The sequence below is a fragment of the Tyto alba genome, unplaced genomic scaffold, assembly GCF_018691265.1.
Source record: "Tyto alba isolate M040663 unplaced genomic scaffold, T.alba_DEE_v4.0 Super-Scaffold_7, whole genome shotgun sequence".
Taxonomy (NCBI): Eukaryota; Metazoa; Chordata; class Aves; order Strigiformes; family Tytonidae; genus Tyto; species Tyto alba.
Window position 1 is genome coordinate 15,211,624 of NW_024881328.1, and position 72,089 is coordinate 15,283,712.

General features: G+C 38.4%; 1 long non-coding RNA gene across 1 annotated transcript; it reads left to right on the top strand.

Moving 5' to 3' along the window:
• Nucleotides 1-20,690: 20,690 nt before the first annotated feature.
• LOC116961256 lies at nucleotides 20,691-43,195 on the top strand. The gene is made up of 3 exons (XR_004406904.1): nucleotides 20,691-20,738; nucleotides 30,763-30,784; nucleotides 43,182-43,195. It is a non-coding gene; the product is annotated as an uncharacterized LOC116961256 (long non-coding RNA).
• Nucleotides 43,196-72,089: the final 28,894 nt, after the last annotated feature.

Sequence of the window (72,089 nt, forward strand, 5' to 3'; positions counted from 1 at the left end):
CCAAAACACAGACATGCAAATATCCAAACCCACAAACCATCCCACTAAACCTTTAAAGACTTTCAAAACATTGCTAGTACATCAGAGAGAAGGACTGACCAGAAAATTTACATTGATTTTTAGCAAATGTTGCTGACTCAAGCAGCTTAGATAGGGATCTGTTTGCATTCATTGAGTTTTTCCCAGTGCCACATGATGAGAAGAGACATTAAAACACCTAGATAACTCTTGAGATTTCACTGTGAAATGTGCTTTGTCCTTCTACTCTTTAATGTGTGTAACTGATGTGTGCTTGACAGCTGAGTATCTATGCTATTTGATTATGTCAGTTATTTTATAATTTTCAAGGTAGAGAGAGTCCACAGAAAATGAAGAAATAATAAACCCAACCCAGTAACATTTTTGTGCTTCGTTCACTTTTTGTTTCCACTACAGTGTTGCAGAAAGAAAAGGGTAAATATGTTGCCTTTGCAGTTGATCTGTTAACAACCAAACAGCTGAGCAACCTCTAACTTCATAGTCTTATAAGTTTCCTAGAAGGTCCAGGTGAGTCCAGCACTGTCTTCCAAAGCACCATCAACAAAAACTGAGAGGACCAGAGAGAATGAGGACTTTGACACGGAAGCAGTGCCATGGGAAATGGCACTGAGCAGAGAGATGCCTGCTGGGCTGTACCCAGAAATAGAGCCCAGTGTGGCCTGTCTTCAGTGCTGTCTAAAAGCCTGTTCTTACTTTCTGCTCCACATGTTGCTAGTTGTACACAACTGCTGAGAGGCACCGAATGCTTATTCCGCCGACTTCAGTTGTTGATCAGGGAATGTTGCCAATGCCTCTGCCACAGATGAGTCCTGTACTGTACAGTGGCTTTTCAAATTCATTACATGCCTCTGTTTTTTTTATATCACAACTAAAATTCCTGATGGTTTATGATGCCAAGCTCAGTGATCTAATAAAGACAGGCTTTGCGTTATGTACTTATAATGCTGAATTAGTCATAGTGGCAGTTTTGAGGGCACATTTATTTCTAGAATCTCTTGTTTAATTTATGATTCTATCTTGTCTTTCACAGCTCACATTTTTCTCAGTAACACTTCCAATTCTACAGGTTTACCCATCCAAGGAATTTCCCTGACAACAAAAATATGAACGTGTGTTCTCTCATAAGGATGCATGCTGATATTGATTCACCCTTTTAGAGTCCTGGTTCCTCTGGATGGTATACAGCAGGTGGTTCTCGAATACTTCTTTTCCCTCTTCTGACACAGACAAACAGTGCCAGCATCGATTCAGTGAAGAATTTATCTTTGTGCACTCTTTGTCCTCTCAATCATTATTGCACTGGCAGTTTCTTCCATCTTATGTTTTGCCAGCTGCAGTGATTGTTCATACACTGACTAACTAGGAAAAGAATGGACCTTATTTCCACTGCTGAGCAGAGAACCAGCAGACCTGCTTTCTGATCTTTGTCTTTGAGCTGCTACATGATGGCTACTTCAGCTGTCCTCCTTACCAGGGTGCATTATATTCTTCACATGAAAAGCTGTGCTGGAAACTGTCCAGAATATTTAAAAGTGGGTTATACAGAAATTTTCAAGTTCCTCTGAGGTGGAGAAAGATCCTATTCAACAGGGGGGATTTCATCAAGTTGTTCTGTTGCTGGCATTGGGGTTGTGCAAGGTGACTATGCCCGTAAATATTGTTCTGGAACCTAGGGCTAGTGTGTTGTTTCCTGGCAACAGAAACGTAAGTGTTGCTTTGTTTCAGAAATACGTGAAATTTCTTTAGAGCATTGCACATTATTTTTTTTTTTCATACATTTTTTCCCAATGCTAAGCTCTAAGTTTTCATGCAATTTCTGCTGACATCTCTGATGCTCTACCCTTCCAGTCAGTACTCCTCATATTGCCAGATCTTCTATGGTATACTATAAGGTTTCAAGTACTAAAGTTAAATGTACATGTTTTCTTGGTTATCTGACTCTATACACACTCCAAGCGTGAGTTTAGAATACTTTGCCTGGTGGAAGGATCTCACATAATTATGGGAAAAAAACAAAAACCTTCAACATTTGATTTTAGAGAAAAAAAAAGCTTAGTTCCTTTAAATACTTCCACTGTAGTAAAATTTCAGCACAACAAGAGGGGGGGACAATCTCAAGATTTTCAAATACTTCCTTTTGGTATGCCTGTGTGTTCTAAAAGGAAACATTCTAATTATTAAAAATGCATTTTAACAATAGTATTTCCCATGTGTGTGAATGAAAGCCACTATCCACATCTTATCTAGATAGCTGTTTTTTAACATGATGTGAATAGTCCTGCCTGGAGATTCCTTATAGCTGAATGCATTCATAAGTGCTTTGATTGGAGTAATGAAGTACAGACACATATCCTTCTCTCAGTAGAGAATCAGAAGGAGATTTTTATTTAGGCAAATAATTAAGAATAAATGCTACAGCAAAGAGAACAAAATGGCTTCCCAGGACTCAGAAGCACTCCATTCGTGCCGTCATTTTAAATCTGCTAACTTGCACAGAGGATGGCTGGTCGCTGTCAGTCAAAGGGGTAACATGCGTTAACAAGCTTAACAGTTAGTGTTTGAACACTGCCTTGTGTGCTGACAGCACTTCACTTGAAGTGCACTTTATTAGTTCACCTAGGCAGAAGAAATCTCTAGGAACTTCTGGACCCAGTTTTACTCTATTCAAAATCAATTGGAGTTTTGTCATTGACTTTAATAGTCATCAGATCAGCCCTTTAGTGCTGCTTAAGTGGCAGACAGAGGAGAAATTGAGACTAAATGGGCTAAAGGTGCGTTGGCTTTGTTTATTTTCCTTTGCCAATGAATAGGTGTTGATGAATCTAACTCTGTCTCATTATGGAAATGGGAACTTTTAAAATAATGTTATATTACAGCATTTTTGTGTGTGCTAACACTACAGTCTTATTACTGTGAAAAAAGGTAAATCTATTTGCAACACTCACTGTTGTTTCAAGCTGCAATTTAATATCACAGTTTCTTCTACCAGCCCTTAGGACCATGATTTTCCAAGTGGAACTGAGGTAGAATTTAGACATCTAAGTTTAAAATTGTTATCCTGAAAAACCTTGCTTAGATAATAAAAACTTTTCTTCCATGCAAAACTGCAAAAGACTATATGCAACCCAAGACAATTCTATGGCACCTATCTCACAGCTGTACTTGGCTGGCCACCCATACCACCCAAGTGTGTCTGGTGCTGCCCATACCAGTCGTGCACATGCCTTTGGTGCGGTAGGTGTTCTTAGACCACACTGGCACACTCTGTGGGCTGGGCTGCATCACAAAAAACAGGGATGACAGGTGGTTTCCTTTAGCTTTTGACTGTTTAAAGTAGAGAAATTGTCTGATCTTCTTGCTGAAACAATGTCCCTGGGGACAAATGAACATGCTGAGCCAGGAAAGGTGCTTCTCAAAACATACAATTGTTGGTCTGTCTGTCTTCCTTGATATAAAACCTGATAATTAAATGTTTACATTAATTGGTAGCAAAAGTTAAGTAAAATTCCCCCAGTTGGGATAGTTTTGTCTATGACAAGAGAATGACTACTTACAGAAGTGAGTAAACCAGTAATTTCCCTTCTTACTGGGGAGCCCTAATTCTTCACCACGTGAGGTCAGTGTCACAATATTAGCTAATATGTATAGATGCATAGAAGTGTTGTGCACTACTTGAGGGCCAGCTACCCCAGAGGTAGGCACTGCAGAGCATACTGTTAAATGGCTAGGTGTTGTGACCTTAAGATTTCTAAGCCATTGTTCCTCAGTTGTCCTTACTGCACATGTGGTAACTTGACTTTGAGTCAGTTAGATCATTTTAAAACACAATCAATTAATATACCATGCAAACTAAGAAAACTAGGTCTTCCTTCTCGTCTCTTAACAAAGTGATTTGGCATGAAGCTAACATTAACTGGAGAGGCTGCTCTGCCTTAATGGAGGAGGGAAAGATCTATATTTTCTTTTTACTTCTTAGAAAAGCATAGATGAAAGCTTATTTTGCATTCCTCAGGAAGAAATGCCAATAATAATTGTTCTGCTAAGCTTTATGCTCTTAGTACATGGTATACTGACATTCCCAGGAAGGAAAAAAGCATTACATTTACAGTGGAAAGTAAAATGGAGAGGGCAAGCAAGTATTTGCATGTGTATCCAGCTGCTCCAAAGCTTAACAGGATTATCCATAGCAATGATAACTGTGGATCTCCATCTCATTTAAAAAATAAGAATAAAAAATAAATTCTCTTTATTGCAACTATTGCATAGGAACTGAAGTATTAGAGTGATGAAATTTGGCTTTTTGCCATTTCAGGGGGACAATTATTTCTTGTCCAGCAAATGTGACTTCCACAATATAAAAAGAGAGTCTGTCATCTGGGAGATAAGGGAGTCCTGTCAGCTAGGAGATAAACCAAAAAAATTATCCAGCTGCAACAGATCACTGGAAACATGCTTTGAAAAGCATCTTAGACTGATGTCGCTGGACAAATGCACCAAGTCTGGCTCGGGTATTCAAGGAATGCAAGGAAGAATATGCTGCAACTGTAGGGGTAACTATTGTACTGGAGTACACTGCAAGAAGGTTGCTGGGATGTGTTGGACATGAAGGAACATGGCAGAGATTACTATTGTTCAGGCACCATTGAATTCCTCTCAGTGGGTCTACACTCTGAGGAGTGAAGGACAAGGTGTCACTAAGGACTACTAACAAGCAGTGTTGCAATTCCTTTGGATGCAATGGCTTTATGTGACAGACTGAAAGGCAGATTAGCCATTGCTAATCCATCCAGTCCATTTCAGATGAAAGCAGGAAAAGTTCTCAAGACTTGGTGCTTTCAGCAGGAGGCAGAAGTCTAAACTGCAACTTATGTCCATCTTGTGTTGATCTTGCTCTTGCAATGTGCTCTTTACTAATTACGTGCTGCAATCAGTGCTGTCCTGTTTGCTCACAGCAGCCTGTTTTCCAGCTTTTGATGCTCTAGTGTGCTTGAGCACACATCTCTGTGACTCTGAGTGCAGCCCTCTACATCACCTGTTGTGGGGGGCCCCATCTAGTCTGCCTGCAAGCTGTTTTTTAGGCTGGACTTTTGTATTCCTTGGCTAATACCTTAAGGCTGGCACAGCACATGGAAATGGACTGCTGATTCTGCACAAACACTACTGGTTTATCCCCAGTTAATGGAGTGCAAAAATATAAAAAGCACTAGCCAGTCAGAAAAGATCTGAAGGCTCTATTGCTGGACAAATACTTGTCTACCTTGCAGGCATTATATTTTTCTCTGAAAGAAAATGTACTGGTCACTATCAAAAGCAGAGTATTAGACTAGTGATATTACATTTCTCACTATATTGGCATTTCCTAGTAGTGACATAACCTCTGTTTAACAGAAGTAACTTGGATGCTGGAGCAACTGCATATTAATAGGGCAGAATAATTAAGCTTATAAAAATCCAATTTTTTGCTAATAAGAAAATTAATTTGATTTTTTTGTGTTAAGCATCTGGAACACTTGTAATACTAGTGTAGAGATTTGGTCTGGAAAATTAGAGTATGGATAAGAAGATGACAGAATTAGTTGCTGATGTGAGAAGAAAGGTAAATAAGAAAAGTGTGGGTAGATAAGGAAAGGCTTAGAATATTTAAAGACTAATAGATGAAAAAGTCAGTTCAGTGTAGATAAATGATGAATAATGAGTTCACAGCAAAGTATTGCCAGAATTCCTAGGTGCTTCATACAATCAGAGAAATATAAGGCAAGGGAATAGACTATGGTGTAAATTTGCATAACTGTGATGAAGTCAATGGAGCTTTGCTGATTTACACCTCTGAAGGACTGAACTCTTGAACAGTGAGTATTGGTGATGAATAGTGAGAAACAAAGGAATAAATCGCAGTTTGTTTAGAAGCTCCGTATGGGGCAGTGGGGGGTTATGTTATTTGCTTTTTCACTAGTCTGATTTGCTCCATTTGTTAAGGCAATGCAAAACATAATAGATATTATGTGGCTTATTTTAAATTTTCGCAAAATAAAACAACAGAGACCATCTAAAGGACTTCAGTCTACTAAAGGAGAAGTCTTTTCATGTCTATAAAGATCTGTTACACTCTAAACTGTGGAAGAAATTTACTTGGAAGTGTTTTTATTTGCTAATAGCTGCAGTTTGAAGGCACTTGACATCTATGCATAGTCTTGCCATGTTTATTTTGGCAGTTAATGTTTTAATCAATAGTTGGATTATTTAGTTTAAGTTGTAAATACTTTGGGGATTTACAAGATAAAAAGATAAGTATTCTATTTCCCTACCTTTAAATGTGCTACAAAGTAAAGACTTTCACCTGAAAATAACAGAAAAAATCTGAAATAAATAATGTTAAAAATCCTCTGGTAAAGAGCAAAAATTTTGAAAGTTTCAGTAAATGATGAAATTTCAACTTGTCTTTTACAAATGTGATATAGTAGAACACTGCAGCATAGTATTTATCTCAGCTTGTTGATAGATTTATTAACCCCCTCATCACTGTTTGATTTAGATTTATCTTATTTTGTGTTTCTGAGCTAAGCAGACTTCTCCAAGGAAATTTGTGAAGCCCACATCATCAACATAAATGAAGAAGCTAAAAATCTATAATGTCATTTCCTTACGCAGATCTTGGAGAAACTTATTCCAGCCCTGCCATTCCTAATTTCCCTCCTACTTTTGAGGCCATTGGTTGTGCCCTAGCCTTGACAGTTCACTGTTTGCATTTCCACTGATTTCATCATCTCCTTTTACTCTGGTTGTTTCTTCAACCTCCCATCCACCCGTTCTTTTGTTTTGATCTTCTGGTCTTGAGGACAGTTGTCAAAGGCAATCATCCTGGGTTTACTGTCAGACTTCCTCAGTGAGGTCATCTTCTAACATGGTTTCAGCTGCAATTTTTCTATCTATGTTTGCTTGACCACTTTTGGAGTATTGTGACCTGTGAGTTTTCTACTTGAAATGAGGTCTTATTGAATTAAGACATTAATGAACTTCAATCCGGAAAATTTTTTTACTCGACTGAAACCTTACATCGATTAAAAAAAATCTTACGGTGATCTCAGGCTTCCACAAAAAATTTTATAAACACAGTTTGTGATTTGGCCTTCAAACACCTAAAATCTGTTAAAACTTGTATCCACATGAGGACCTAAAAAAGAACCTTTAATTTGCTCAATTCTGTTGGTGGGGGAAGTCTCATTACTATTATATTCCACTTCAAAACTGTTTAGCTTACTAGTCAGACATCTGATCCATGTTTTCTCATTTTGAGAAGAGAGTGGATGGCACATTTTATCTGGCTGACTAATCTTGATTAAAACCTCTCAATCCTGAGGGAAAGAACATGGGTTTAAAACTTATTTTATAGTGGCAAGAAAGTGAAGTAATGCTTGTTTTTACTTTTAAGTGTTTATTTGGGTGACTTGGTAGAAAAATGAGTAAATGGAAAGCCAGTTGTATTTCTCTTAGCCAAATAAGTTGACATTTCTCTCCTGTTTCTTGTTCAATTTGTCCTTCTTGGGCAATAGTGCTTACATATTTAGCTATGCAATAGACTTTTTTTTTTTTTTTTTTAAATGAACCTCCAACTTTCTTCAGATAAATGATGAGATACAAACTGAAGATGGGAGCATGACATGGTATTAGGCATTTACAGGACAACCAGATCAAAACCATCTTATTTGTCACAACAAACATGCAGGTCTTCAGTGATGTTATTCACACAGAGTTGGAGCTACAGTTTCTCCAAATTGTGAAAAGAATTCCTATATCCACCACCCAGATTGTGTCCCAACAGACCCCAAAGAGTGTATTCCCTTCTTGCTAATACTGAATAGCTTTCAAATATTCAAGTGTATACACTCTGCACGTAGGAGAACATGTGTGAGAGGCCGCAGAACCTACTCCAGCTCTTGAGGTGCTGGGATTTTCTATAAATTTCATTTCGCCTCCACGTATTGTGTATCAGCCCAGTCCTCAACATGATATAAAGGATTTACCTCTCAAAGTGAATGGCGATTGTATACGGATGTACCATGTGTTGATAACATTGTTGAGAAAGACAAGGACAAACAGAATCACTTTTTGGTTCCCAAAATTTTAAGTTTTCCCAACAAACCTGTTTTCTGTATCATACTTGTCCTGGTTGGGGCTGGACTAGAGTTCCCATTGGTTTGGCAGAGGGAGGAGTGCTGCAGCACCCTGAGACCCCAGGGGCTCCCCAGGTCCCAGTGCCCTCACCTGTGTGTGGGGGCGGGGGGAGCACAGCTGGAGGGCTGGGCTGGGATTGGCTGATATTCCATGTCATGTGACATTGTGCTCACTATATAAAGGCAGGAGAGGGCTGGGAGGGGCTGCCACTTCTGGGTGTGTTGCTGTGGTGGCTTTGTGTTTGGGATTGCCGGCTGGGAGCAGGTGGGTGTTGGTCAGCAGGTGGTGAGCAGCTGTATGGTACGTTACCCATTGATACTGGTGTCACCGTATTATTCTGTTACTGTTATTAAACTGCTTTTATCTCAACCCACGAGTCTCCCTTTGCCCCTCCGATTCCCTCCCCATTCCCAAGTGAGGGGAGGGTGGGTTAGTGACTGCGTGGCATTTAGCTGCTGAGTAGGCTCAAATGACAACAATACTGAAGCTCCATCCCTATGTCCATCCATGACATGATTATTAGTCAGGTACATAAATATGAAGCAAATATTGAACAGAAAGTGAGCTTGTGATGAATAAAGGAATTACTGAAGAAGGAAACATCTGTAACCTGAAAGAAATTTTACACCACTGTTATAAATTGGAATTGACTTCACTACAGTGAATGTATTTGACCGAGACAGGACATACTGACTCAGTGTCATATAACTGCATTGCTATGGATTCTAGGTTGGAATTGTCTAATTAATTACAACAATTTCAACCCAGTTCACACAAGTGAGATAACATCCAGTCTTTTGTCTGCTTTGTTCTTCATTTGAGATGAACTTGACCTCCTTCTTTCTACAGTCCCACTGGTATTTTTTTTTCGTTTCTAAAATCATTTTGCATAGTCCTTGGCTGTCATAAGGAGAGATTAATGGCTGGTACCCATCCTTCTGTCATAACATGAGGGATTTTCATGTGTGCGGATTGATTTTACCTATTGTTCCATCCTGTAAAAAAAATATTTGTCAATAAAACAGATGCAAGGAAAATCCTTTGGCACTACACCGACAGTATGAGCTGATTCATCTTCACCATCATGAAACTGGCTGGAAAAGATATAAGACAAAGCAATCTGTTCTCTTGATAAACTTGAGTTGTATTTAGAATAAATACTATACTACTTATCTGCTGAACCACTTCACACTATATTGAGAAATGGAAAATTAAGAAGATAAACTTATTATCCTGACCCCATTCATTTTCAGATTAATTTCAAAGTTGCTTTCTTATTTAAAAAGTCTACATCTGAAGTCAAATAGGAAGATTCTTACTTTCCTCACTCTTATTATTCTGTTGACTTGTTATAACTTCATCTCACTGTTGTAACACTGAAAGTGTCTTTTCTTCTTCTCAGTAAGTTGCTGTTTGTCTAAGGTAAGCAATATTATGTCTTGTGTTGGTGTGTCAGATATTAAAAATACCATGAGATTGGTTTATGAGCAGTAAGGCTTTTGTAAAATTATAAATCTTGAACACACTTTATTTTGCCATCCAGATTTCACAGTTATTTAGGTATGCTCATTTACGACTTTTAAAACACCTTTGCAGCTGTGTATACAAGTTACTTTAAAGTCAACAACAAAACAACAGCAAAATCAAACCTAACCAAACCAACAAACAAACAAATCACCAAGAGAGAAAGAAAACATATAATGTCAAAAACTCTCAAACTTTGCAATGGAAGTAGTACACAATGTTGTTTTTTTTTTTTTTTTGTCAAAACTCTCCTCTGAGTTGGAAAATAAAGTTATTTTTGTCTTTAGAAAGCTTGAAACAATGTCTTTCTTTAGGTGTTCATTTAGCAGTACATGGAATTTGGATAGGAAGAGAAGAAATGATAACTTGTGCATTAGAACAAGGCAGAAGTAATTCTAATGCTTCAAGCATTTGAGCTACTGATCTCTGCAGATGGAGTGAGTAGATGTGACCTATTAACATCAGCCTTTGGAAAACTACTGAAACACATCTTTCCTGATGTAGCTGACTAAGCTGCCTTTATAGTCAGTAGAGATGGAAATTAAGTTATAAAAAGAGATTCACCTCATCCAAAAACAAGTGCCTAAGACAAGATGAAGGAATTGATCTTTGATGAAGCAAATTCTTGAAATTCTACAAAACTGCTCATTTTTAGTACTTGGAGATTGTAATAGTAGTAATAAAGAACAGAAGAGGCAAAAGTCAGTATTTCAACAAAGAGGAAGAGTTTTTTTTGTATCACAGAAGGATGATAAAGTATTTTGAAGTTTATTTTTAACTGAGGGGGATGTTAGACAACATCTAAATGAGGAAGTCTAGATAAATTGCACATAAGAGCCCTTAAAGAACTGGTGAGAGAGAGCTGCACTCATACTTTTTGCTTCTCTGAGTACTATTTAATGAATTGTTGAGTTTACCAGCAATTACCAGTAGGGCAAGTTATTAGTAGCAATGACAGTACTCTTCAAGAGCTATGCACTATTAAAAAAATTAACAAGAAATGTTAAAAATAGAACAGGATCTTTTCTTCTACATCTATTTGCGTAAATGTCTATGATCTTTTTTTCACACTTCTATTCAGTAAAATTATAGTCTTGTTGATAAAGTGATTTGGGAGATTGATGTTCAGTCTAAATCTGTTTGTGCCTCAGTTCCTCATTTGTAAGAAGAAGATAAAACTTTCACTCTTCTTCCTATGATCTTAGGATTTCAAAGCAAAGATTCACTGAAAAGGGCCAGAACAACAGCCATTTCACTTCTAGCGTGGACTATCAACCACTACAAAGTAAGAAAAATGAAGTATGTTTTAGAAGGAATAAAAAGTCTAATAGATTCTTTTTTTTTTTTTTTTTTCAAGGAGAAATTAATTTTATCCTAACTAATTACAATTTCATCTTCCACATAACCATCTCCTTCAGTGTGTCTAAATTCCTTTAAGTTAAGAAGGCTTCTCAGTGTTACTATAGCAATGAAACACATGAAACTGTTACTTGACCAAATCCAGAATATTAACAGTGAAATGCGATCAGAACTGAGAATGGAAAGTTTCTAAAAGACATTGTTCAGAGCCCTGCCTTCCAATTCTTACTGCAAAGAATAGTTCAGTGCAGATCCTGAAAAAGCTTTTGTTCTCCTCTCAGCTGAGAAAGACTTTTCAAATGCAGTGCATGTCACTTAAGTATTGGAGGAAGTAAAAGGCCCAGGCAATATTGAAACTAAGCACATAAAAAAATGCAGATTGAAAAAATGAAAAAGAGAAAGTACTCAGCTGTAAGAACATATAATTATAGCTCTTACAGAAGGACTTTGAATTAATATAATCAGCAACATATGACTATTTTCCAGAGCCTTTTGCTGGTCTGCCAAGTCCTACAGTGATTCCTATTTCTAATTTAAAAGTCAAACAAATTACATTTATCCAGTTATGGACACTTAAGTGATTAACACTACAACTGTACAAAAGCCTTAACATCACAGGATGGAATTTCTTTGAAATAATCAGGCATTCTAGACTGGGTCCCTGGATGCTAATTCTAGATCTGGAGGGAAAACTTCTATGAAACATAAATAGGACAAAAGCATCCTCATGCTAAGGTTACTGTTGAGTGAAGAATCAAAAGTCTCTTTAAGTGAGTATTATGCAGTAGTTTATATTCAAATGTTTTGTGTACAGCCCCTAAAGTAGGAGAAGGTGGCAGCAAAGAGGAGTTTTTTGCAATCCATCTGTTGCCATGCAAGCTGAAGCAGCTTGAGATCTGCTTGAAGTCTGAGGTGCTGTGCTGAATTCGATCAGGTGCTACCAGCACATAGTGGTTTTCCTTGTGTCAAGGATGGTTGGTTTAGGTGACCTTTATGGGTCCCTTCTAAACCAAACTATTCTATGATTAGACCTGAGTTGGTTTTGACCAATGTTTACTGTGTAATATGATTGTAATAAATCCTATTGTTCGCTCCCTCTAGCCTTTCTATCAGTCAGCTTTCCTCTACCCACAACTCTCGTCTCCCTTTCTTCTGTCAAACATGCTTTTCTGTTTGAACTTAATTCATTATCTATGAAATAATGGATAATGGATTCATAGAGATTTATATTAAAATAATGCTTTCCAGCTAGATGATTACCAAGACCTACATAATTCGAACTACATATTATGCATCCGTTCCTCAGCCAGTGCCGAGCCTGCTTGAGATCAATGGGATGTGTTGATTTGTCTCACTTGAGGTTCATTCTCTGTTTTATGAAATAATTCTCTTCTCCATGATAGTCCAGGTAGCTATTGCCAGAATACAATATGGTAACAATTTAATAGTTTTTAATTGTAAATAAGTCTTCTTGCTTATGTAGCTCACGGTAAAAAAATTATTTGTTGCATTCAAGGTACACCTTATCTTACCTTGAGGCAAGGGAGTGAACTGAGCAACTTCTGAGAGCATTTCTAGGCCTTTTTTTCTACATTTCTGTGTTTTAAAATTTGAAACTGTACTGACCGTTTTGTAATTATGTTTTAATAACATTATGTATGTGCAAATTTGTCAAAGATTTTAAATCTGGCAAAAAAAAAAAAATCCAGAAAAAAATGTTTAAAAAATCTTTGTGAGTACAAGTGGTCAAAAGTTGGTTTATATTTCAGCTATGTGATTAGGAGCACAGCAGTGCTGTGTCCCCCAGGGCGGGGACATTGATTTAGTACTGAATTACAGTGATGCCACCTACTGTTAAAAGCTGCCACTTGTTCGTTTACAGTTTCTCTAGGGTTGAGATGCATTTGCATTCAGTGAAAACAGTGTGGGAGGGCGGTCTTAAAGCAGAGGGGTCTATGATCCTGACCAACAGAAGATCAGTGAAATTACCACATTTTACTTTGTTGCCTTTATGGAACTATTTTAGCTTGTTCAACTGGCCGTATTCCTTCAAGTATAGTTAGCGTGTTCTGCTGCAAAGCGCTATCAATTTAGCATCATGAGTCCTTTGTTTCAACAAGATACATGGTCAGGGTTTATCACATTCTATGTTTTGGTCTCATCATACTGCAGCTTTAGCTCCAAAGTTAGTCAGGAAAGATGGATGGCATAATATGACAACAGCTAGCAGATTATCAGCCTAGTGAGACAATACTAACAGGCATATTCAAACCTATTAAAATCCCAGTTTGAAGGATATGACAGGTTGTTTCAAGAATAATGATCGATGCCCAGCTCATATAGCAATGTTCCAAAACTCTAATGCTATCCTTGTTCAATCTTGTTTTATGATAGCCATGCATGAATTGCATAGCTAGCTATCCTGAGCCTTGAGAATGAGAGATTTCCCAGGAGTTGTTCTAGTGAGCCATTGATAAGTTTGCTTTCATGAAACCTGGACAGATGATGGGAATCACTGTCACTTCTTCAATAGTATTCAAGAGGTTTGAAGGCCACACCCTATCTTTTGTGAGAAAGATTAATCACCAAACTGCAGAATAGTTTTTCCCAAAGTACATATTCTCCATTAAAAAAGTCAATAACATAGATATCAAAAAGTAGTGAAGTGATTTTTCAGGATCCTACAGCATGATTCTTACAACATACAAATATAAGTCAGAACTATGAAGGTTCCTGTCCAGAGCAAAACAGCTCCAAAGGCCAAGGACATTTGCGAGTAGCCATGTCAGAAACAGGAACAAGTTTTAAAGTAAGAATTTATATACAAATTTTCCTAGACTTCATGGAGGTTTTAGAAAATCACTACCTAAATAAATTTTAATTTTAGTTGTGAAGTCTTACAGAGACAAGTGTTAATGACATATGCTTAGATTTTGGGATATAACCTTCAGAAGAATAACTCTGATAATAACTTGCATACTGTTGGTCACTGATCAATTCTAACCAAATTTCAAAATCTTCAGCTCGTCAGAGTTCCACCAATTTTTCACTATAATTATAGACGTTAATTTTAACTCAGTAATAAAATTTCAGTCATAACTATAATTTCAGGTAACTTCATAATTTGCCAGTAATACATGGAAAATATGCAGGCAAATCAATTAAAAAATGTTGATGGTGACTTGGAAGGTGAATTCTCCACAATTTTTTCATTGACTAAACATATAATTTATAGCTTATTTAGGAGGACTTCAGGTTTGTCTCTTTTGTAGATAGATTGCATGAGAAACAGTGACCAAAGCTTCTAGGGTATAAAGATGAGATATAATCACTTCCAGGAGAATGAGAAAAAGAACTGAGGTATATGGATTTTTTTTTACATTTCCTTCTTACTCAGAAAATTGTGTCTTTCACTGCCTTCATGTTTAGCGTTGCTATTTCAGCTGAGCTAGATAAAGGAATTGATAAGCAATGGAGAAAGACCTCTCAGTTTGGTAAGCTGTTGAACACTCCTCGCTGGTAGAGAGAATTTGGGCTTTGCAAACTGCTTAAAATAGAGAAAAGATCTTGTTGTGGTTTAGGCCTGATTGGCAGCCAACCACAATGCAGCAGCTCTCTCTCCCTTCCCCTCCGGCAATGAGAAGGGACAGAGAGCCAGGCTTGGGTTTCAAGATAGGACTGGGATGGGGAAAAATCCCCCTTTTATGATCATGAGCAAAAGGCAGACTCGTTAGGGGAAGGAAAAAAAGAACATACATTTATTACAGACACTAACAACACATAACAGAGTAGGACAGTGAGAAGCATTGCCACATCTTGAGAACACCTTTCCCCCACCCCTCCCTTCTTCCCGGGCTAAGCCCTGCTCCCGATATCTCTACCTTCTCCCACAAGTGGCACAGGGGCAGGGAATGGGGGGTGTGTGTGCAGTCAGTGCTGCCACTTCCTTCCATCTTCAGTGGGGGGAGCTTCTGGAACTTGTTCCTCCTGCTCCATCGTGGTCCCCCTCTCACAGGAGACAGTTCTCCACAAACTTTCTCCGACTTGAATACCTCCCATGGGCCGCAGCGTTCCCCACACTGCTCCATCATGGGTCACTAACTTCCTCCAACTGGATTCCCTCCCACGGCTGCAGCCCTTCCCGAGCTGCTCCGGCGTGGGACACCCCCACATGCTGCAATCCTCCCAGCACTGAATTACAGCAGTGGGGCTACCTTTTCCCACGAGACCCCGGCCTTCTTCGGGCACAGAACCTTGATCAGGCGAGCAGGAACAACAGGCTATAAATCAATGTCTGCTCCACCGTAGATCTTCATGGGTGTCAGGGGGGGCCGCCCTGCCGTCTCACCACAGGATACAGGGGGCTCTCTGCTCCGGCACACCTCTCCCCTCCTTTCTTCCTCCATTTCTCCACTGACCTTGGTGTTCATGCAGCTGCAACAACTCCTCACAAGTCCCACAGCTCGTCACCACGTCCCTTCTTAAATACATTATCGCAGAGGTGCAGCCGATTGGCTCAATTTCCCAAACAGAAGTGGAGCTGACGTGGAGCTGGGGGAGCTTCTAGAAGCTTCTCACAGGGGGCCGCCCTGATAGCCCCCTCCCCTGCCACCAAAAAACTCCACCACTCACTCAACCCAGGACAGATCTGAATGGTCTTTTAAAGCTACAGAAGGAGCAGCAGTGTCATGATTATTCTGAAGTGATCACCAAATCCATTGTGTTGTTATGGCTTATGAAACACTTGAGTTCTGTTAAAGTACCAGAAATTCATTTCTAGTAACTCCTGCAGAATTTAAATGACAGACTGAGATGCAAAGCATTTCATCTTGTCATTCTTTCCCTACTCATACTAAGGTGCTTTATTGCAGAGAAGGGGAAAAAATATTAAATACATGAGACTCAGCATTTTTATGAACTCTTTAATAAATGTATAAAAGGGCATTCATAAAGGCTGCTAATTGTACACACATTGCACTAACTAGTGGTTGTAAAAAATGTCGTTTACATTTTATATCAACTCATTGTAAAGCAGGGTTTATTAGTGTGAAAACAATGTACTTAATATACAAAACTATTCTCAATCAGTTCTGCAGAGGAGACTTCAGAATGAGTTGTCTTGTGGCCTTTGAAATAAAGTAGGTAAATTCATGTTCTAGTTTACTTTGTGATAACTGGTGGTAATTTGCACACAGATATGGATCATGGATCACATGTAATGCATCTCATGGAAGAATGTCCATCCCATCATCCCTCTACATTTCTGGGTTATTTTATTGCTTTCTTGTGAAGCAATGGCCAACAAATGTGGATCAACTGAATTGTGAACTGCACAAAAATGCATTTATTTATGATTTATGATTCCTTCTGGCCTGTTCCTGTAGTTCTCACTTGAACAGTAAACATGGAAAGAGCTTTTTCTGAATAACAGCTACAGAGTTGAACCTTATGTTCATCCTACATTTAAACAAAACTATGTGTTAATCTCATTTGGATATAAGAAACATGAAATGAGCCTATACAATCTATCATATTTGAAAGGATGGATTTGCTGGTGCATACTGGTTGTTCAACAGCACTTCAATAATGCTATTAAAACCATATTTAAAGCTATGCAATGTCATTGGAATAGCACAAAGTGGGTAGAACACATTAGTCAATTTGTCATTAATCCAGCAAAAATACATTACTGATGTTTTTCTTTTTTTCCCATAGAGCTCCTTAAGTGAATGTGATTTTAGTTCAGAAGAAATATTAGCAAAAATGTCATATCTGGTATGATTTTTCAGTTTAATTCCTGAGTGTTTGGCCCACACACATTATTTATGTGAACAAGGGAGTCATCTAGCAATTAGAGAAAAAAATAACTAAGTCTATTTAATGTGACTGGAAGTGAAAACAAAAAATTTTATAAGTTCTGATCTCTGAACATTAGCAGAGGTTAAATTGTTCAAAACAGATTTTTCACAAACTTGTCTTCTCCAAAGTGGTGTCTATTTTAACATATGCATCAGTTGGTTTAATGAAAAATCTCTCTTCAAACAAAGATTGTTTCATACAAAACTGGTTACATTGCAGAATCAAGTGTTCATAAAATTCTCTCTCAAAAGCAAGGTTTTCCATTGTTGAATTTTTTATTTTCCCTTAACAAGACTGGAGTATTTTATTATTGTCCTCTTTTCTCAAACTGATAAATGAGATTGTTAATAGACACCAGTCAAAAGCTCCAGTAACTGTGGAGTCTCTAAAGAACAACTGATAGCACTTAATTTCTTCATATATGTGAACAGTCAATAGCTGAAAGTGAGCTATTTATCTACTCTAGTTTCCAGTCTGATGAAAACAAGGATGGAAGGACACACTGCTTTCCACCACAATAAAAGTGAACTTGAGACTCAAAGCTGAATAGCACAACATACCTGCAGGCTAGTGTGGAAAGTAAGAATATGGTGAGATTACGAAGAATGATTTTATATATATTAATATTTTGGGCCTGTTTGTCACTAGAATTATAGTAATACAAGTGGCATCATACTCTTTTCTGGCAAGGCAGAAGGTTCTTAACAAAATTAATTTTAAAAGTACCTTTCACAATTTTCTATTACTGAGTATGACTTCTGAGAAGGTGGTCTTCTTTAAAATGATATAAATTAGAAAGAATAAAGGATAATTTCCTATCAGAGTATTATCAGAAAAGTAACCCTCTCCTCCTCCAGTAGAAAAACATCTTGTAGTACCAGTTCAGAAGAAATTCAGTGGTGACTGCAACTGAAATGGGTAACTAGATGGAGACTAGAAGGCTTCTCATAGAAGAGTTTTACCACCATATGTCTGTTGTGAGAATACTGAAGACTGGTGAAGAGCAAGTGACAAGCAGAATAAGGACAATATCTCCTTTCAGAAAGAAAAGAAAATCTTCTACCACTTCCAAACATACTCATCATACATTAAGAAAGGAGGAAAGATAAAAAAAGAGCTAAGATAAGTCTGCGATATTCTAAATGGAACACAGATAATAGCTGCCCAGGAAAGTGAAAGAAGTTCTTGATATTAAAAAAAATTGGCAACATTTTTGCCACTGATATAAACACACCCAAATACTGCAGTTTCATCCATTACCGTTAAACTAAAAATAAATAAAGCATATAACCCCATGGGTGAAACTGGGTCGAGGTAATGTGCCCGACTAGTCATCTTTCTCTGCATGAAATCCTCATTAAAAAAAGTCAGCCCAAGTGGGAACCAAGTTCATCTATGACTTCTTTACTTAATGCAAAAATATGCCAGGCTTAGCGTGTGCTGCATTTACTATTTTGGCAGCAAGTTAGCACATGCACAAGAAACTGTCACAATTGTGGCAGTGGAGTTGGCAGTGTTTGTGTATCAGGTTTGCTGAAGTTTGTTTCTTGTTAAAAAAAAGGCAAAAAAATCCCATGAAACCCCAAACAGCAGAACAATGACAACAATGAATCTTTTGTGTGTTTCCACAGTCATCACTGCTGGAATTCATCTAACCAAAGTGGAAAATCTCCGTCCAACTTTTTTGAGAGAGACCATGTGAAAGACTAATGTGTCCCTACTCAAACTATGCTAATTCCTTTCTTTCTATGCACCTTCCTCTTCACTGTGGCACCTGAACTGTTGTCCATGATTATTCCCTGTCTTGCCCTGGTTAATGTGTGACACACTGGAAGAACAACCAGGCTTGTGATAAATAAGAAAGGCCAAGATTTGAGCCATTCAGTCCCCTTAACCTGCTCCAAGGAAGACCTCTGCAGAAAGGTAGCCAAGCTTAGGTCTACATAACTGCACTGAATACCTAGAAAAGCCATGTATGAATGCTCAAACTGGATGCTGATGGTGATTAACTAATTCAGAGAAAATAAGACCCTTCCCAAGCAAAAGGGTTGAATTTTTCCCCCCTTGAAGAAAGCAGATGACAGAATCGTGGACCTCCCAATCTATACTGAACTGAAAAAGTAAACAATATTATTAATATGCTATTATTACCACAAGAATTGCTGTTAATATTATCACAAGAATTATTACTAATATGATTTGGTCTTATTATTGTATGGTCAAATACGGTACCAAAAAAAAAAAAGCACAAAAAGAAGGCTTCCATCATCAATATATTCTGCTTACAAGGAGTATGAAATAATTATTCCTCTTTTTATAAATATTTTTTTTTTCTGTTTCTGCCAGCTAGTGGGCAGGCACTACAATAGTTTTAAGTAAATTAGCTTGTCCTGGTAGCTGTTTGTCTAGTCACTATTGCTGGTAGGATTTTCCCAATGTGCTTTGATGCTGGAGAAGTCATACTCCCTACCCACTAGCTATGCAAGCTTTTCTTGCTCAGTCTATGTGGTAGCAATTTAAACTGGCAGAATGGTATATGATTCACTGTGTGCATGAGAAATCTCACAGCTCTGACCCAGCGTGGATATCTTTAAAAGGCAGCCTGTACAGTACTCCATAGATCTCATTACCATTAATTAGTTCTATTATGGTACTGTCTAAAAGTTCCAGCTGAGCATGGGGCTGTTATTGTTCCACACATTGTGTGAGCACGAAAGATACAGTCTGCGCTTTAACAAGCTTAGTGTCTAGATAGAAAAGGCAGACAAAAGAAGAGAGAGGAAGAAATGGCACAAACAGTTTTAGTAACTTAACCAAAGTGTCGCTCATGGTTGGAGGGCTGGGTCTGGTATTAAGGCCTAAATCTCCTGCCTTAACTTGATGCTTTATCTATTTGTATGCATTCCTTCTTCCTTCTTGTAAATTATCCATGGTGCATTATTTCATAATCTTTCATGCTGGTATTCTCTGTATGAATACATGCTTCATTCATTACTCAGCCACTTCTCTAAGGAAGAAAGAGCAATTTTCCTCATGCATTGAAATATATTAGGTCAGATTCTTCAGCTGGCGTCCTCAGGACTTTCCGCTTCTTTTTCTTTCCTGGGTATATCACTTATAGCAGCATGTGTCTCTGCCAACCAATGTCCAAAGACTGTTTTAAAAGCCCGACCTACAAAGCAGCTGTTTCCTGTGCTGCTGAACAGCAATTTAGAGGCTCATGTGCCACAGATAATATGTGGGAATTGGCCACCTAAAAGTCTGACCCAGAGGTGTTTCCATAGCATTAAATTCATGTTTATGCAAATGGACAGCACAAAACTGTGCCTCTATAAAACAGGCTAATGAACAGCTATCTGAATAATGTGGGTATTTTAAGACTTAATGCATCATTGTTCACAAAGGATTAGGACTTTGAGGAGCAGATGGTAATGACAAATTAATATTTTATTTCAACCTTCTTTTGCTGGCAAATTCCCAATCAGCTGTAACCATAAGTATGAAATAATTATTCCTCCTTTTGTAAATATTTTTTTCTCTTTCTGCCAGCTAGTGGGCAGGCACCATAACAGTTTTAAGTCAATTAGATTGTCCTCATAGCTGATTTCTGAATGAAATGCATTTATATCCATTATACTAACACAGAAAAGAAATGTTCAGTAGAACACTAAATCCTCTGAGTTGTATCTTTGCCTTTGTAACAAACGAAAGTTTTTCTTCCGAAAACTTTTTTCTAGATGAACGTCCAGATGTACTTTGAAGATGACATGCAGAGGAACAGGCAGGTATCATTCTTTTGATAATGAACTCATGCTGGTTGGACTAGCCCTAGGCAATCTGGAATAATTTTTGTCAGTGGCTAGGAACTGACAGAACCAAGATATAAATTAAGTGTAACTGAAATAATTTGGGATATACAGATTGAAATGGCAGGACTTTGGGTGGGTCAGGATGTTCAAGTTGTACTTGTAATGTACTTGAAACCAGTCAGTCTGTTTGTAACTCTATTTCCTGAGGAGAAGTACTAAATGCTCACAAATTTAAATAAATGTTGTAACTGCATGCCTAATTCCTCGCACAATTGACTCAAAATATACCCCTTAGGAGTTGAATTGATACATACCTGTCAAATACTGCTCTGGTGTTGTTTTTTTCATGCAAATAGAATCTGAAGCAATAAATCAGATCCTTGGTGTGCAATTTTCTTAAGTACATGTGTGGTGTCATTAAACAAACAAAGAAGTAATATACCAGGTTAGAGGAAAGAAGTAAAGAACAGCACATTGTTTTAAGAACACCACAGAATGTGAAACAGCAGTTAACAATCTACTTTATTTTAATGATTACCCTGAAAGACATAGCTGGCCTGACTGGTATCCTTTTTCCTTTGCCTCCCTGTGGCTAGTCCTTTCACTTTTTTGTTACAACTTTCTAATTAATTAGTCTTATATTTCTTAGATAGACCTTTTTACACAATGGGTGAAGTGTAGTTTAATGAATAAAGATATGGCTAGCTTTATGACCCATTCTGATAATCATGAAATTCTCTCGTACTCCCTACATTTCCCCTCCCACAGTTTTCATCTCTTGTGTAATTATAATGTCTCTGGAACAGGGATGGCCTCTTACAACACATACTGGTGAAGTAAAGTAGGACCTGGCTTTACCTGAAGCCAATAGGTGCTGATACAATATGAAAGCATCAAATCTTAGGGAAGAATCGTAACAAGATTTAAAGCAGAAACTGGAAATTACAATGCATGAGATTTAATGATTTTTCTCATGTAGAATCACTACAAAGTTGGTGGCAAAAACACCAGAAGAGAGAGCTTAAAGGAACTTAGTCAAGTTCTTTGATATTAACAGCAAAAGCCTGACTGTTTAGGAAGCTTGAAAGCATTGTTTGCTCATTTCATCATATTTCAGTGGGAGAGATCTCTTGTGAATTCAGGACATCAAAACCTTTTGTTGCTGGCTACACTAGTCAGGGATGTGCCCACCTATTAACCTTTTTAAATGTTTATATAACAATGCTTCATGACGGATTTAGGGATAATAATAAAGGAAATGTCATCCAATATGATAAAAAAATGATTAAATTTTTAGATCAAAGGCTTTGTCAAATATTCTGAATCAAAAGCAGTACTTTTACAGACTCAGTAATCTTGAGTCAGGCAAAGATGGAGATATCACAGCTTGTCCAGACACCCTGTTCCAGAGATGCATTTGTTTTCCAGGGGAAGTGCTTTTTCCTAATCTCCACCCTGAAGCTTACAAGCCACAGTTTGGTCATTGCCCCTTGTTACTGTGCCTGGTTCTACCTAGCACCACTGTTTTAGCTGAATTCTAGAAAACTCCATTGTTTCAGAGTAGCCAAGATGGTGACCGTGATTTGTCTCCGCAGTATATTTGTCAAACCTATAGTAGCACTAAGCTACTTGACTGGAAATTCAAAAAGGGGAGAGAGACATCCTTATTTGCTGCAACAAACCAAACTCTATTGAGTTCAATGGATGCTCAGTGATTTACTATGTAAATGGATGTTATTACAAGGTTTGCTTTTAAAATTTGAGAACTCCCAGGAAAATAAGAAAACAAAATATTTTCTAATTAGTTTTTCAGGAAGTTGTATTGCATATGGCTTGCTAACATGCACAAATTACTGGTAGTAACAACAGAAATCAGAATGAAGCCCCTCCGGGAAGGCATCTGAGTCCAGGAGCTAATACTGGAAAGGTATTAATTTGTACCTAATATACAAAATGTGTTTTAACATTCGTATTTTCTTGTCTCCTTCTATGGTTTAAAGTTTGTATAGTGAAGAACTATAGTGATGGATGAGATAAAGGTATTTCACCTTACTGGGTGCATTGCCTTCCCTTACGGGCTTCTCATTCTGCCTTTAATATACAGCCCATTTATTACCTGGGCTTGAATTCTATTTATTAGAGATACACCAAGGTTACATTAGTTCTGCTATTCATAATATGGTAGATTCAACATTATTACACAGAACAAGATGACCAGGGAGGTTGGGGAAAAAAAATTTCCCTCCTTTCCCTTCTCCCATCACACACGGTGCCATTAAATACAAAACCTTTCAGGAGAGATCATTACTTGTTTGATGCAGTGGATGGAAATTCTCATTTCAATCAGGTAGTGAACCTTCAAAGGAAAGGATGATCAGGAGGAATGGAAGAGACCTTGATATATCAAAACAAGCCTTTAAATAATAAACACACTTCAAACCCAGGGCTTATCCTGCATATAAAGCATGAGAACTATAAGCAATTCAATGTAAGAGATATTTATAAGGCTATTTTCTATGCAACACAAAACCAGCTACTTTTATACTCGTATATAAGGTATATTTTCATCATGAATCACAAATAAATAGTTTCTCTTCTCATGAATCCAAAAGAGGATTTGTAGTTTTAGTCCCATATTTTGGCACAGAAAATTGACACCTTTTTGAAACTGCCAGCATAATAATGGGTAGAAAGATTCTAGACAACATGAATCTTCCTCAATACACTTAATGGATTTTGTCTATCCTCTCTCTATCTCCAGCCCAACTAGTTCAGAATGAAGAAATGAGAAGCATTCTAATATATGTTCTCTCTCTCTCTCTGGGTGAAAGTTTGCTTTTAGAGAAGTCAAGCAGAGACTTGCTGCTGACTTCAGAATACTTTTGGATTGTGTTCAGTTCAACAGGGTTATCTTCCTGGACAATCTTTGGAGAATACAGATACAGATTTTACTATGCACCACTTAAAGTAGAAAGCTGTTGACTGGCCAAGCAAAGTAAGATCTTGTTTCTTAATTTTCTTAAATTTCCATAGCTTCCTTCAAACTATATGAAAGAAAACCTTGTACCAAATGTGCCCACCTTGTGTTCCAGGACCTGTTAAAAAACATTTTACATGTAAGAAAAAATTGCTGTGTGATCTTTACATACATATAAAGCAAGTGTCAATAGAAAAGCAATAGCTGAAATGTGATAGTGAAACTATCAGGATAAGTCACAACAAAATAGATAATTGCAAGTGGGCTTCAAATGCAAAATAGGTACAGCTTTGGAGGAGATTTAAAGGTTTATAAAGATTGCATATACCCCAAGCAAAGACACTGAATTGACCCAAGGAACTTCTCCCATGAAAGGAAGAAAATATATGTTGGACGTCAAGGTCAGCATTAATGGAAGTGTGTAAGTGCAGGGCATCAATAGCTTCATAGATTATTCATGCGGAGAAAGAATGAAGGAACATCGAGGATAGGCTTTGAAAGTGAATATGAGAAGATTTTTGTTATATGAAATGGAAAGAGGGATCGTACACATGCAGTACCATGACAGAGGTGATTTAAGCGAGAAGTGGATAGTTTTGTAGCCCCATTCTCACTGGCCTGAAAAGGAGAGGAAATCAGAATTATCAAAGCCCATACAGAAAAGGTTCCTTTGTCCAGTTTCCATCACTCCATTTTCCTGTTGGCTATTGGTCAGTTTTTATTTTCCATGAGGAGAAATGGCTATTGGATGCACTCCAGGTTGGTGCTTCTGTAATTTTAGCAGAGCAGTAAAAATAGAATGAAAGAAAGAAAAATTGATTACAACTTGAAGGTTGGATATACAAAGATGACAGAATATTTAGGGATATTCACACTGCCTGACTTTTAGACTAGTAAGTCTAAGTCCCAGATAGGAAATGAGTGTCTTGGAGGGTCAGCAGTCCTCTCTAGGTTTTTTCAAATGATGATTCACAGAACCTCTGTTAGGTTCCTGTTTGTTTTGCCCTCACAAGGAATCTTTGACTCGCTAAGAAGTCTACTGGTCTTATAGTAATAATCTAAGGTAGGTGATGTAAACTCTTTTCCCTGTCTCTCTCCAAGCCTCTATTTCATGCAGCATCCATAGGTAAGTGGTTTTCATTCAGATCAGATGTTACTCATTCATTTTCTTCTTCCTGAGTGTGGAAGAAAAGACAGGAATTTGTAGCATGCATTTTGTCTTATTAAATTAGTAGATTAGCTGTAGAAACAAGCTTTATTGGGAGACTCAGACATACTGATTTGCCAGACTGAGCAGAAAACCACACAGATTAATGTATGAACAACATACAGTGAAGAGTGAAAATGGGTACAGAAGATATTTTCCTCCTGGATGCATCTTTCTCAACATGACATGAAGTGTTATACTGGCATAAGCTATTTCATCTCATTAGGCTAGCTCTACACCAAAGTAAATGAGAGAAGAAGTTGGACTTACATTATCTTGATTTTTATTAATTAAAATTTAAATAAGAACAACCTCCTTGTCTTGCTGCCCACTCCCCCGCTCCCAAAATCACAATTACATGGAAAATCACAAGACTAGAATATTTCTCTATTTTTCTCCCAATAAGTATTAAATTACACATAATAAACACAGAAATTATTCAGTAGGAAAGTCTGAGAAAGGCAGTAACCTGGCGTCTAGTATCCTTTTTTTCTGGTGTGCAAACCCCGCATTTGAAGTCCTAGCATACATCAAACAAAACAACACTTCAGCAGATGCTGCTTCCCCTTTAAAGTGCTCAGATTCATCTCAGGTGTGAAACAGATCAATTTAAAAACAGCTGTTTAAGTGAAACTGAATATTTGGTGGACCCAAACTCCACTATTCAGACTCTTTTTTCCTGAAAAGACCTATAAGTTATATAAAAATAGTGATGGTTTGTTTTTTCACATGTCACTAGGAAAAAGTTTTTTATTGTAATGCACACGAGTTTCTAAATTAAACCAGATCTGAGTTGATCTAGCTTTCACCCCTAGAAGCCAAATAAGAGCTGTTCAGCAAAGGAGATTTTCCTATAACATCATATTGTGGGAAACGTCACCAGATTTTTTGGAGAGGAAAAGACACAGGGAGATTCAGCTGAGCATTTTACTGCATATAAGCTTAAAAGAAAAGTGGATTTTCGGCACTGAAAGGAAAATCTGAGTGCTTTGGGCTTGAAAGACTTGAAAAAGCCTTTTTTATTAAGAAAAATAATCCCTTTTTATTGTATTGCAGAATCCCATCATCCCTCACAGTTTCCTACCTTGTCCTCTTTATAAGCATTCCCATGGAAGTACAACATTGAAAATAATGATCTGCTTTATTGAGGTTAGGACAATAATTTCACCAGTTACCAGTTGGAGGGTACCAAGTCCCAGAGTGGAACAGACAGATCCAGTTCCATGGCAGGAGGGGCACTGGCTTCAAGGGCAGCCTTCAGCATGGCTCTCTGCAGCCAAGTATCACATTGGGAAGACCAAATACCAGAAAAAAACACGTTTGCTGTCCCATGACATGCAGTTGGCTGTATATTCAGTAAAACAAAGGAGGAGGGTGTAGCTCTTTCAAGTGCTGTTGGCTGTACTGGTGGTACCCAGACTGTTGACGATGCTGTATCACATAGTTGTTTGAGGAGACACCTGAGAATGGTGCAACCTTGCTGCCCCCTCACATCCCTAAATGAGCCCTTGCCAGGTGACCTGGATGCAGGTTATCTGTCATATTTGAATGGGGACAGATGGGAACTGGCTGCCAGAAGGATTCAGCTGCCTTGAGACCCACTCCCTGCTCAGGTGTGAGGGACTGCCAAGGATTTAATGTCCCTTCAGAGATACATTGAACACTCCCACTGTTCATTAACAGCACAGATGGGAAAGCATCCTCTGCCTACCTGTACTGCCTTAGGACATAAGCCAGCAGTTCAGTCATGAATCACTGCAATCCAATAAATTTGCTGAATAATTCCAAAGAGCACCTTTCCTACTGCATCTACAAGGTCTTCTACAGCTAGACATGACACTGTTTTGTGGGTCACAGAATGGGATGGCTTGTCTCTTAAAAGGTGCATTTGTGAGCTAACACAGTGCTATGCATGGAGCTGGCTCAAGTTCAGCCACTTAAGCTCAGCAATCTGTGAAAGACAGTATAGACAAGTCATTTTCAATGCCAACTTAAAAAACAGGCAGTGTTTGCAATTTCTCTACTATACCTTTTAGTTTTATTCCTATACCCATCTGAATGTATCAGCCCACCATTTCTGCCAATGTTCTACTCCACTACCCATCCCAAAACTGACCAGGAGCAATGTAAAGCTGGAGGAAAGGAGAGAAGAGGGAAGGGGAAGGGAGGAGTTTTTCTTTTTTTTTTTTTTTTTTTTTTTTTTGTTATGAATCTGCATTAATTTAAAAAACTTGTATTTTCTCTCATTTATATTACTTGAAACTCAGAAACCAGAACATTCAACATTAATGCAGCAGCAAAAAAAACCCCAAACCAAACCAAAATAAAACTATGAAGAATATTAGTTAGTTCAGAGAATAAGAAATACAACACCATTATTCTGAAGGCATAAAAAACATACAAAAGAATAATGAATGCAAACCCGCAATTTTTCAGAACTAAAAAAAATGCTTGCTGTTCCAGCATCAAGCAACAAGACAGTGTTCTGTAAGATGTTTTGTTAAAGCTCATATTCAGAATATGTTCAACACTCACACTGTGGTTTTAAATATGAGATTAATATCAGCATTCCTTCTACAGCAGGAGGCTTCCATTTGAAAATCAGACTGTTGAGGAAAAAATATGCAAATGGCAAATGATTATTAAAATGTGACTGATTATACAAGGCTACAACAGATTAAGAAGAAATTAAAATTTAAAAACTTATTTTAAATCTCATTTCAGTATTTAAGATATTTGTTTCTTTTTACATTTCTCTTATGAAAAATGGTAAAAAGACAATCTACTTCCTTGGGTTATCAGTGGATAGAGCTCCTTTTGCATTGTACCCACATGAACACAGAACCACAAAAGCTGTCTTATAAAATAAATTCTAAGTCCAGGAAACAGAAAATTAATTTGAGCAATTCTATTAAATCATTTTATTAATTAATCTTAAAACAACCCTGCATCAGATACACAGGATCAGGCCCTCTGGTTTTGGTATGCGGCAGACACAATTTACACAACTTTGTCAACTGAGTTCGGTAATAATATTATCTCTCCACTTATAAGTAGATAAATACTTCTCATTCAAATGCGTAATAGTGCATGCACAGGGCCAGGACAAACTTTGATTTAAATTCCAGTATCATGAGGAACAATTTCCCAAGTGATTTTAGTCTGTTCAGTGGACTAATGATTGTGCTGAAGCAACATCAGCTTCTGCTTCATTGTTAAGAAGAGTTTTGGTTTTTTTCTCCTAACTTTCTGAGTAAAACATTTTAATGAAACACACAATGTGTCTGGTAACTTTCTACCAATGCACATCCACTGCGAAGCTTTGCTCTGAGGTTTCAGCTCTCCTGTTCTGCTCTGCTCTGCTGCTTGTTGTATTGCTGGAGTTCAGCAAATGTCTACTTGAGCAGATCAAAGCGTAGTTTGGCTTTCGTTGCTTCTCTGTGGGTTCTGGTGCTTATGCTAATCCTACTTAAACTAAGTGGTCAGAGATTTGGGAGATTTGAAATACAAAATAGATTCTAACCTTGAGATGGATTAGGGTTGTCAGATGACACAGAACTGTCATGTAGGACTAACATTATGAAAACAAGAGCTGAAAATACTGTTTCAGTGTAGCTGACTACGGGGATTTATCCTAAAAGAGACATGGATACGTTTGATTAAGCAGGTCCTTAGTGAATATGTAGCCTGAATGCCTTGCAAGGTTATTGATTATGTATCTTCAGTTAAAGATACAGCTTTTTCTCCAGGAGATTTGTTTTTTGATCCAGTAAACACAATAGTCTTCAGAACATGGATACACTGTTTCACAAAATCACTTTATTTTACATGATAAGGAGAGGATTAACTTGCATTATAATTACATATCTATAACTTCTTCAGAAAGCCTGCTTGTCTTGCAATTTATTTTCAAAGAATAATGAAGCCTTGTAGCTAAAACTCATTTATCAAGATCCAATGGGTCAATCTTCTAAGCCTCACAAAGGGGAGCTGACACTGGATTTGCTCTTGTTGACTCTTTCAGAGGGCGGAGATACCTTGACACTATAGGCTATGGGTCTAATTTATGATTGAATTAATGGTCAGAGGGTGGTTTGTAGCCAGGTGTTATTGTGCAGCTGGTCAGCAGAGACCACAGTTGGGAAAAAAGGTTTGTGAGTGTTTCAAAAATATTTCTGGGACTATTTTTCATTTAATCATGAAGATGGTTTTTAGTGTTTTTTAATGTTGTTTTATGTAATAACATCCCATTTTGACATGGAAATGTTTTCCATGACCAACAGTTTCAAAGGCCTGTTCTTTAAAGCAGAACTAATTATGGTTGTATTGTCAAATAGTGGAAACTGGTACCCACCATTGACTTAACTCTTTTCTGGAAGATGGGGCAGTTGTCACTTTCCTTACTGTCCTCCTCAGAAATGGCAAGGTATGTGACAGCTAACACAGTGATCCCCAAGTTCTTCCCTCTCCCAGTTTGTACTTCAGTGTCACCAGTGAGCCTACCAAACCACACAAACAAGGCAGAGGAGAGTGCTCACCCTCTGAAAGACCTTACAGTAGCCATGAATTTGGATGGAATAGTCCTTCCTACAACTGCATTTAACCCACTTCTAGCCTTGGATTCATGGATTCAGAGAGGGGTAAACTTGGGGAAGAAAGGTTTGGCCCAAAATTATTTGTCTCAATACACATTTTCTAGCAAGCTGGAGAGCAGGAATTTACCAGTTTTTCTTTTTGCTTTTAAAAATGCTGTGAGAAGCAACCAAGCTATACTGGGACACCCAGCTTATCCCTGCTCTTTTCTAGTGGACTGTGAAGTCAGTTCTCAGAAGAGACAACCATCTCTTTATAGTACAAACATGTCCAAGTCCATGTGCCTCTGGTCATGCTTGCAGCTTTCTGTGATAGATGCACATTTTTGTCTAAGTTGGTTTCTGAGAAGCTCAATTTACTTGTAGCTGTTTCTTGATGTAAAAGAAAAGAAACCAATCCACAACTGACCTTTTGTACTAGGAGCATTATTATGGTGGAGAGTAAAATCCAGCCTATGCTTTTTTAATATGGCTTTCCCTTCAGGAACCAGATCTAATAAAATGTGACAAACCAATATCTGCAGAGGGGGTTCCCATCCTCTTTACTCTCTGCAGTTTTAAAGAATGACAGCTATACAGTCTTTATCAGCCTTGCTGCTGCTGCATAGCTAGATGTAGGAAGCAGAGGGATAAAAAGGTATCAAAGCAAAGGAAGGAGCTACTTAAGTAGGCCAAAAGTGCAAACTTCCTACAATAGAGAATATTTATGATGGAGCTGTCTCTAGGCTGGAGACAACAACTATTTATTATATATAATCTCTATTCTTGGCAAAGGAACAACCTGGGGACAAGACGGGGACCCTGAACACACTCCAGATCTATATCTACTGCAGCACATGACCTTTCCCAAACATGTGCACCAGCTCTTCCAGCTCATGCTTTGGGACAGCAGTTGCTATCTGCCCACTTTCTACCACTAAGAGCAAAGGTAGGGGGTGGAGAAGAGCTGGGAACCTCTCTGCCACATCACATCTACCACGGGGGACCTAACCTAAAGAGTCACCTTCTGTGGATGGTGTGTACTAGATTTGGCTAGGTTTAGCGGGTGAACAAAGAATTGGAAATTAAAAGACAAAACAAAATATGGTAGAATACATGGAAAATTATGTTAAAATGTATTTGCAGGTATGTCCTTACTCTCAAAATATACTTTGAGAATGAACTAGGTAAGCATTTTTTTTTTTTAAGCTTTTGGCATCTTATCCCCTGTATTCTTCATTGCAGCTCTCTTTTGGATGAATAAACAGTAAGTTGGAAATATTTTGCCTGACAGTATTTATGCGTCCTTAGTTCCTGGTATAAAATCTCACAGATGAATCATTACTAAACCATATCAGGTAAGTGACAATGCTAAAAAGACAACTGCCTTTATTGATCCTACTGCTCTTCTCCAGACTGCAGGAACAAAAAGGATTTAAATCATGTTTGCTAAAACATTAATATCCTTTAAGCAGCTGTTATAACCTCATGTAGACAAAGAAAATCATATTGGAAAGGATGTAATATGGTCATGATTAATTAGTCAACTGATTTACACTTGTGGAAGTTCAGGACCAGAGACTTCCCAATTTAACATAACTCTCATAATTTCACAGAGGAGGGAACATCAGAGTGAGAAATATCAATATATGGTGAAACAAATTTATTTCATAATGACAAAACCCTGTTTATGCCAGCTAAACCGACAATCATGGCAGTCAGAGATGCAGGACCAAATACCACATTGCTCTGAAAATTTGGGCAAGCTGTCAACACTTTCAGCCTTTATGTCTCTACTTTCAACTGTAAATAATAACATCTTTCAAATGTGGCTGGACTAGTCAAATACTAATTTCTGTTTATACACTTGGAAACGAGACCAACAATTAAGGATGTTTTCCAAAGATCACCTAAATCAGTGGAGATTCCTATTGGTCATCTGGAAGAAAAAATAATCCCAAGTTATGAGTCAGACCTCATTAAGAATTAACGCAATTTGAATTTGATAGTTGTGCATCACATTCCCTTTCCCTAAATTAGGATATAACACCAAGAAATTATTAAAATATACTTATAATACACTTTCAGATAATTTATTTGCAACACATCCTTCAACTAGCTTTGCTTATAAGGATTAATTACTAACTTAGTTTGAGGATGAAAAGCTATGTAAAAGGTATTATTAACTGCTACAGCTAAAATTTTATTGTCTCTTATTCATGTGACATAGCATGTCTAATTTTAGTTCTTAGAATAAGAAAAAAATGTTATTTATACTGTGATAGATACTTGCAATCTATAATTTAGGTTATATTCTAAAATATACTTAATATAGGGCATACCTCCTTGCTTTAATTTGAGGGCAAGGCTTACACTGATTTTAGCAGTGTAGGTTAAATTCTTAGATGGAAATGGTCTTTCAGTGCAAATTTTCAAATGATGTTAGGTGTCAGGCTTTTTGAATTATCTGTATAACTTTTGTTTGATGTCTTTTTATACATTTTTAAAGAGGAGTCTTTGAAATGCGTACATGGCTTAAATCTTTGTATCTGTCAGCTTTTTTTTTTTTGTCGTATTATCTTTTAGATCAGTTTTTAATTTCTTTTTTTTTCTTTTTTTTTGAATGAGTCTTCCAGTCTTAACAAAACAAAATAAAAGGAAAGTAAAATAAAACCCACAGACCACCTTATGCAGCAACTACCACCAAGTTTTACATTTCATCCCACCTTCTTTGTTTCCTCATTTATGTATATGGAAACTTGTAAGTGTTTTGGCTTTTAAATATTCAACCACTATGTTGGTCAACCTGTGGTACCTTATGGACAAGCAGTAGTTGGTATTTTATATCTGATTATCATCCCTTTAGAAATGTTGATGGAAATGGAACAGAAATCTCTCGTATGCAATGGGCAGATGATACTGACCTCAGTTAGAGATTATAAAATGAAAGAAGACTATCAGTGAGTATATCTCTGTAGTGAGATATATACTTCCCATCAACAAAAAGATACAATTTTGTTGCTATTTGTTAGTATTTGTATCCTACAAGCTGCCAAAGAACACATTCTAGAAGTGTAGTTTTGACTCCCACTTGTAATATTAATCTTTCATTATCCTCTTTGAGAAACTTCCTTTCTTGTTACAATTGACTACTAAGCCAGATGCAGAGAAATACTTAGTCTGGGAAGAATTTTATGATTAAGAGATGTGGGCAGGTATAAAAATTCTAAAGGGAAGCCTTGTGTACTAGTGGATTATTGGTCTGTGGAAATAATATGATACAAAACAAATCAGTTGGACAAAGTGGTTAAACTATGAACTGTTCAGTTAAACTTTAAATTGTTACTCTATACTATTGGAACTATTTGACAAAAAAAATCCCTTTCCATGAGGAGCTCCAACATCAGAGTTCTTTTAATTCAGAAATGGGGAAAAAAACCCTCAGCAAAGTTAAAATAACCTGTAAATAAAAACGGCAACATTAGTTTTTTGGAAAAAAAAAAAATAAATCCAGGGTTTCTTTACATTATCAATATATTTTGTTGAAAATCATGTTTCAGTTCAAGTTTGTCAAGATCTTTTTATGTTTGTGTTATAACCTGAAAGCTGAAACAAAATTCCTTTAACCTTAGCAATTTAGGAACATATATATACATATACACACACACACATATATATAGTGTTCAATACATACAGCAGCTATAAAGACAGAAAAGATACTATTTTGACCAATGAATATAAATATATATTTCTATATAGTAATATATGTTATACAATAAAAATTATATATAAAAATAAACCTATGTTTACAAATATAAAACCAATTTACATAAAATGGTCACAGGAATACCTATTTTATATATATATATGCAAAACTATTGCCTTATTTTCGGACCTTATCCAACAGAATAAGCATTTTCCAACATAATAAGCATTTTTTCAAGTGTCTTCTTGTTTTCTCAGTTCAGAGCTTCAATGGATACAAATTTGGTATTAATAGCTCACAAATGATTAATGGACAATAGTTCAAGATATAAATAACAAAAAGGCAATTAAAAAAGCCATGATAGATTGTATTTTCCACAAATCAAATAACTTTTGCTTTATGCACTGTGCATTACCAATTAAAAAGGTTATTGTACATTGGGAAAAAATTGTATAAGCCCATATATATCAGAAAAAAAGCATCTGATATAACACAATTGACCATGCAAAGACTTTGAATGCATTTTAAAATACACAGAGAATTATACAGAGAAGAATTAATAAAACTATTTTGATAATATGAACCTTACTGCCACTAGAATTAAGTCAATAAACAAACTGGAAGGCTGTTAGGGAAAATGGTGACTCTGAATTTGTGAAGTGTCTAGATCTGCTTTGCACACCCTGAAGGAAGCAGCGAAGGTCGCTGCTGAAGTCAAACCACTCTCTCAGCTTTGAGCAATTTTTGGCCATCTTACAACAAGCCCAGCTCTGTCTGGTGGAGTCATAGCTGATTTTTTTAGTGTAAAAGCAAGTCAGAGTAAGGGTCATAAAACTCTGACATCCTATGGAAGCTCTCAAAGTTGAAGTTAAGAGAAGGATTTATGCAAATAAGCCATGTGTGCTTTTCCATACTCTTGAATTTGATCAACAATGTAATAGTCACTATTCCATATGACTGGTATACGGGTAGTGAGATAGTTACTTATGCACAGTTTCACAAATACTTTTACATAGCAAGAAGGTTTGACAGTGGTCCTATTTCTTTCAAAAGAGTTGCTATTATTCCCTGGGCCATGCACAGACAGTGAGGGAGTCACCCATATGATTGCTAGAAGTGTTGCACTGCCGTAATAGGAGCAGTGGGCTCCCACGGGCAGGCAAGAGGAACATGTTTTGGGCTCTGAACCTGAAAAAATGCCCAGTCATCCCTTCAGTGAGATTTGTAATTTGTCTAATGAAAGGTACCTAAAAAGTGCTGGAAGGGTCAGAGACAGCAGCAGCAGGAGGCGCTTGGAAAGGGATTTGCACGGTACGTGCAAATGAGTTCAGGTCAGTGTATTTAAAGTCAAGAAGTTTATTTCCTTCCTGAGGTACTCTAGTTATTGCCAGGAAACTAAGGTACCTCGCCTTCCCAAACTGCCCCCTCATTAAGAAGCCTCGTTACCTTGTTCAGAGGTCGGCTCAACACTCCACCGGGACTTCTAATGAAAACCAGCAGCAGCAGCTGTGCTGAAAGCTCTGCCTGTTGTGCCAAGCCCCAGCCTCTTGGCAGGGCTCCGAGGAGAAGGCTGACACTCTGGTCACCCAGGCAAGGACAGATGTGTAATTCCCAGCTGGCCGTGTCCCTTGGTGTCCTAGAGCAAACCAAGACGCGTGGGGGCTGCGGTAGGGCGGAGCCCACTGTGGTCCAAGTGTGGCTCAGGTGGACGCTCTGCTCAGGAGGCAAGCCACGCTTGCGAGGTGCCCGGCCTAAATGGACACATCTTTTCTTACCTGCTGGGTCTCATGCTAACCTGGGACACCCCTCCAAAGCCGAGATGGTTTGTGGATTCTGCGTTTCTCCAATGCTTTATGTAGAGGGACGCTAGAGCTCTGTGACTGCTAATACAGAAATGCTATGTTCCTTTTAATTCTTTAGGGTTTTAGATGTGTTTTGTTTCTCTGCTTTCAAAAATGCAGCAACCTGCCACTTCTGTGGTAGATCGTACAGCTGAAAAGTCCTCCTAGCATTAGACAAATGATCTTCAAAGCCGTTTCCTTAACTTTTGATGAACGCTCTCATAAGAATAGATAAATATTGTACTATTTCATTTTCTTGACACAATCTTTGTTACATGAATGAGGCAGTAACTTTTAATGTCTTGTGCCTCCTGTGAATTGTAGAAATCTGCTGTTAAGATTCTGACCTTTTCAGTGGGCTGTGTTTCTGATAGATGGCCATTCCACTCTTTTATCAGTTTCACTTAATTTGTGGGGAAGGGACAGGCATGTTCAAGTGCAAACAGTTGCAAGTACTTATTCTTTTGAGCTTAGAGCATGATATTTCACAAGTGATATTTAGTATTAACATCCTGATGCTTTAGCAGATGAGGAAAAACAAGATTGGGTAAGCAGAAATGTATTCTCACAGCAACAACAGGATGTAGCTCATACCTACTGTAGGTTTGTTACAGAGCTGAGACAGGTAATCCTGCATTTCTTCCTGGTTGAAAAGACAAATATGTACGAATATTTTTGTGTAGAAATACAACCAGTAGTAGCATTATAATTGAATACCTTTAAATAGCAACAGCAACAACATAAAAAAGCAACACAAATTTAAGTCCAAGTCCTTTGGGTCCTTTACCCCAACCAGTGACATTACTTACTTAAAGGAGTAACTTCAAAAATGACTAGTGTTTTTCTCAAGGACCAGAGCCTTAATAACAATAAATTTTTAATTAATAACAATATTGGTTTTTTTTAATATACAGATATATCAGGACTAACATACTGGCCAGAATATTTACCCAGACATCACATTTTATAGAGAAATCTGTGGGTATATATACATATATGTATGTATAATTTATCTATCCATAACAGAAAGACTTCATACAATGGTACAGGGTAAACTAAATCAAATATTCCTGAATCTAAACAAGAACAAAGGGTGATGGATTTAAAAAAAAACTTTGTAGCAGGTTATTCATGTACATTTATGTGTATTATGTCTGCATATTAATGGTATATATATCTATATTTTCAAATGAACAGACCAGTCTAAGAAAGAAAATCTGTTCATGCCTTTCATTGTTTTCTTCTTTAGTTTGATTCCAAAATTAATATTAAGTTCTGCAAGAGACAAAATCATAGTAGAAATCTGACAAAAACAGTAGATACCGAGACATTGATCCAAATAAAATTAAAGGATTTGCTTCAATGGTACTTACTGCTTTATCTAATGCATCCATTTATATGGTTGCTGTAACTGTAGTTTCTGTGCCTTTTTATTTGCTCTGTCAAAATACTCATGGCAATGAAATTTTGTTCACTGCAATGTAATAGTCAAGGAGTTAACATCTATGCAAATCCAGCTGCAGATGCGCATACAATGGAAATATCAAAAAAGTCACCTTGTCAAATTATGGTGCAGTTTATAGATGGCTATGCAACACCAACATTATCTTATCACTTTAGGCAGCTAACCACAAACTATAAATAAAGAATTAGAACAGAAGACATTCAAGATAATAGACACAAAATGGAACTTTTGAACAATCCATGGATTTGCAGCATTTGCAAAAAACATTAATTGAATATTTGGGATTAATGAACATTGCTGTAGATGACGAATATTTTGCAAGCATAAAGAAGAAGGGCTTAATTTGGTGTAGCTTTTTCAGCTCTAAAGCTGAATCATGATTTGAGATAAAATATACCATATGGTGATCCTCAGGTGCAAGTCTCATGATTTGTATATTAACATACACTGTCAAAGCTCTTCTCTAACACTAAAAAGACTTTCCTGCATGTTGATCGTCATTAGGATAGGGACCAATGTTAACAATTAGAGTGCTCTTTAATTGATTAATTAATCAATTAATTAATGTGCTCTTATTCTTCTGCTTGAAATATTTCAGTTTGTCATTAAACAGAAGTTCAGTTCACATTGAATATAAGGTAGAGGTTTTGAGATTAAGGAGTGATTCATATTCCTAAACACTAGAGTAAGTAGGTAGACTACCAGAAACCACAGCCTGTGGATTCTTATCCTTCTCAGTATGTGTTTGATAACAGTTTGCACAGAGAAGTCCATCTAACTCCTAATACAAACTGCAGCACAGAGAAGTGAGCTCATCATTTTTAGTGCTAGTTGTAGAGTTTAGCACTTGAAATCAACCACTCACCCAAAACCAACCTCTGTGCCGCCTATTTATTCTTAGCCACTGCACAATTAGGACTCCATTAAATATTACACCTGCAGTGCCTTTTCCTTTCAATCTGTCGCTGTTTTTTCCAGTCTCCCTGCACATTATACAAGTATGGTCTGGAATTGCTGAATTGCTTTCTCTCTCTCTCTCTTTTTTTTTTTTTTTTTTTTTTTTTTTTATTAAGGATTTCAAGTTTTTGATAACAGTTATTGACAACAGTCTGAAGTTAAAGACTACTATTTATTTTCAAAATATGCATGAAAGAATTTTCCAGCATGCATAATTACTTGGCCAGTGTGCTAGAAAAGGACAAGCATACAAAGATATTTTGCCAGGTGCATTTTCCCAGGCTCCAGATATCTATGGATTATGGTTTTCTTGAGCTAGAAGCTGTATTTGTGTATCCTTTCTGGGTTTTTCTTAAATAAAAATACATGTAATATTTTTTGGCACTGATTCTTGTTTTTTTACTGAAAATCTAAAACACTAGCAGTCTTCCCCTATGCTGCTACCTTCATGTGGCTCTTCTGTGGTTAATCCTATAGAGGTGGAGTGTAGGTTTTTGGACAGAACTACCCCTTTTACAGGTCAAACACTTTAAATAACCTACCTTTCTCAATGCCCTTTCATCCCACTTCCTGGTCCCTGTCACTTGAAGCATGTAAATCATTTTTATGTTGTCAAGCTTGTGACTTTGGCTGAGTTCCCCTTCAGCACCTCCACTCCCCCTTTCTCTGGAGATGTTCCTGCTGCAGTTCCCACATAGGGCAGATGGGCTTCTGCTCTGCTTGCAGAAAAGGCCACCATAATGTGTTCAGAGCAGCCTGGTGTTGGAACTGAACCTGCTTTGCTTGGATGGAGAGGCTCCTAGCACCCAGGCCTGGTTAGACCTGGGGTCCTCTTCCTAAAACTCTCAAGAAATCTGAATCAGCAGGGGTCTCCCATGCACAAACGGACTGGAGTCAACTTGTTTCAAAATGGCCATCATAGGAAACTAAATTCTTGTTGTCAGAGTTTAGGTAAGATACTGTTTGATATTATCAGGTTGATCTACGGCACTTCCTCTGGTTGGCAGCATCCGACAGATTTGAACTAGCTGCAGGCAGGTTAATAATCTGCCCCATTAGTGACTCCTCAGCCTTCTCACAGAGACCTTGTCCTTCTGAACATAACAGGTCTTGTTGCAAACAACTAGAAAAGAGCATTTTGAGAGGAGGTAATTCAGCCAAGACAAGCAAGTGGTAGAGTTACGGGGAGCATGCCCATCCCTGAAACATCCTGAATTCAGAACTGAATTCTCAGTCTCTCTGCAATGTGCACGCTGTCCTGCTTGCACTTGGAGCAAGCTGGTTCCAAAAGCTTTTGAGCTGGAAACAGTGTAAACTGTGATCAGTGCAGCGCTTAACTCAGCTAATGAACCAGCCCAGGGCTGTCAGGCTGGCAATGGCTGTGGTTGTGTATGGCTGGCAGGGTGCATGGGTGGTGTGGGCTCACATCAGCCTGCTGAAGCCCATGTAGACACACCTCAAGTAAAGCCCATTTGGAGGGGAAAACATATTAGACGTTTATTTAAAGGTTGTTGAACTGTGCTGTGCATCCACAGCGTTAGCTGCTAATATTATTTCCCCAGTCTACAGCTTTAGGAAAGACCTTTATGGGGAAATTTACTGCACACACACTTTAATTCCTTGTAAACCAAAAGCAAACAGTTTAATCCCTGCTGGCATTACTTGTGCTTTGTTTGTCAGAGGGAAACAGAGAAGCGTAATTAACTGTCATGTTCTGAATGGACAACTGGCTCACAGACAAAATAAATAAATAAGGGAGAAAGTGAAACTTAAGGCCTTGTGGTGCCCCTATAAAACATCCCAGACTGCAGCTTTTATTTTTAATTTGAATGATGGCTTATATTCACAAGGGTGTCCCAGTAGGATCTCAAAAGCGAGTCTTTCATTCCTATCACCAACACTCACTTCTCTTTTGCTTAAGTAACTTCAGTTTGAACCTTACAAATGGCATTTGAATTTGCTTACAAATCATTATAATGAAACAAGGGAAACACATGATAGAATCCTAGAATAGTTTGGGTTGGAAGGGACCTTAAAGATCATCTAATGCCAAACCTCTTGCCATAGGCAGGGACACCTTTCACTAGACCAGATTGCTCAAAGCCCCGTCCAACCCAGCCTTGAACCCTTCCAGGGAGGGGGCAGTCACAGCTTCTCTGGGAAACCTGTGCCAGTGTCTCACCACCCTCACAAGAAATAATTTCTCCCTTATATCTAATCTAAATCTACCCTCTGTCATTTTAAAAACATTACCCCTTGTCCTATCACTATAGTCCCTGATAGAGTCCCTCCCCATCTTTCCTGTAGGCCCTGTGAGGTGTTCCCGGTACCTTCTCTTCTCTAGGCTAAACCACCCAAACTCCCTCAGCCTGTCCTCATAAGGGAGGTGATCCAGCCCCTTGATCATCTTTGTGACCTCCTCTGGACCCGCTCGAGCAGGTCCATATCTTTCTTATATTGGGGACCCCAGAGCTGAACACAGCACTGCAGGTGGGTTTCATGAGAGTGGAGTAGAGGAGGAATATTTCCCTCCCTTGACCTGCTTGCCACCCTTCTCTTGATGCAGTCCAGGACACAGCTGGATTTCTGGACTGCGAGCATGTATTGCTGGCTCATAGTCAGTTTTCCATCCACTTACACTCCCAAGTCCTTCTCCACAGGGCTGCTCTCAATCCACTCCTCGCCCAGCCTGTATTTGTGCTTGGTATTGCCTCAACCCATGTGCAGGACCTTGCACTTGGCCTTGTTGAACTTCATGAGATTTGCACGGGCCTATCTCTCCAGCTTGTCCAGGTCCCTCTGGATGGCATCCCTTCCCTCCAGTGTGTCAACCACACCACACAGCTTGGTGTCACTGGCAAACTGGCTGAAGGTGCACTCAATGCCACTGTCCATGTCACTGACAAGGATGTTAAACAACACTGTTAAACAAATCAGACCTCTTCTGTAAGTTTGACAGAGCTTTTTTCCTTGAACATCAAAATCTCCTATTTTCTACACACCAGATGGCAATGTCTTCAGACAACTTCCAGTCTTATGACAGAGCATTGTGTTATATGCACCCTGATTTAAACCCCAAACAGTCTGGGTTTTATTCCGATCATCAGGAAAGAATGCTTCAGTAGAGAAAGAGCCAGATGACTGCCCTCGCATCTTTAAATCTAGAGACTGTTACAACATATGCTGCAGTCATCTTGGACTGCTGCTAGGGGAGGTGGCCAAGTTCCCAGTTCACTGCAGAGAGAAGTTCTTGCCCCTGTACCAGGCAACTATACATAAGACAATACATTTTTACTGTATTTATGTCAAAATCAGGGATGATTTATCATCTTTCAGGATAGACTTGTATTCAGGACTAATTATCAATGGTATAAATGAGTATTAAGAAGCTGTCATGAATCTGGGTGTCTGTCAGACCAGGGAAAAGAAAAAGTGTAGGAACAAGAGAAAAGAAAAAGAAACTTTCTTCTTTTGAACTTAATTCACTGCATTATGAACATCACAGCAGGTTCCCTCCTGAGCAAGGTATGACTCACTTCTTTTGCCCACACCTACTGCCTCTCTCCTGCATGACATTAAATAAGTGTCTGCAAAAGTGCCTAGTTACTAACAGAAATTCAATTCATCGTACAGAAGAAGATGAGTGAAAAGAAATATCAATCTATTTAAGGTTTTGTGTTTCTTGTTCCAGCCCCCACCACCTATTTTTCTGGTTCTTAATTTGGATAGATTTGCATTCTGGGAAGTTTCAAGAAGATAAATTGAATTATGTGCTGACATCTGATTGGCAATCATGATACCAGTTTGAAAATTGCCATGAATTACTTTGAAGAAATCAAAACATCTGATTCTGGTTTGACATTTTTGTTTCTTTTTTTTTTGCCACCTTTTCCTCATGCTCCAATGGAAGACTTTATCCTCCTGACTTCTGGATTGTCTTTCACCATCTCATGCTACTGTCTCTTCTGTTCTGGGCTCCTGACCATAATTTTTAAATTTCTAGTTTGTGTATATCAGTCTGCATCATACAACTATCTATAACAGTTTATTACTATGTTATGTGATTTGTTCTGTTATTACCCCTGCTGTTAAACACAAACACCTCATTTTTAGATGCCAATTTTTATCTCCCGGGTTTGATAGCTTGTCATATGTTGTTTTTTTGACAAAAGAGTTCTCTTTTTGATAGCAGAGGCAGGGTCTGCTGCCTGTCATGCAGACTAAATGAGAATTAGAGGCAGCTCTTTGTAGAGACAAGTGGAGACTTGAGTCTGATTTCCAAGGCCACAAAATGAGTACTGCAAATAATGAGGATCTCATGGACACTGGGTAGAAGATGTTAAGAACAGGACACTCCAGAAAAACTCAGAGAAAACTACTTGTAGGAAAGAAATTATAGATGTGCTTATATAATTAGGAGCTGAAAGATGTGTTGTTTTAAACCCTACAACTAAGAATAACTTCAGAGTCCTCGATGAAGATGACATATAGCCTGAAGAAACTCTAGTGTCAGAGCAAATGGGAAAGCTGACCAGGTCCACAGAAGACCTGAGAGGGTACATTTGGATGTATTTACTCCACTAAACATCTCCAATGAAGGGAAAATACTGTTTAACTTGTGTGTATATAAGGTTTTTGTGTAATCAAAACTAAAGCTAGATGGTAATGTGCACAGGTGGGATGAGCACTTAGTTCCCTGTTCCATTATCCAAGTCACCAGTCATTGAGTGCAGTGAGGTGGACAGAAACAGCGTCACAGGCTATCCCTCTTGCCTTCCCTGAGAGGAAAGACATTTTAAATACATTCAGTACATAGGAGAACCATAAGAATTTCCTCTCCTTCACATCTCCTCTACACACCCATCCCCATCCCTACCCCTTCTTTTGCCATCAGAGGTCTCTAAAAAGTCTTCTCTCCCATTTAGAAGACACAGCTGCTTCCTGTGGAGGAACACACACATGAAATAAATTACAACAAAAATAAGACTTCAGGAGTCATTAGAATCTTCAAAAGACATCTCTATTACTTCTTTAGTGAAGAAAGCAAAGGGAATAGTGTGAAGAAAATAGGTGAATTAAAATGAGGAAATAAAAAATAAACTGGCCTAGTGGAGTCCCTGTGGTCTTTCTTTACCTGTTTGTTATTACTTCTTAACAAGTGTATTTGAACCATTTCTGTCTATTGTAATTCTTCAACAATATTCCATCAGGATGTGAGAAACCACCCATTTAGGCATGAAGAATATGTTTCATTTCATTTCATTATTTAGCACATTTGGAAGAGATTTATCACAATTAATCTCGCAAGGAAGAAAATGAATTTGATACCTTTGGTCTAAATCAGCTTTGCAGCTGATGAACTCAGCAGTTTTGTCTGGCCGATTAGAAGGGCAAGTTTGCCACAACATGAATCCCCCTCTCTAAAACCTGTGTATAAACCCCCATTCTTCTTTAGGACTGAAAATTGAAGCATATGCTTACTTTTAAGCACCCAGTTCCTGAAGCATGTGCTCCAACACTGCTTAGAAGGATGACAGATTTACATATATTGAAATGATTTTCTGATGTCTAATTTTTTAATATTACAGTAGCTATCATTCTACTCTCCACCCATGTACAGTTTGTTATAGCCTGAAGGTCTGACTCTTTCTACCTATAAGATTTTTTTTTAATCTGACTGTTTGCACTCCCTAAGGGCATAGTTTGACATGCATTACTTGCACCAGAGTCCCCAGTTCATGCAGACACAGCCTGTATCCTTCCAGTCCCCCCCACAAGACATCAGTTGCAGCTCATTGAGGTTCCATGACTGCATCCGTCTCAAAAATGATGCTGGCACTTTGAGCCCAGTTTGGCTGCAGGGTAAGTGAAAGTATTGTAAACTGTCACTTGTGCCTGATCTTAATGAATTTGAATTAGTACTTCACACTGATGGCAGATCTTAATGTACAGTTTGGTTTGTTTACAGGAAGAAGTACCTACAGTCATGGATTGTGTTTGTTTCTCATTTTAAATGGTGTCTAAAACAGTGTGAACCCCACACTTCAGTTGTGACAGATCCTCAGCAGGTGTTGAGACATAAAAGTCCATGAAATTATGTGATATTTACACTGGCTGGGAGTTTAATCTGAATTCTCCTTCAGATACAGCACTGTCACATTTCTTGCCTGGTGCTTGGGAGGCTAGGGCTTCTCTCCAGACTAAAGGCAATTTTCATTAATTTTATGTTATCCTGCAATGGGATGAAATATTGTGAAGAATATAAGTACATTTTTTCCCCAGCCTCATTTTAATCCCCAAAAGGATATTTACTGCAGCAAATAATGTGACATAGAGCTGGTTTGATCAAAATAAATCAGTGTTTGTTATTAAGGTTACAAGCAAAATTCTTCCTTCTCTGTGTATAACCCACTTTTCAAGGAATTTCCTTTATTTACCCCTTGCCAAATAAAAAACTTCCTATGTTATGAAAAGGTTTTGTCCTTCTCCTCCTCTTCTCATCCACCCCCTACTAATTGGAACTGAAACTGCAAGGTAGGCCAGAATGGCTGCTTAACAGATTGACCAGTGTCCAACCTTTATCTGGAACAAAAACATTTACTAACAACTTGATTGTAGTAATTGTGCTTATAATTTCTTTGAACCAGTACACCATTCCAAAATGTAGAATACCAATTTTAATTAAAAATTACTTAAACAATGTCTAAATTGGCCAGATAAACTGAATCCCTAATGTGAAGTGTTCTTTGTGGTTAATGAACCATTCCCCTGACAGTAAAAGCTTGGTACAAAATCACTGGTCTTCATAATGTGGTCCAATAATAACACTGTTCATTATTATTGTGATTATTTCTTGCTACAGTACAGCTTAAGGGGAAAGATGATTCATTAATAAATTCCCATTATTTTTTCTAATTCTGGTAATTATTGCCTTTTCGTTTTGTACCGGCATGATACCTAGATTCAAAGGTTAAGCAACCAGCCCTAAATATCAGAGAGGCCTACTGCACACCTTAGGATATTGTATCCATGGAAATTTAAGAACAACACAGGGGTGTTCTATCAGTCTCTGAGGCTTCATACATGAAATATGGACTGAGTTTATGATATATTACATCAAAGTTGATGCTAGATCTTTGTAGTGTTCACTCCTGGGAGAATTAGTATCGCAAAAGGCTTGAAAATAATATGGAAAAATGGGAGCAAAGGGACATCTTTTCTGTGGGGATATACAGATTTTGTTATTATTGATAAAAACTGAAAGACACTGGGCTAACTATAAGTGTGATTTTAACCATACACAAGTATGTGCATAAGCAGTAAAATATATGATTAAAATAAATCTTTAAATGGCTTGTGGAGTAACTTGACTGGAGTATGAGGACAGACTTCCTCATGCTCAATATACACAGTAGGAGGCCAGGACTGCTGAAAAGTTCATTGCATAAAAACCTCCTTTATTGCACTTTTGATCAAATTAATTCAAATGGCTTGATTACCAAACTGTCATAATTTCAGGGATATTTTGATTTATATCATCCTTTAAATGAACACATACATAAAGTACCATGTCTTGCTGAGTCTTTATAATGCAGTGACAGGACAGCAGTATGTGGTTATGAACACTGTTTCCAAAAGGATAAATTGGATCTTATCTACTACAGAAAAGATGGAGCACAGGTGAAAATGGACCAATTACTTCAAAATAAGGGAGCTTCTTGCATACAGATTGATCCTCAACAGCAGCCAACAGTGAATGCCTAGAGTCATACCTTGACAATTTGCTAGCCCTCCTTAGAAGCTACCATCTACACTTTTTAGAGATACCTTTGTCCTCTATATAACAACTTCGTTAAGCAAGGTTTCTCCCCACTGTTATGAAATATGGAGTACCCTGGTTAGAAGCTTAGTCTGAACTGACCAGCAAAAGCATTCATTTGCAAAGCTGTCATACACAAAACATACACAGAGGTCTTTATTTACTTCAGTAACTTTTTAATCTCACGGATATGTTGTAAAGGTTCTTAGGGGTATAAAGAAATGTCACTTACGGCAGGAAACCTACTGATGGTGGCATGAAAATCTAACATAAACTGAGAAAAAGTAAAAGGTGATTGAGTGAGTTCAGCTGTTAAATCATGAAGTATCTAGGTCCAGGTAACTGCTCTAGCTATCTTTCTTATATGTACCACTGGCTATCATCACATGCTTTATATAAACCAAGATATTGACAAGAGATAACTCAAAAAGTAATTAGCTTGTATTTCAGAAATAATACAGAGTAACAGACTGGCCTGGACTGCAGTGCTGAGCACCTTCTACTTCTTTGGCTCTAGTAAGGAGTGGAGGAAGCACGGTGCTGGCAGGCAGCCAGTGCAAGGGTTTGGTCTGCAGCAATTTCTGTAAATGTAAAGCAAGGTATGCTGTGACTTTCAACTTTAAGACATTAACCCAATATGTATGGTTGAGAATATATACTAACTATGGGCCTGTGGCTTAACATTGAAAACCTTAAGGCAAATTCTTACAAATTAAATAAAAACTAATTGAATATGGCAGATATATAAAACTTTCCATGTACCTAAAATAGTGAAAAAAATCTTGATCTGACATCATTAACATAATGATTCAAAGAAGTTTTGAAGCAGTTTGATGACAAAATTGAAACTGGCTTGTCACACTTCCTCTAGAAGATTTGCTCTAAACCTGCGAAATCCTACTCATACCAGTGAAGTATCACAGGCTACATTTGTGCAAGACTGCACAGGCCACAAGCTCTCCTTCAAACCTTTCTGTCTGAAAATGCTGGTTTGTGTGCAGAAGACCAAGGTTTAGATTCCAGCTCTAGACCTACAGACAATAGGCACACAATTTGTTGCACTACTCAGTGATGTTATTTCCCAGGCTGGAAACTCTTCTGCAAGGTTATTCTGCCATGCTGATTAACGCCAATGTCTAAATGCTTGATGTCTTTGCCTAATGCAGAATGGACTGCACTGTTACTGCCTCTGGAGTCTGATGAGAAGGTAAAACTCAATACTGAGCAATGTCAGATCAGAAATCAGGAAAGGATAAAGGAATACTGAGTTTTTAAAATGGATACCTGGATAGAGAACAGAGGTTGAAAGACTTTTTTGTACAAACAGTCATAAGCAAATATTTGTCCTGGGTTTGGGTGAGTGGTGGGTTTTTTTGGTAGCGATGAGGGGGTATGGGGTGGCCCCTGTGGGAAGCTTCTCAAAGCTCCCCCAGCTCCAAGTCAGCTCCACCTCTGCACCAAAACTAAGCCAATCAGCTGCGCCTCTGCGATAACGTATTTAAGAAGGGATGTGGTGAGGAAGAGTTAGACTTGTGAGGAGGAGCTGTGGCAGCTGCATGAACACCAAGGTCAGTGGAGGAACGGAGTAAGAAAGGAGGGGGGAGGTGTGCCGGAGCAGAGACCCCCCTATATCCTGTGGTGAGACAGAAGGGCGGCCCCCCCCCCGCCACCCATGAAGATCTACAGTGGAGCAGACACTGATTTATAGCCTGTGTTTTTCACCTGGATGATCAAGATGCTGTGCCCAAAGAAGGCCGGGGTCTTGTGGGAAAAGGCAGCCCCCACTGCTGGAACTCAGAGTTGGGAGGATTGCAACATGTGGGGGTGTCCCATGACAGAGCAGCTCGGGAAGGGCTGTAACCCATGTGAGGGACTCCAGTTAGAGAAAGTTGTTGACCTACACCGGAGCAGTGTGGGGATAGCTGCTGCTCATGGGAGGGACTCACGTCAGAGGAAGCTTGTGGAAGACTGTCTCCTGTGAGAGGGGGACCACGATGGAGCAGGAAGAGAAGTTCCAGAAGCTCCCCCCACTGAAGATGGAAGAAGCAGCAGCACTGACTGCACCCCCCATTCCCTGCCCCTGCGCCGCTGCGGGGAGGACGTGGAGATATCAGGAGCAAAGCTGAGCCCGGGAAGATGGGAGGGGTGGGGGGAAGATGTTCTCAAGATGTAGCAATGCTTCTCTCTGTAATACTCAGTTAAGTGTTGTGGTTAATTTCTGTAATAAATGTATGTTCTTTTTTTCTTCCCTTAACGAGTCTGCCTTTTGCCCATGACCATAATGGGTGATCTGCCCCTCCTGGTCCTATCTTGAATCCCAAGCCTGGTTCATTTGTTCCTTCTCATCACTAGAGGAGAAGGGAGGAGTAAGCGTCTGCGTGGTGTTTGGATGCTGACCAGGCTAGAACCACAACAACATTAAAGTGGAAGCATTACTGATGCTACTCCCTCAGTTCTTTACTTCTGTACTAAATCACAACCAGATCTGGACACCTAAGCTCTCTTCTGAAGTCACCCTAGCAGTGGCTTGTGGGGCAAAGGACTGTAGTAATTCCCTTCCTATGGTAAAAGAACCCGAGCAGTGAAAGATTATCTGCCTAATGTGTCAGAAAGAAGAAATATGGGGCAGCACCAGAAGCTCAGCATAGGACCCTAAACACTCAGCTTAATGCCTTAACCACCAAGGCTATTTTTCTCAGAGACTTCTAAACTGCACCAGAGTTCAAATGGTGGGCTTTTCTTTGGCATTTCTTGCAGTAAATTGACATAAATTGCTCTTCTAAAATTCCAGGTATAAAACTTTTTTAAGTCTTTTTTGTCTGAAATATCACAAAATCTTCTATCTCCTCATCAACTTTATGAATATCTGCCCCAAGTGTAGCATGCAGAATAAGTAGAATCCTTCTCCCAGTAAACACAGCAATACAAGGTATTTCCAATATTTTGCCTGTCCTCTCACTGTGACCAAGACAAAGAACTGAAACAAAATAGGCTTTATGAAAACTAGGGGGCAACCACTTCTGCTGGCAGCAGTCTCTCTCCACACCCTCCTTCCCACTGCAGTAGCAGGACCACCTGCTCATATATCTTTTTGGTCTTTTTTGGAGGGCTTAGTGGAAGGACAAAGTTCAACTGGATCCACCTGATCTGTATGGCAGAGTCAGGACTCCATTACAGCCTCTCTGAAACATATTAACATGTTTTCAGCGTACCAAGGCATAGCATCAATGCAATGCAGTGTATTAAACTTAATTCGAGTCTGAATTGAATCCACAACTCATCTTGCCTTATAGAAACTTCAGGATTCAATTCTTTTCCTTATTTTGTTCAAAGCAAGTGTAATGTCATTGCCATTATAAGTGCAAAGTCCATGCATTGATCTTTTCCAGCTCTATTTAAGTTAATGGAAAACTTACTATTAATTCTGTTTGGAATTCACTCAAACCCTGTGAAGAGAAATGAATTCTTCTCTACCTGTGTGTTGTTTTTTTGTTGTTGTTGTTTTTTTTTTAATTATTATTTTTTTTAAATGCTATAATATGTTCAGAGCAGAGGCACATGCTTATTTTTTTCTGATCATGTATTCATTGCCTGTAAAACCCAAATCTTATTGGTGGACCTTAATATAGACTCAACAATTCACAACTAACTCTATAAAAAGGCCTATGCATTCATCTTTGTTTGATGGTAAATGTTTATGCCAGTGGCATTGTAAATACAATTTCAGTGGGTAACAGAGAGACATACAGCATGCATTAGGAAGAATAACTTATGACTTGTTATTTGAATTCTAGTGTTAGGGCACAGTTTGGATAATTATGTCTAACAATTTCCTACAATTCAGTACAGTGTTTTTTTTGCAATAGAGTCTCTTATTTCACAGTTGCCTGGAGGGAGAAGATTTGGGGGAAGTACACTTGGGAGAAAGGCTTCTAGATGCACGTTCTTGCAAGGAATGACATTTTGTCTTCTTTCTCAGCATATATGCAAAATGTGGATAAAATTCAACAGTAGTATTGGTGTTAGTAGGACCTTTAATAAAATAAAAAGTGATTTTCTTCTGCCAGTCAAATAATGCATTTTGCAAGGACTGGATTTTTATCCACACTGATATGTGAATACAAAAAAGAAATCTGATTGAACTTCAGAGATGAAAAGCAGAGAAGAATGTGTATCCCTAGGGTCAGACAGGGAAAACAACATGTAAAGTGTCAGGTGGGAGTAAAATGTGTAGGATATTCTGTTAATATGAATGACAAGAATGTAATAGGAGAAACTGCAAATATTTCTGGACAGTGCTGGAATTAAATATACTAGAGAAGAGCCATGATGTCTCCCACGTCTTCTTGAAAGGTTAATTTTGGAATCTGCCCACTAATCTCTGCCAACCTGGTGGGATGTAGTGCTAAAATACCTCCATTTCTTTCTGCCCTTAGGACATAGCAACCAATCTGAATTAACTTCTTTTCTTGGCACATAAGAACCATGAGGGCTGTTGCACAGTAGAAGATTCTCCATAAACACTTGGAGTCTGACATGATGAGAAGATATCAATGGTTCTTTTTGACATGACTCTGTGAGAAGCAAAATATTTCTATACAGTGACACTTGCTTAGAGGAGTGTGCAAATACACAGAGAGAGATCTCAAAGACTTTAGAACAAAAAATAAATTCTGTGTGAACCAGAGATGAACTGTAGCCATGAAATACAGGCTTTGCCCTGCTAAAATGATACCACTATTTTCACCCTGGATCTTGATAAAGGGACCTGTCTCATGTAATCAAAATCTAATGATAATTTAATCTAGGTGATGATGTTTCAGTCTCTTATTTGATATTTCACATTGAGACACTGACGGAGGAAGAAGCACTAGTATTTTTTTCATTGAAAAGAAGGGGAACATTTGGGCATAGAAGAAAAAAAAATACATGCAAGATGCTGCAAGAATGAACAAGATATGGAAAAGGACAGCTGAAACAGAAATCACTGCTGTAGACCGTCACAGCATGAGACTGAATAAACAGATTTGTATTATGCCACGCAACATTTTCAAAATGAAGCTTTTTAGAGGGCCACAAAACTGGTTCAGTTTCTTTTCTTTGCTCTCATGCACTACTTTATTGCAGCCAGGATCGAAAAAAGAAGTTCTGGCAAAGTCACAGCAGGACATTTGTTCCTGTGACTAGAGCTGATCCTTGCAGAAAAATTGCTTTTCAATTGTCTGAGGTGTCATGGTTTGAACCCAGTCAGCAACCAAACACCACACAGCAGCTCGCCCACCCTCCCCCACCTGGGAATGGGGGAGGCAATTGGAGGGATAAAGGGAGACTTGCAGGTTGAGATAAAAACAGTTTAATAATGGTAGTAAAATAAAACAGTGACAATAATAGAAAGTATAAATGGACAATGCACAATGCAATTGCTTACCACCTGCTGATCGATACCCAGCCCGTTCCCAGCTAGCAATCCCAAGATACCAAGATCCCACAGTCACAACCCTGGAAACAAGAGAGACCCCCTTCCCGGATGCCCCTCCTCTATATACTGAGCATGGCGTTGAATGATATGGAATATTTCATTGTCCAACTTGGGTCCAGTGCTCTGGTTGTGCTCCCTTCCAGCTTCTTGTACACCTGCACACAGAAAGGACACAGGGAGTTGGAGAGTCCTTGATCTCTCAGCAACAACTGAAAACAGTGTATTGACAGCATTCTCCTTATACCAAACCCCATATTGAATCCAAAACACAGCACTATTCTAGCTACTAAGAAGAAACATTAACTCTATTCCAGCCCAATCCAGGACATGAGGTTATTGTGAATTCATGCTGAAATATGGCTAAAACTCTGAGTCAAAATACGTTCAAATATGTTTGGTTTTAACTAAAAGTTCATTTTGACATATTCAAAATTAAATATTTTGATATTCTACTTTGAAATAATCTTGTTGTAAAATCTACTTGAATTCGAAATGGTAAGAAGGAGAAGGAAGTCAAGAACTAAAAAAAATACATAGAATTTTGAGATGGACAAAGTAATTATGTTGATGAAATTATTATTATTTTGGTTTGATCAACTGAAAAATCAGTTGTCCCAGCAGTTTAAATTCTGACATAACTAGTCCTGTTTTACTCAACCACCTTTCCAGGCATGGCTATGTCAAAGTGCTGTATGCTTTTTACTAAGCAATTGAAAGGGAAAAGGGATTGCAATTAGAATGAGAAAATAAAAAAGAACCAATCATGACTGCTTATGCTGATTTGCTCACAGATAGTCAATAAGAACTGGACCCTAGATCTCTAGTCTTGAATAATTTACACAGTGCAAGAGAAGTTTTATTTCAGAATACGCAAGTGTTCATGGTTCCAAAATGTTACAACCCTTGGGAATTAAATTAACAAGAAAAGAGGGAGGGAAAGAAGATTAAAAGTTAAGAGCACTTTCATTATTTCTTTGAAATCAGATGGAAATTGTCCTGTACTGAATGCATATACTTTAATTGTAATGGTCTTTCAAAAACTTTAAAATTCCTGGCTTCATTTTACTTTTACCTCTGTTGTGGAGATAATATCATTTGTATGGTACCTCTTCATTTCTGTTGAAGAGAGAAAATTCTGTGGGATGCTACCTGGCTGGGGTCTCTCTCTGATGTGATGTGTTCATTTACTTGTGATAAACAGTTCCTGCTTAGTGATGTTCATCAGGAGAGTTTAGTTAAGGATGTTTCTACTCATTTTTTGAGTAGGCAAACCTTCAAAAGAAAGAAAGAAGTGAATAGCCTAAGGTCAGTAGCACAATAATCATAGTCCTTTCCAGCTCATTTGACTGGACCACAGTATAACAATTTTTAGGCTGAAGACTCAACATGTTTTCCTATATGCCTCTTCCCCCCCGCCCCCGCCAAGAGGCCTTGAAGCTGTACGGGTTGAAATTGATATCATAATGAGTAACATACACTGAAGAGAAGAAATCCATCATATAGTAGATGAGGAAAAGTAATTTCCCCAGCTGTAACATCTTTGATGATCCTATTATCTTTGTATTTGCATTATTTGTATGATATGGACACCATTTTTATTTGCCACAGTTATTTATTATTGACTGTGATGAGCCTGTCCCTTGGTTAATGAGACACCATTTTGTGCAGAAAAACTTTTTTCTACCATAGAGAGTCTGTCTATGATCCAGAGCCTGGAGACTCAGAATGCCTACCTCAGGTCCATTCTGAGAAATGTGACAGATAGCAAATACGTAAATACAGACAGTCATATAGGAAACAGATTTTTCAGTGTATGCAGCAACCTCGCTCCCAAATACACCTGGTAGGTTATGATATACATTGATACTACCCTGACAGTCTTCAGGCAATCAAGAAACCATATAGTGAGAATGAAGTGTAGGGTAGAAGGAGACATATGAAAGGGAGTATCTTTCAGTGGAAGTATAGAAACACCCCATGAGATTCACAGATTGTTAGTGCCCATACATGCTGAAGGACCGGTGGCTTACAGGATGAAAAATGGGGCTCTGATTTTTTTTAAATGTTTGCATCTCTGGTCTCAATGTAAGCTGATCCTGACTTGGAACTTTTGCAAAAACAGTACTAGCATATGAAACTGGTTGTTTCCACCAGCTTTCTAGTGATCAGATATCCTTTGCAACAGGTCTTACTACTTCATCATGATGAGGAATTAGAGGGCAAAAAACCAGCAGATGTCTTCACCATGTGCCTTTTCTGCTGGGCGTTTTACCTGGCAATAGTACTGCGAAGTGCTGAGTAGCTATGTTGTCATAGCTTGTGATGGCACAGCCACAACAGTAGTTGTGGATGTGAACTAAAGTAGTTGTTTTGGGTTAGAAAAAAGAACCTGCTGTGATGAGGTTCAACTGCAGGAATCCCATCTCTTGCAAAGCTTCCATGCAGTCTACATAGATCCAGGAGCTGGTGCTATACAAGAAGTTTATTAAGGGATAATATTCCAGTCATGCTCCAGGAATCAGGTACAAGAAACTTGTTCATCATTCTGTATCATGTAAGGATAAAAGTTAAATACCACTTCTTTGAGGAAGGGAAAACAAAATGTCTAAATTAACCAGAGCAGATGAGATGGGCATTTATCTATTTCTGAAAAACTCACTGATCTCTATATATTACTAATCTCTCCAATTTAGAAATGAGTAACATATCTCATACTGTCTTCAGGATGCACCTGGTTGCACTAAATAACATGGTGCTTCCAAGATCTACAGAATCAACCTCTATGTGTCTATTCAAATGCTGAAGAAAGGGTTTCCAATATTGAGAGAAATGAGGGTATTTTACTTGTCAGGGAAGAAAAGTAAGGACACAATCTGCAAGTGTGAAATGTGAAACGGAATAAAATTGAAAAGCAATAGAGGAGAGCAATCATCCTATGCAATTCTTTCATTTTAAGCATCAGTGAGCAGTGAAGCTGATAAGAACATTCAGCTTGCATTTACCAAAAAGTACCATTCTAAGTTTGAGAGATATGTGCCAGTTACTGCGTGGGTCTCACATGAGAGGGGCTTTTGCATAAGGAGGGCCATGAAGACTGAAAAAAAGAAAGCATGACCTTTGGCACCACAAAATTTGATTATAAGGAAGATGTCTCCCGCCAAAAGGACAAAGCCAAAGTAATGAAACAAGGATTTGATTGACAGCATGTTGACTGATAATATTATTACCCGTGTCATGCTATAGGGTGCTCAGCTGTGGTCTCTTAAAGTGGGAAGCAAAGACATTACAGACAGGTCCAGAAGTTTATAAACTTGAGGATGCAAAACTGATTTTTCATAGGACAACATCATATAAATTGGAAAAGTCCTGAAGACAAGAAATAATCTATTCAGTGATGAAAAAAATTACTCAAGCTTTAATAGAAAGGAGGAAAAACACCAAAGTCAGATATTTTTTTTCCCTACATGTGAAAATTTGCACACTGGGACTGAGCAGGGGTGTAGAGGCCAGTGGTCTGTGTAGATGTAATAGATGCATTCACTCACCTGTTTGGCCACAGACTTTCTTATTCCCAGTGATGGATTTGCATTCTTTAGGACACTGGCTACTTTTAATTGCAGTGGCAAACATAGGATCCCAAAGGGTAAACAGAATTTTTTGGGGGCAGGTTAAAAAAATTTTCTTTTCAAAGCTTTTAAAAATAATTAAAAAAACCAAACCAAACCAAAACAACTTTGATCTGCCATGCTCTCCAAACACTCTGTGGTGTCCTTGTTATTTTGATTCCTTCCTTGATCTTCTTCTCAAAAATAATCTGAAAAGACCTCACTCACAAAGTTATTTTATGTGAAAAAAAAGACAGACTTCCCCAAAAGTTATTAAACTACAGCACTTTTTTTCACCTTGTGATATGCATAGTCCTATGGTTCTGTAGTCCACTTAGGAAAAGTCCCTAAAAGTAACGAAGAAATTATTTTTTTTTTTTTTCAATTGTAATTTCAGAGAGATTATGAGTGCTAGTCTACTGATATCACCCTGAAAGTTGAAAAAGGGAATTAAGGAGAACCTATCAGGCTTGTAGCTGGTCTTTTTATGATCTCTCAAATATATTAGAGGTCAGAACTGTTAACTTCAGGCCCACGTAAATAGACACAGAAAAAGCAAGGCCAAGATGAAATCAATGCTATAGGAAGGACTGTAAAGCTAGAGGAAAATGGTTTCATTTCATGACAACTTTGATGGTTCTAAATTGGTTTTAGCTGATCTCTGTCCACTCTTCAGTGTATTCCCCAAAGGGTATCAGGTTGAAAACTCCAGTTTTAGTTGGAAGCTGGCAGATTTTAAATTCAGTTGATTTTAGGTTTCCTCCCCTCAAAAACTCCTTCAGAACTGTTCTCTCCATAAAACTTTTTAGATTTGAAAGTGTATTTCAGCAGAAATATATTTTATTGAGACAAGTGCTCTGAACAGATTTTACTAGAGCTTAGGCACTACTGCATGGTATCTTGCTACTCCTCATGAGTGCAGCATACAGGGCAAATAAATGCCTTGGGTCTGCATTAGCCCAAGGGAATGATAGAAGTTCCTTCGTTGTGAAAAAACCACATGTGTAATGAAGTAGAACAGTTGTCATTAAAGGTCTGTGTTTAGACAAAGGCAGCCAAGGTCTGTGCCAAAGGGAGATACATTCCCTTGCAAGCTTTTCCTTTCTGTGTGAAAGTCTTAGGTGAATTATTTTTAATCACATACCACAGGATGCAGTCCCAGAAGGGGGAATTTTTATCAAAAGCATTGATCCTTTCTTCCATAAAGCACTTCAAAACCAGGTGGGTGTGCTTTCCAGCTCATCATGAAACATGAAATGTTATTCCAGCAAGCACCCAAGTGCGTCACACTTTATACGGTATTTCTGAACCTGTTGAAAAATTCTGGTTTTGGTAACTGTTTGCATGTAATTTTTCTTTACTAAAACTGGTGGTCTGTCACTATTTAATGTCTCATTCCCTCATTAAAATAACTAAGCTGATATTTCCTATGGACAGTATAACTTTTGTGTTAGATTATGCGAGGCATAAAGATGATATCATATTGTCCATGCTCCAGAGAATTCCAACATTTAGGATGACAAAATCCACAAGGAGGAAGAGAGAAAAAAAAGTCTGATGAGTAGGAAAATGAAGTAACATTTAAAAAATATATATATTTATAATTCTTTTTTTGATCTAAATAAGATTCATCCTTTGTTTATAATCTGAATCTCTGCTGTCAAAACTAAATGAGTAGAAACAGAGGATCTCATTTTTTGCAGTAAGGTTGCCCTTTCTTCTTTATAACCGTGACTGTTTGACCAGGTCACGTAAGATGGTAGGACTGTGGTGCTTCCTCTGTGGGATAAATCTTACCCCACTGACATAAGAAAAGGACAAGATGCTGAGTATACTTTTGGCCAAGGAGGGGTTTTGATTGTTAAAGAATGGAATGGGCAAGTGCTTTAAACAGAAAAGTGCCAGAGGAGGCACATACTTGGATTTGGTTCACTGTTACAGTCTTTTATTAAGTCCAACAGCTGAGATAAAGTCAAGTGATTAAGCCAGGAAAATACAAACTCTCTAAAACAGTACCACATAAGAATGAATTGTGAAGTGTCATTTTGCAAGCTTATGGCATATGCTTCTAGACAGTCTCTTGGCTATGATACAAAAGCTAAAACCACATTGGTGACATGAGGTGGCCCTGGATTCTGCAAATTAGATGCCTATATTCTCACTATAACTGACTGGAACAAGAAGCTAAATTAATTATGATGAACTGCAGTTCCTAATTCAGCCAGAACATTGATATCATCTTTCTTCTTTTTTTTTTTTTTTTTCCTTTTTCTACTTAGTCCTGATGTAAGATCGTATTTATAAGAAAAAAATATTTCCTTTTTTCAAAGCTTCTTTTTGTGCCAGTGTCCCACATTCTAACAGTAATTGAGTAAAGACAGAGACAAGGTGTCCATCAGTTCTCTGTAACAAGTGAACATGTGATGTTTAAGTAAACAGACTGGGCATTTGATATCCTGTTCTACATTTCTCTTCGAGCTGTCACTGATTATAAATAGCTCTTTAAAAAGAAGCAGAGGAAGAAAAGATTATGTGAGATGGAAGTCTCTGCCTAGAAAGGTAACTATCTATGTCATACACCCTACATGTGCTTCTCATTTTGAGGTATGTTTCAGAAGTAAATGAAATTTGAAAAATTAAAGGGAGACTATTTAGGAAAAAGCGAAGTTAGTAAGATCCAAACAAAAGGTTGTCCCTCTACTCCCTTCCTTCACCCTCTGCCACTAATGAAGGCAGAGTCAACGTAGCAAGAAATTGGATTTCTGACCCTGCTCCCTTTGAAGTTAGTAACAAAATTCACATTAATTTCTACAGAAGAGGGCTCAGGTTTTTAATTTGAAGTGTCTATTTCACAGTGGAATGTATATATTGTCTCAGCAGCACACTTTTGTGCTGCCAAAATCCATTGAGATACTTTGCACTATCATTCAACAGAGTGGGTTGGGCTCATTTAAGCTTTGTTAACTGTTAGCTAAACATACAGTCTGGCTGCTTTTCAAATGCTGTATTTTAAGACTTTCCTTCTTTTCACCTACTGGGGTAAAATACATGTTGTTCTCTGGACATTCTTGGCAAAATAAACAAGATCCTTAAACATATCCTCTATCTTGATTGAGTCCACAAATAATCAGAGGGAATGTCATTCACCTTTTTAATGTCATGTCTTTACAGATCTCAAGACCTTGTCTATACACAAGTGTTGTATAAGTTTAAGTGACTCAAACCTAGATCAATCACATTAAAGCAGTGCAAACTCTTCTATTAAGTGGATTTGAACAAGTTTAAATCTCCCTTAAACTGATTTAGCTTGTGACCCTTTGTAAACTAAGCCAAGCAATTAAAATAAGAGATAAACTGGTTGAAGTACATCATGTTAAACTGGTGCAACTTTTCTTGCACAATTAACACTAAAGAATAGGAATTTCAGGATCAAATAGGAACTCCTCTGAGAGACTGAAACTTGTGACCATAGCAGAAGATCTTCATTAATTTGCACCTATGTATGCTGAGGTATCTAAACTTTATTGTCTAAAGTGCAGGATACAGTGGTGAATGGACCTGAACTCATGCACAAAGTTTGGGGATAGAGTAAACAGAGTCTGCTGAACATCTTTGCCTCAAATCCATTTCAAAAGGGAAGAAATACATTTAAAGACTAGGAATGCCATTTAGGCCCAGGTGGAGAGTAGGTCCTTTGGGTGCCCAACTCTTTTTGGCCCCAGAAATTTGTTCCACAGAGCTTTCTGGAGTCCCTGAAATCCCAGGTGCTATGAGATGGGCTGTATGGAGCTAGCCAAGGGGATCTGGTTCGATTTCTGCCTCTCCCACAGCAATTCAGGACTCATAGTACAGTTCAGCTAAAAAACCCAAAAGCCTTGGGGAAGAAAGAAGGGAAAGGGTTCTAGCTTGTGTCCAGTGTGCTTATGATAGAAACATTTATAACTGGGAGAGAGTGTACCAGCTTTAGGCTCTGAAGAGTGACAATTATTTTACATTAGGTAGTCACAGGATAATGAAAATATCAATAGAAAACCCAGATCACAAGAACTGAAATGCATATATCCCACTCTGAGCTGAAACCAGCCAATGTTAAAAAACTGATTCATGTAGGATTAAGAGGTAAACTTTGAGTCCTGTCTTTTATACCAAAGTAGGTCTGTAAATGATGGGGGTGCCAAAGGCCAAAGATATGATGTGATATATGAAGAAGAGGAACAGAAATGCAGCAAAGAAAACAGAGGTCATGTACACAATTATTTGTACTAGGTCCAACTCCAAACATTTCACATAACTACACTTCACTGAGTGCCACTGAAACCCTGCTAAAGCACAGCACTTCCCAAGTATGTTTCTGACCCCTCAAGCAGTTGCTTGGACTAACATCTTGGAAAACATATCTCAGTTTATTTTGATGGATAATATTTTCCCTCAGTCATAAATGTCTCAATAATCCTTTGTGAATGGCTGGAGTTATGAAAACTCCTACACTGCAGTAATATATTCCTTCCTCTAACAGACAGACTTGTTTTCTGAAGGTTTATTGAAAAATGAAAGTCTCATATAAAATGTATTTCAGATCATTTAACTTTTCTATCTCCTTTTATAATCCAATGAATTTTACTCATTTTAGTAATCTCCTTGTGAGCCTAAGTACTGTGGGGCTGAGATTAAAATACAGTGCATATGAATCTGGGTTCATAAAAGAAATTAAGTCTTTTCTTGCTTATAAGGTTGCAGTCACTTGATTCAGCCAATGCAGCTGAGAAATGGGATGTGAGTAAACTGCCTGCTAACTGATTTTTATTCTTCTGTGTCTACACAAATCAAGTACAGATGGTTCAGCTACTATCTAAATTAGGGTTGATAAAGCTGACACATCTCTGCAGGGAATCCTTTCTTGAGATATTAAACCTGCAGCCCATATCAGTATTTTTGTAACTCTATCAGCCAATGTGATCTGTGACAAAGATTAGCAGTGAGCTGATGTCCATGGCAATTTTTCTTTGCTCTGTTTCAGCAGAGATGGGCACAGTAGTGTAAGTACAGATATGACTGATTGTAAATGTTCTGCCCTTGGCTGGCAGCAAAAATGAAACCCTCAAGTGAAGTACTTATCCTTTGATAACAGTGGCCTCCATTGAAGAAGCCAGTCCAACTGTGGCCCAATATACTTATAGTGAAAAACTCTTGTATATTCCTTAGTTCTCACCAATAGCTGAGAGAAACAAACAACTGAGAACTGCTTTGTTTCTTATCCAGCAGCTTATGAGGAAAGTTATCAAATTTAGCTTCTAACAAAGAATATATTTCTGTGAAACTGAATATGATTGATGATCACTTCTTGCAATTTTAAATAATTCCCTCTAATGCTTTATTCCAATACTTAAAATGCTTTTGTTTTAAGACATCTATTCCTGAGAGCTTGTTTAATTTTGAAAAAAAAAGAAAACTCAAGAAGTCAGAAATACAGAGTGAAGAACCACTCTACTCTGGTGCCAAAGTCCCCATCACAAGATTCCACCCTTAGATGGGCAAGGAAAAAAGGTGCAGGCACCTTTTGAGATCACCTCACTTGGAAATATCAAAAAGAGGACAGAAGTACAGCTATGCGCACTTCCTTACCTTTTATGTTGTGTTCTCAAAAAGACTTTAAATATTCTGGTAAAAAATTGTCTTGGATGAAGAAAATGCTAACCTGTTCCTCTCTGTAATCTTTGTTATCTAGTTCTAGTAGAGGTAGATCCAAAACCTTGATGGGTCAGAGAAGTGTTCAAGTACAGAATAAAGAGAGGTCTGACATTTTGTTGTGAAGTTTTGACAAACTAGATATCCAAATGCAAATACTTCATCCCCTGAGAATGCTCAAAATCCACACTCAAAACAATGACAGAATATTTCTGTTCTGAGCCATTTTGTGCTGCTAGAAATGAAAAGCAGCATAAATACTGTATTGACTGTTTAATTCAGTAGACAAAGCATAGGAACATGGTGTATCCTGATGTGATCTATGTACATTAACTTATATATATGGTAATTAAAGCTAAAGCAGATAAAAGATTAAAACTTTAGAATTTTATTCCTTCAGAGCTGAGAAAGACCACCATCTGAGATGACAGAGAATTGTAAGAAAATACTATTACACACTTTCAAGCATGCCTTCAGATAAAAAAAAAAAAAAACAAAAACAAAAACAAAAAACAAAAAACAAACCAAACCCAAACAAAAAACCAACAAAACAAACCTAACAACTAGAAGAAAAAAATGTGTTCTTACTTTTGTTATTTTTTTTATATTTTAAGAAGGCTTGGGCTGTGGTAGAAGAACTTTTGTTAATTATGCTATTTTAAAGTGTCCTTACAACTCAGACAATGGCAAGATGCTGAAGATATGATTTATAAAGGCACAGAGCAATGAAAAGCAGTAAAATCTGTGCATCTGCTTGATGGTTACATAGAGCAAAATGTTTACAGACACATGAATAAGGACAGACATATAAAACCCAGACATATACAAGACAGTACTTACTAGAATTTCCCATTAAAAGTATTGAGCACGGTTGTAATTTGGCACTGCATTTGTGTAAAATTACAATAGCTAAAATTACAGTATGCTTCTCACTTTCATAAGGCAGTTAATTCTCCTCATGAAGCAGAAGGAAGAAGGAACTCTTGTGTAAGTTCCTTCTCTTGCTGTGCCTTGATAACACAGCCAGTATGGACTCACTTCTTTGCAGTAAAATGGAACATCACTTACTGTTTCTTTAGGAAATACTTTCCATAGCAAAACAGTGAAGGAACCAACTGAGATTTGTGCAGGTGTTGGACAGGTTGTGCTACTGCTAAACAGAGATATTTTATCCCTGGTCCAAAACTGTTTCTTAAAGACCAGTTTCTTCATGTCCCATTTAATACATCTTTGTTCTTGTTGATGTCTTACTTTTGGGACCTTCTAAAAGTGGATGTTATGACATTTATTCCCGTGTATGTAGGAATCAATAACTATAAAGTGTTTGAACATATGGCAGTAAGGAAATTAGTCAAAGCTATTACAGAGAAATACATGGAAAACCTCACAGCATTAAGTGAAGAGAAACATTGCCAGGATCATCACAAATCACATTATGACATAACTACATATGTTGAAGAAATGCATGACCTCATACAGTGAGATTTACCTGACACTGTCAAGTTTCCACAATAATACGTAAGTACGAACCAAACTATTCAGAACTGAGTTTCTGCTTGCCTTGCTGTTGAGAAACATTACCAAACTTCATTTCCTTTAGCTCATATTCATTAGTGTTTAATGTAGACTTGTGGGACTTCTAACAAAATGCACAACAGTTATGGATTCAGGATGGTATAATTACAGTTTTCCATTATACTTGGTGAGCAGAGCAAGTTCAAGATTAGGTTTTCTTGTTATATTATACAATTTGAAAGAAAATGTCAAACACATCATGCTAAAATAGGATGATATTCTTCCCACACAAGCACAGACAGTGTACTAATGAGCTGACTCTTCTGTCAGATTTGGAACATGCAGGAGTTGACCGGAGAGCACGTCAATGAAGCTGCTGTAGTACATAATTTAACTAGTAAATAATAGGAAAAGTAAGTCAATTGGTGCTTATGACTCTCCCAAACGAGTGAATTTTCATTGAAAAGGATTGGCTAACTAACATTGAAAATGTGGTGCTAAAATTTAGAACTTGCAAATTAAAAGAACATCATCAGAAAACCCTCTGCTAGGAAATTAGAGAGGTTGGACAAATACATTGAATTATGCTTAAATGATGAGAGAGAAACTTTTCAGATAGTTTTGGAAACAATAATAGACCCAAAATCATGAGTCAGGAATATCTCATAAGAGGTGAATAACCACTCACTTTTCCCTCTCCCCATCAGAAAATCTGATGTATAATGCACACTGATGGATCACTATTCATCCTCTAATGCCTTTTTGATGACTAGAGCATACACTTATCAGGTGGGCGACTGTCTCATAAGAATAGTGCTTAATGACAAAGCTTGGACACCATTCTTAACTTCAGCATAGTCTGATGATGGTCAGACATAGAATTGCCAATGAAGTAATGGGACCAAGAATATCTACATGAAATGCCCATTGCACCTCCTGACTAAACTAGATTTATTATTGTCCTGGTTCGGGCTGGAATAGGGTTCCCGTTGGTCTGGCAGTGGGAGGAGCTGCAGCACCCTGAGACCCCAGGGGCTCCCCAGGTCCCAGTGCCCTCACCTGTGTGCGGGGGCGGGGGGAGCACAGCTGGAGGGCTGGGCCCCGATTGGCCGATAGTCCATGTCATGTGACATCATGCTCACTATATAAAGGCAGGAGGGAGCTAGGAGGGGCTCTCACTTCTGGGAGTGTTGCTGTGGTGCCTTTGTGTTTGGGATTGCTAGCCAGGAGGTGAGCAGCTGTAAGGTATGTTACCCGTTGGTACTGCTGTCAGCGTATTCTTCTGTTACTGTTATTAAACTGGTTTTATCTCAATCTGTGAGTCTCCCTTTGCCCCTCCAATTCCCTCCCCATTCCCGAGTGGGGGAAGGGTGGGTGAGCAGCTGCGTGATGTTTAGCTGCTGACCAGGCTCAAACTATGACAATTGTCTTCAATCCAGGTGTAAGAAAAAAGGAGAGGGGCATTTTCATGTCTGTTGTACTTGGAGATTACACTGCAGAGGAAACAGTGGTTCTTTGTCCATAGTGCTCAAGATTAACAGTCTCTACAATGCTGGCAACATCCCCAACACTTGGCATTTGCCTTATACCCTGACTTGTCTCTGTGTGGCATCCTAAGGCTTCTGAGACAACAAATATTAATTCATATTCAAACAGTGTCAGTACAAGGCCATAGCAGAGTCTACAAGCCTAATATTTAAGTAAGGGCAGTCATTTGGTAGTTCTAAATATGTAAATATATTGATTTGAGACAGTCTGGAGATCACTGTATCTCACACTGTGACATGATGTAGATAAACCCTGAGATATACATAAAGTGGGACCCAAGAAAACTTTACAATTACATTGCCAGATATGATGGAAGGTTCTTCTTTCTCTGGAAGGAAACACCAGGTGATGCAATTAAACATGGGGAACATTTACAACACTAGACACTGATTTATCACCTAGTTTTCATTAATTTTCAAAAATGTAAGTCTAAGTTTGTACAAAAAATGGCACATAAAATGATCATAGACTATTGGTCCTGTCACTGATGAAGTCTATAATTAATTGTTAACCACACCTTTCAACTGAATGAACTCCTCTGAGGAATTAAGATTAGGGCCACATCAAAACAGATTGTTTATTCCTCATCCCACAACTAAGACATGAAAACACCTAATTTCTGGTGTTGGTTCACACCCTACATTCAGACAGCCTGTTCTGAATGTACTTATCCCTTTTCACTCTGTCCAAAGCAGAGCATAACTGTAATAATGAGAACCCTTGTTCAGTATACAAAACATTTAGTAAAAACTTTGTGTGTCAAATATTTGGGTTCACCAACTGTGAAGTTATGCCAAGAGAAATTAAACACATGAAGATCTTGCTTTCACTATAGTGAAAATAATTCCTATTATTGTAATGGTACTTCTAGACTTTCATCCAGAGACAAGTCACAAATTCAGGATGCCAAATAGGATGCAGCTGAGCAACTTGGTCTTCATTTTCCTTGGGAAGGGAAAAAAATAAAACATACACATTGCAATTTATGGAGCAATAAATGGACTGAATAGCAGAATAAACATCAGTAGAGAACATAAAGATGCCATGAAACATTTCCACCAAGACTGTTGAAGTCTTGCTTCCCTGACAAATCCACCAAGAGACATTTTCATTCCCCTCTATTTCTGTAAAACTAAGGATAGACTGAACAAAGGGAAAAGAGATCATTAAGAGATTAAAAACAAAAGAAGTTTTAACTTCGCACATTACATGTCTTTCAGTGATGCTATTAGGGAAATTAATGAAACCCATTTTCTTTACTCTGGGGCTCTGGAAAAGTCATTAGATAGGAATGAATATATAACACTACATCAATCTAATTTCAAGAGAGGGAATCGGCAAACCAATGAGCAGATGCAGCTTCAAAAAATTCACCTTAATGGCAGTAATGTAAGTTTCATGAGTTACAGTAGAAAACAAATTAAAAACAACACAAAGAGACAATGATTCAATGGAGCACAAACACAACAATTAAGTGCCTCTTTCTATTCAGCGTCATCTTGACAATTAACAATGCCACCTTACTAATCTTAGGATTTGGCTCATCCTATTTATCTGAATGGTACCATTCCAGTGCACTCTTCTTCAGACACAGATTGAAAGCATGTTCCCTTAAATAACCAAGCATTTGATGACTTTGAAAGTTCACTAAGGAGACAACTTTGCGGAATATTCATTTGGGGGAGGGGACAGAGGATTTTAAAATGTAATTACTTTAAAATTGTACTGCTTTTGAACATTTATTTGAAACCTTAGTATACACTGCTTGTCTTTTTAAGTGATGTATTTTTGTTCTTTTAATTAATTTTTATTGCTAGCATTTGCTTTATTTTAAGAGTCACTCTGAAACCAAATTAAAAATAAAACTGATGTGTTAATACAAAAACCAAACAAATACTACAAGTCTCTGTGGGAACAATAAAACAGGAGAAACTGAAGGTAGAGAACATGCCCAGATGATCGCAACATTAACTAAAGCTTCTGCTTCTTTCTGCAGTTTCACAGACAAAGATCCTTGCTGATTTTTAGAGATTTTACACACCTCCTGCCTACACTGACACTTGACAGAAGCTCAGATTCCTCCTAGAGAAGTTGCCCATGGAGTAATATTTCATAAAGAAGAAAATGCTCCAGAATTCCTATGTATACAAGGGAAACTAGTACTCACTGGCTGTAATGGTCATTTGACACTGCCTTTTGCAGGCAGCTGCAAGCATGCCCTACTTGGGCTGCAAAGGAGGCTATATGAAGCCATAAACAGTGTAGCCTGTACTAGCTCAACTCTGTCCTCAAAAACAGACATATGCTTTCCAAAGCCTCCTGGCTTAGACTTTGGAGCTAGCTTTTGGCCAGGTGGCCGAGGAAAACAAAGACAAAGCCATGCTGTGCCACTACTGTGTGGTGCAGTCGACATGCTGGAGGGAAGGGATGCCATCCAGAGGGACCTGGACAGGCTGGAGAGGTGGGCCAGTGCAAACCTCATGAAGTTCAACAAGGCCAGGTTCAAGGTCCTGCACATGGGTTGAGGCAATACCAAGAACAAATACAGGCTGGGAGAGGAGTGGTTTGAGAGCAGCCCTGTGGATAAGGACTTGGGGTATTAGTGGGTAGAAAACTGATTGTGAGCCAGAAGTGTGTGCTCAGAGACCAGAAAACCATGTCCTGGGCTGCATCAAGTGTGGCCAGCAGGTTGAGGGAGGGGATTGTCCCCCATCTCCACTCTCATGCAAACCCTCCTGCAGTACTGTGTGCAGCTCTGGGGCCCCCAATATAAGAAAGTCATGGACCTGCTCGAGCAGGTCCTGAGGAGATCATGAAGATGATCAAGGAGCCTGGGGCACCTTCCTTGTGAGGACAGGCTGAGAGAGTTGGAGTTGTTCAGCCTGGAGAAGAGAAGGCATTGAGGAAACCTTCTAGTGGCCTTCCAGTACTTAAAGGGGCCCTACAAGAGAGCCAGAGAGGGACTTTTTACAAGGGCATGTAGTGATAGGATGAGGTGTAACAACTTTAAACTGAAAGAGGGTAGATTTAGGTTCAATATAAGGAAGAAATTATTTACTATGAGTGTGGTGAAACACTGGAACAGATTGTCCAGAGAATTTGTGGCTGCCCCCTCCCTGGAAGGGTTCAAGGCCAGGTTGGACAGGGTTTTGAGCAACCTGATCTAGTGGAAGGTGTCCCTGCCCATGGCAGGGGGTTGGAACTAGATGATCTTTAAGGTCCCTTCTGATCCAAACCATTCTGTGATTCTGTGTTTCCTTTGTTCAACCACAACCTTACAGGAAGGGTTTTCAGACCAAGGTCTTCAGCACCATCCTTCCCCATCAACTTCTATCTCCTTTGGAAGAATGAAATTATCTGAACTCCAGTGTCTTGAAGTCAAATCCTGTCCTTTGATTCAAAATCTTAAGAGAGCTCTTAGCTCTACAGTTAAAAATCCTTAGTCCTTGATAGGAGTCAGACAATTCCCATATGAACGACACGTTGTTCATACTAATGTTTAATTCTTTGTGTGTATATCTGCACAGAAGTAGAAACATTCTCGACTCCTTTCTTGCTCTATCACAGTTCATCTCATATTATTTCTCCTCTGTAATTTAGAACGGTTCATCCTCTAATGAGGAGTATGAAGCAACCAAGCACTCACCATGAATATCAAATACCAAGTCAATGGTTCACTGGAATCTGCTGCTTGGAAATCTTCCTTGCAAAAAATGACTTTTGCAGCTAGTGAGCAGAAGTCAGTAATGTCCAGTGCAAAGGATACAGGCAAACTGCTGATGTCACACCAACAGTAACAGACACTAAGATCAGTTGGCAGCTGGTTAACCTCAGACAAGATGCTTGGATCTTCACAGTATGTGTAAAGGAGCATAGAGATTGCATACTGGATAGAGTAACCACTGGTGCAGGGACTGTAACTGATACCGTCTAACAAGTGCGCTTGTTGAAAAATAAAAGACTGTGTGACCCAACACCTCTCTGACAAATATGATATTCCCAACAATCCTCATCAATCTCCACTTAAGATTTAGTGTGACAACTGACTGACTTGCCGTAAGAAACAGGCTTGAAAACAGTATGTGTTGCATCTTCCCTTGAAAATACTTTATTTTGCAGAGTGGTATCTGTCACTCCACCAAATTTAATGAACGCCAAGTATACAGAGGAGATTTACAAGCTTATTGCTTTATTGCTACTGCAACAACGTTTTTGTAATCAACAAAACAACTATACTGTAAATGTATTTTATACTTTTCCTGGCAGAAAGTTTTATAACATTTTATAAATGTCAAGAAAGGTGGGGAAAAAAAAAGGGGGGGAGGAACCTGGAGGAAGCTTGATCTATTTATTTATTTTTGTCTGTTGACAGATGCATTCAAGAGACCAGGATGCTATTTGTGAATAAATGGCATGACTTCATAAACTAATAAATTCCTCTGAGAGGAGGACTTGAAGAGGCTTGAGCAATTTGGTGCTAAAGAGGAGTTACTGTAATTGTGAAACAACAAAAAAAAAAAAAAAAAAACAGCTTCTGGGCTGTGTTTTAACACATAGACTGGGAAGATAAAAAGTTTACGTTTTTAATAAAGTCTTTATGAATCAGCTTAGGCAGGTGCTTGAAACAGATTCTGACTTACACGGTGGTGCTTACCTTTTCTCCATCAGAAGTTGGTCCAGAAGGACAGCAGTAGTCACAGTCACCAGTGAAATGAAGGAAGTGCAGGGTTGTGGTAGTAATTTATTGCGAAATAAGGCACTGATGAAGGCTCCATGCCAGCAGCAAGCAGGGTGCACTGGAAGAATTGTGACTCACAGAGGTGCCTTTGCCATGATTCTGCAGTCGTCAATACTGAACATCCAGATCCACCAGCTCGGCACTTTAAATCTGATTAAAGCATACAGGTATTATTGCCCGTCTGCTGAGTTTAGGGTGTGGTTCCACATTACAGTTTCACTAACGCTACTGCAGGATGTTGCCAGAACATGATGCTGCTCTGGCCCCCAGTCCTGTGCATTTCCCCCCGCCTCCCTTCTTTGTGTTGGAAATACAAAGTGTTCCTCCACTGATGTCATACCCGTCAGTGGGAGTGAGCTGCTGACAGGAGATGGAGGAGCTGAATTGTTCTTCTAGCAGCAGCCTTTTGGTACTATGAAGTCACCGTAATGTGAAACTGGATCCTTAGCCAGAATACCTGCCTTTGGGATTATGCTCCTGCTCTAGCAATTAAACTTAGAGTGCTGCAGGCAGGCAGAGTCTGATGCAGTGTGAAGTCTGATGCAACAAATTCACCCATCTGAGTATTTTTAAACAAACTTGCACTAGCAGTGTGGCTGATATCAGTTCACATAGCTGTGACGTTTTTGAAGTTATGTTAGGAGATTGAAAACTGAATTTACTGTATCATCGAACCACAGCCTTAGGCACAATACCTCTTGAGACTGCTTATCAGCTGGTGGACCTTATGCATATCCCATTGCCCAAGGCAGAGCCTCAAATCCTCTGGATTATTGGAAGAGAAAGAAATAACATAAGCAGAACTGTCTCACATTTAGGTAGTAGAAACTTCCTGAAACAACCACCACTCTTAGTATTAATCTATTCTTAGCATCAGTCTCCACATACTGGGTACTGGTAGACATATACCTAACTATAAACAGCTACACTAATGCAGCTCTGAGACATCACAGTAACTAATTAACACCTTTAGTCTGCTCTTCTACAACAGATGCATTATTGTTGCTGCTCAGGTCTAAAAGAGACTCAATTTTGAAAAAAGCTTTTTGTTCCAGTGTACGTAAGTATTGCTTTGTTTTGTCTCCTAAAATGACTGTTCTTTGTCCTTTACAGCAGAGTCAATTCCTCTTTTTATTTTTTTTTTTATGTGGTGAAATACCTGGTTTATTATTACTTCAATTTCCCTCCTAACTTAAAGGTGGACTCTCAACTGTGATATATATTCCTTGCCTTTCCTTTATCTCCTGATCTGCTTGATTTCAGCTGGAGTTTATCAGAATACTGTGAATATTTCTATTTGAAAGGTTGAAGAGTTTCTCTTGAGCAAGTCTGTCATAAATTTGAGACTACCTAAACCCATTTAAAGCCAGCGAAAAGTATGTATCCACCCAGAAAGGTACAGAATTTCTTTGATGCTTTGCAAGCATGTTTTATTCAGACATATGATCTAGACAGGACTTAGTTTAAGCTTCTTTCTTTGTGGACCAATTTTCTCTGGATTAGCTACTCATAAGAAGTGCAAACACTGGCAGTTACAACAGAACAGGTGGTAACTTTCTATGTGGCCGCATCACTCTTACTTTTTTGATGGATGTGTTACTGTTACCTATTTTTCTGACAGACATCCATTTATTCATCAATTTATCTATCACTGCCCATGATCGCAAACACTTACCTTACCAAACCACTGGATATAACATGCCTTAAGAAGCCCTTCTACTCCTCTTACTGTTCTGTATTTTAATGATATGAACAGCAGAGGACCTGAGAAAATGCCTGTATGAACTGCTTCCACTCTTCTTAGGTTGCTGTAGAAATTCCTTGGAAGGAAGTTTCATACAGGTGAAAAGTGATTCAGGGCCTAAAATTTTAGTCTTTAAGGTCTGGATCTTAGATTCTGCATTCAGTAACGAAAGTTACTTTGTTTGTGGGTTTGGTTGTTTTGTTTGTTTGGTTGGTTATTTTTTTTTGTTTGTTTGTTTGTTTGTTTTTTCTCCTGAAGATGCTTGTGTTCAGCACTGTGGTGAAAAGTCTTCCTGATACTCAGAATGAAGCTTAGCATGGAAGGGGCAATATACCTTTCTCCTTGCTTTGAACACTTCCAGGAACTCTCTGAACTGTAAAACCTTCCTGTGCCTGCACATCAAACATGATTTGCATTTCTCACATGTTGCTTTGTTGTAATCTGTATCTCTTCCTTTACCTTGCAGTGAGCTTTCAGCCATGTGAAGTCATGTGAGAAAAGCTGTCAGGAAAAAAGAGGTAAAGAAAAGGACTCAGGTTTATTTATTTAAAAGAGAACTGCAGTTATTATCTCTTTAGGCCAAAATAACAATGTTAATATCTGAGATCCCAAGAGTAGCTAACTGACCTGAAACTGCCAGCCTTATTCACGCGTTCAATCACACACAGCCTCATTTTCTTTACTTCTGGAGTAGGTACTACTCAGTATGCAGAAGCATGGAGCAGCATAACACAGTATGAATACACATGGGCTTAGACTCACTCTGCTGTTTGTACTCATGATGATTAATATCGTACTAGAGCTGTGTGAAAAATGGATTTCTTTGTTTGTCAGCCAACAAAGTAAACAAATGGGAAAAAAATTGGGGACTGAATAAATACTCAATTCCAGGCATTTATTTTTTGGGGGGATCTCCATTTTATTTATTTTTAAAGGGAAAATTTGCCCGAAGACACAATTCAGAAAGAAACATATCAAAGTCTTCTGGGTGAAAAAAGACAAAACGAAAGGGCTTAATTTCTTTGTGAATTCAGTCTTCTCAGGCAGTCCGCTTGTTGAAATCAGTTTTAATTAATGAGTTAAACTGCAATTATCCTATGATTTTTGGTGCCTTACTGTTCCTTAGCCTTTGTATTTCTCAGAGCCTTGCCTCGGCACCCTCACAGCCTGCCTTTCCCAGGGGCTTTCCTGGGAGGCCTCACCCCCGGGCTGCTCTCCTGCTGCTGCCTTCGGAGCTGGGACCCGGCAGGTGCCCCCTGCCCTCCCCACACCTGAGCTTTTGGCCACCCTGGGTGGGCTGCCTGCCCCAGGCAGAGCAAATCAGCCAGTGGCACCTGCCTGGGCAGCCATGTGCTGCAAGGGGAGCTGAGCACATCACCAGCCCTTTCTGGTTCAATTTTTCCTTAAAAGTAACTCTCACTGTTACAGTCAGTCTGTGCCATCAGCCACCGACCCTGCTAGCAGCTGTCTCGGCCTTCTTTCTGCTACACTGTGTTTCTGAAACCTTGTGATCTACCTATTGCAGCAGTCTAAAGTCCCTTTTAACCCAAGTCTAAGTGCTTCTACATGTAATGGGGGTGTGTGGGGAAAATTTGCTTCACATATAGCATTATTTACCTTTTGAAAAAACAAAGAAATTAACGAAGATCTTCTCATCTCCAACTCACATAAGTTTCACCTTTTGGGCTCATACAGTTTAGTTCAAAATTATTTTACAAGCTTCCTTAAAAGCAGCTTAGCTCATTTTGCAAAATACTAGATAATAATCCATAAATAAAGATTAAAAATAGAATCAAAGCTTTGGGGCATGAGAAAAAAGGCTGCCCTGACAACACTGGCAATGAATATAGGTGAATAGGTCTTGGGCCACGGTCATCCTCCCTCCTTGCTTTATTTCACAGCTCAGTGCACTACGTCTTCTCATCTCACTGCTGTGAGGTGGCCATTTAAGGGTCATTTCAAACACAGCGTGCAGTTCTGAATATATCACAATTAACAAAACACCTGCTCTAAACAACTGTGCTAATCTGCTAGACACATTCAATGAGCACCTTATATAATCCTTAATAGCTCTTGTGTTTTTAGCTGGCAGTATGTAGCCTGCTGATTGTAAATTTGTCTGTGCTGGAGAATGAGACAATGAGTTGCTGTTTACCTTGAAAGCAATCTGCTTCCAACTCCTGCCATCACCATGGTCAATGGGCTGCTAGGGATTCAAATGTGCATTTTGGGATGGAGGGAAGAACCATCTTTAGCTTAGGAAAGAAACATTTGCAGTTTGACTGGTCAGTTGTAAAACATAATCTGTACTAATTGGTATGCTAACATAATTCAACAAGCTGTATTTTCCACTGAGAGAAGACACTGTGTTCTGAGGATTCTGATACATGAAAGACATTGCAAGAACCAACAGTGAAATAAATAATCAGAAATGTCAGGTGGAGTCATCGCTGAAGAGCTATTCCTCTGT